The 64,903-nt window shown below is 51.3% G+C and overlaps 2 protein-coding genes and 1 pseudogene across 2 annotated transcripts; all 3 read left to right on the top strand.

The window, feature by feature from the left end:
- LOC101433365 (speedy protein C-like) overlaps positions 1-7,424 on the top strand; it is a 10,264-nt pseudogene extending 2,840 nt beyond the window's left edge.
- Positions 7,425-28,503: 21,079 nt separating this feature from the next.
- Positions 28,504-44,584, top strand: TMEM61 (transmembrane protein 61). Its single transcript, XM_012528796.4, has 3 exons — positions 28,504-28,689; positions 37,972-38,318; positions 44,079-44,584. The coding sequence occupies exons 1-3, from the start codon at positions 28,675-28,677 to the stop codon at positions 44,380-44,382; spliced, it is 666 nt and encodes a 221-aa protein (XP_012384250.2). The 5' UTR covers positions 28,504-28,674; the 3' UTR covers positions 44,383-44,584.
- Positions 44,585-51,955: 7,371 nt separating this feature from the next.
- Positions 51,956-64,624, top strand: BSND (barttin CLCNK type accessory subunit beta). The gene is made up of 4 exons (XM_058303517.2): positions 51,956-52,518; positions 57,453-57,547; positions 60,064-60,333; positions 61,084-64,624. The coding sequence occupies exons 1-4, from the start codon at positions 52,342-52,344 to the stop codon at positions 61,487-61,489; spliced, it is 948 nt and encodes a 315-aa protein (XP_058159500.1). The 5' UTR covers positions 51,956-52,341; the 3' UTR covers positions 61,490-64,624.
- The last annotated feature ends 279 nt before the right edge of the window (positions 64,625-64,903 follow it).

The raw sequence follows: 64,903 nt of genomic DNA, 5'->3' as shown, positions 1-64,903 counted from the left end.
AGTAAAATACTGGAACCTGCCTTCTTGACCTCTATCTAGGATCAGCAATGCTGCGACTTGCTCACTGTGTGAAGAGCATGTTAAGTGGAGCCATGATTACCAGGATACTGTAAGTAAAACTTAAACACAATTGGCATTATGGCTTGCTCCCATGGAGAGATAACATGTGAAATATTACAAACCTGCAACTTAAAACTATTAATTGCAACTCAAAATCCTTATGCATTAAGTAATACATTAATTAATATTAAGGACCATACTTTTCTCCTGTTCTAAATATAAGCCTAATAATCATAATATTATCTTTTCTATTCTAGATCAGGTTCAAAAGTACATCAAACATGTTCAATTCCTGGTAACTTCATTTTCTAAATAGTTAATAAACATGTCTATAAAATAAGGTAGCTGAAAACAATGGGGCCACCCGTGGCTTGCAGGTAGTTGGTTAATTGGTGCTAGGCTCAGCCACCTACTACGCTACTGTACTCTATTGTATAGCAAAACGAAGTTTGCTTGCTAGTGATGGATCACCTATTAAGCAGTCAAAATTACCATGAATTATTCAAATGAAACCAACATGTACTAACATTTAAAAAAAAATAAAGAGAAAAAATATTTAATTAAAAAAAAACCAAAACAAAACCAAAATGTAAAAAACTTTATTCTATAGTTCTGATCACTCCCACAGCTAAAACTAAAGGAATTTCCAACTTGGTGCACTAATCCTGAATGAAACCAACTGCCCAAAAGGTGCCAGTTCACCAGAAGCACCTGACGAAGCACATGAGTGCCAATCATTAAACAGCCTGAAATGTGTCTTCAAAACAAAGTTAAGTACTTAATACTATTATCTATTACAATTTCTCTTTGAACATAAATAACAAAAAAATATAAATATATATATTTATACTGTTCCCTACCAACTTTTAAAAAGGGTGCCATCTTTATAGGCACCTAACCTTGTCTACCTCTGAAATCCAATGTCCTCTTTTAAAAAACAGGTATTCCAAAATTGTAATTGTTTGTTTCTTTCAGAATGAACATCTTGTTAACCATATGAAAACTTCATCCAGCTTCATACAAAATGCCAGATCTGTCTTCCTCCAGTCAAAATAAAATAACAAAGTTTTTGCACCTTGTTAGGTAAGGACTACAAGCCATGGCCAGCAAGAAGTAGTTACAACAAAGAAATCATCTCCCTTCAGCAGCCCTTTAAGACTAAATGGGTAGGGAAGCGGACTTGGCCCAGTGGTTAGGGCATCCACCTACCACATGGGAGGTCCGCAGTTCAAACCCCAGGCCTCCTTGACCCGTGTGGAGCTGGTCCATGCGCGTGCTGATGCGTGCAAGGAGTACCGTGCCATGCAGGGGTGTCCCCTGCGTAGGGGAGCCCCACGCACAAGGAGTGCACCCTGTAAGGAGAGCCCCCCAGTGCAAAAGAAAGTGCAGCCTGCCCAGGAATGGCGCCGCACACACAGAGAGCTGACACAACAAGATGACGCAACAAAAAGAAACACAGATTCCCATGCCGCTGACAACAACAGAAGTGGACAAAGAACACGCAGCAAATAGACACAGAGAACAGACAACTGGGGCTTGGGGGGAGGGAAGGGGAGAGTAATAAATAAATAAATAAATCTTTAAAAAAAAGAGAGACTAAAGGGATACACTCTCTAAAGGTATAATAAAATTAATAGATGGATCTGGAGCTTACTTAGCAAGAAGTCCACGTAAGTATCAGTAATCCCCAGGGTGACTGCTGGCGGGCCCCACCCCCAGAATTCTACTGTCCAGGACAAAAACTTCTTCTAAAAACAGAATAAACCCCAGATGTTACCCAGGAACTTTGTCTTTGGGCCCTCACTGGGAAATTGATAAGTGGGATAATCAATCAAAACAACGAATAGCCACCCACCTCATAACTCCTCTGTATCTGTTGGAAACCTAACATGTACAGGGGGAGTTTGTGGAAAATTCGATCTCTCAAACGGCTGCCTTAAGCTAAACAGCACTGAAAAGGTTATTGATAAAATTACAAGCAAAATGGTAAAAATTGCTCATGTTCCAGGGCAAACATGGAATAGTTAAAATTTAAATAATCTCTTTGGAAGCTGGCAGTCAATAGCAAACAATTTCAAGCTTCTACTGGAAATAATTGCCTTCCTTGTAGGAGGATGTATCATACTTCCTTGCCTCCTTCCTTTCATCGTAAACAAAATGCACACCCTAATAACTGGTATAGTAAAAATGCAAACAACTATCCACTCATGACTCTATATGCATACCAGTCAGTCCAGAGAAACTCTGACAATAGTGATGCCGAAGCTTAATAACTTGAGCTTGACCTCAAAGGGGGGATATAATATAGCCTGTGCATAAATTCAAAATTATCTAATTCTGTATCCAAGTGTGCCTAGTCTCTAGAAATCCAATTAAGTGATATAGGCCCTAAAGGCTTTGAATGTTCAGAAAGGACATAAACTGAATGTGTATTCAAAATTGCATCCAGACGGAATGTGGGGGATATGTTAATTCAAAACCTATCTGGTACTCAAACAAATACTCAACTAACAAAGAAAATAGTTTTCTTTCATAAAAGCACCATTTGACTCCCCACCCTTATATCATCTGTATAAAAAGGACCCAAAACTCTATTTGGGGCTCGGGTTTTAAACAGAAAGCGCCCAAGTCTGGTCAGGGGTAAATAAATTACTTTTTCCTTCCCAAAATTATTATGAGTTCTGGCCTTTTCATATGCAAATAAATAAACTCCTCCTGTTGTAGACATTGAGAGAGGTTTAAGGAGGGCTGGGAGGAAATTTGCTATTTGCAATAGGGAGATCAGTGAGAAGGAGTGACCAGAAGTTCACCAGGTAGAGAGGGGAAGGGACGAGAGGTTTCTAGTTCCAGACAGAGCTGACAGCATTTGTAAATGCATGAGAGGACACTGCTCGCTGAGTACTGCAAGGCATTCAGGGGCTGGAGGGAATCAAGAAAGAAGGCTGAGAGTAAGCTGTTCTTGAAGGGCCTTGAATCCCAAGCCAAAGAGTTAGAGTTTTTTCCTATTTACTTTCTTTTTTCTTTCTTTCTTTTCCTCCCTCTTCTCTCCTTGTCTGCTCTCTCTTCTCCTCTCTCTTCTCATCTCCTGTTCCCCTCATCTCTCATTTAACGTAGGTTTAATGAATGCCTTCTTTGTGCCAGAATCTGTGCTGGGTGCAGGGGTGCAAAATCTATCAAAACCCTGTTCCCACCTATTGTGGGTTGAATTTGTTCCTTCAAAAGACAGGCCAGGGCACTGAGACACAGAGCAGGGAAGTGAGTTGCCTGTGGTGACACAGATAATAGCTGGCCGTGATGGTGAAATTCATGTGTTACCTAGGTTAGAACACCCCGTCCTTTTGTTTCCTCAAGCAAGCACTGGCCTGATTGTTATTGTGAGGGTGCTTCTCAGATCTAAATCAGTAGTAAACTGATTGCACATATGGTTGATTACATCTGCTGTTAACAACTGAGATTGTCTTCAGCAACGAGAGGCGTCTCATCCAATCAGTGAAGGCCTTGGAACCAAGTGATGATTTCAGCAGTCAGAACGGAATGTGGGTCTCTACTTCAGCCAGCCAGCTTCTCCTGGGGATTTCATCAGAAACCTTCGTCAGAGTTCCCAGCTTGCAGCCTGCCCCAAGGAATTCAGACTCGCCCACCCCCACAGTCACATGAGCCAATTCCTTCATGCTTATGTATTTACATTACTTTTATCTCCGGTTGGCTCTGGTCCCTGGCAGAGCTGAAGGTCAAGTCCAGGCAGCCTGGTCTCAGGGCCCTGCTCTTGGCCGCCGTCCTGTGCAATTTCTCAGGGATGCCTGGTAGGAGGACAGAGGCTGCCCGGGCAAGACGCAGGCAGCAGGCGCCCTTGGGGCCAGATGTGTCATTCCCACCTCCTCCCGTCTCCAGAACACTCCACCTGATTTTCTTTTCTTGGAAGTGCTGATCATGCTGTCCCTGCCCAGAATGCTCCCCTCCTCTCATCTTCCCAAGTTTGCTGCATTCCTCCAGGCCCAGCTCAGCTGCCCAAATCTTTTACCAAAAATTACTGATTCTGTATCCTAAATATACATCAGGTCGGTTCACTTCTCTCCACCCATCTCCCTAGCGAACGCACCATCATCTCTCAGTGGGTCTTATGCCAGCCTCCTGCTGACTCCAATGCATTCTCTAGGTGGCACTGGGCATTCTTTTAAATTAAAATACCCATTGTGAACCCTCTGCCTAAAATGCTGCACTGGCTTCCCGTAGCTCCTGCATAGACCTGACCTTCAGGCCCTACGTGGTCCTCCTTAGCCTTGCCACATCAAGATGCATCTCCCTCTCCTTTCTCTCTGCTCTAGCCACACTGCTTTTAATACCTCTAATGGTACAGACTCCTTCCCACCCCAGGACCTTTGTACATGCTGTTCCCTCGATTCTTACTCATTCTTCAGAATGCAGTTCAAGAATTACTTCCTTGGGAAAACTTTCCCTATGATCCCCCAAACTAGAACTAATCTCCCTGTTGTGTGCTTTTATGGCCTTCATTGCATTTATCTCAGCTTGAAATTGTATATTTCAATTACTATTATTTGATGAAGATCTCTGCCTCCAGCCTCGAAGCTCCGTGAGGGTAAAGGAGCAGCTCTGTTTTGCTTACCATGGGTCCCAGTTCAAGTACAAGTGCCTGGCATGAGTCCCAGAGCCTGGATGCCTCTTCCATTTACTCTACTCTATAGGGTGCTGCCTTCCCATGATAGGGGTGATGGACAAGGGGTTCTCAAGTCATTTCCCAAACTCCGAAAGACAATACAGACCATACACTTACACGTGATACAGTCATAGCTATTGAAAGCATCATGAATTGTGGCTTTGGTTGGAATTATACCCTGTGTGGGCATTCTGATGGTCTCACATTGTTTAGCACTCAAGTATATCTTTTGTTAGTGGAATAGGAGGATAAAGTTACTATGATTAAATCAAGCCAGACTGGTTTTACCCCAAATCTTTCAAGTCATGGGGCCCTTGGGGTGATGATAAAAGATATTCATGTGAGGCTGGGACCCCTATAGTTCATTGTCACCCCATAAGGTGACAGCACAAAGCAGCAAGTCAAAGCAAACACTAAAGTTCCACTCCCATTTGCCTGGAGAGGAGCCCATAAGGGCCCCGGCCTGGCTCAACAGGGGCTGTAGACTAGGCAGCTTGTGCTCTGCCACCACCGCCAACCAGACGCTTCACTGCCTTGTGCCCGTATTATCCAGTCCCACAATTGGAAAAACATCTGCTCTCCTTACTTCCACATTCATTCACCCATTTCCCAGGGAACATCCTTTGACTCGCAGGCTCTGGCTGAGCACCAGGGACCCAGGCATGCGAGAGGCGCTGCGACTGATGGGTGGGCAAGGAGCAAGAGGCACGCGGCAGTCAGAGGAGCACCTGAGCGTGGCCGTGGGTGGGCTGTGGCCAGAAGGTGTCACGGGGGGTGTCCGGCAGTGGGGGTGGCGAGGTAGAGATGGTCCAGGCAAAAGAAATGGCCTTTACAAGTGTGGAAGAGGGAGGGAACCACGGGTGGTTCAGGATGGCTGTGGTCCAAAGTGTGAGGAGGGGCAGCGGGAGAGGGGCTGACGGCGGGCAGGGCTGCTCCCAAGCCCTAGGTTAAGGCGCTTGACTGTTTCCGGTGAGAGGCTGGAGGGTGTGAGACCTCAGAGGATTCTGGGAGATAAGGGGGCTTTGTGGAGGGGACCGTGGTAGCCCTTGAGCATCAGGCACGGAGGCCAGCAAGGAGGCGAGGGTGACTATGGCATCAGGCCTGGGCTAAGTAGTTGGAGCCTGGAAGCAAAACTTCTAAAAAGCACCAGGACTGCCCTGGAAGTTTCCTGTAGTGCAGACAGAGGCTACTGGGGTGATATAAAAGGACGTCTGCTCTGTATGTGCTTGTGGGTACCTTTTAGAATTTCAGAGTTGCAGGGACTCCGTTCTTCCTTCTAGCTCTGCACGGGGAGTGGCAGAGCTGAGCCAAGCAATTCTCTTGCTCATCAGAGCTGCCTTGACAAATACTTGACAAACGGGGTGAGTGCGGCCCACACTCCCAGAATCGGGAAGGACAGACAAGTGTGCTTGCTGCCACGGCAACGAACCCGGGCCTTGGGGTCAGACCTGAGTCCGATCCCAACACCACCTGAAACTAGCGGGGAGACCTTGGGCCAGTGCCTTCACCTCGCTGAGCCCCACTTCCCTCTTCTGCATGGTGGTGACAATGGAGATTAAACTCACTGCTGCCGGTGTGCGTCTAGCTTCCAGCCCTGCCACGCCTCCATCCTCCCCCAGCGCTGGCAGCAGGCTAGGTGCTGCCTGGGAGACTGCCGGGAAGAGACAGGCGGCTCTGCGGTGATGTTGAAAAAGGCTCAGGATTCCTGTACCTATAAAGAAGCCCGCAGACCCCCCCAACCCGCCTCGCTAGGCTGCCACACAGAGGTTTAGAGATCCATGTGGTCCCGTGAAACTCTGGCCTTCTGTGCGTCTGGGGCTGGGTGCAGCTAGAGCCTTGTGGGGATCTATTTTCAAAGCTACCTTTGGGGTTTATTTTAAGGAATCTAAGGGGGGAAGGGAACAAACTCTGGGTATTACATTAAATGGACACATGGACTTTATTTCATGTGGACCTCCCAACAACCCTAAGAAGACTCTATGAAAATCCTGTTTAGAAGGAATCGAGGCACAGAGAGGCTGTTACTTCCCTGTAGTCACACAGCTGGAAAGTGGTAGAATCACACTTGAAAGCTGTATCTGTCTATCTGCCCTAGTCTCTCATCTCCTGCTCTTGAAGGCTGGAGAACTCTGTATACACTTAACTGTGAGAAGAAGCCTCCCCGCAGAGCCAGCCACGGTAAGGCCGTGAAAGCACTCGGGAGGGTGAAGAGCAGGACCTGCTAGGGCTGGGAGAGGGCTGCCGGCGGCGCCCGTTTCTGGAAAGGAGAAAGGGTGGTGCCTTCCTGCCTTCTTAGCAAGAACACTTAAAAAAAAATTTTCCCTCCCCCCGCCCCGTTGTCTGCTCACTGTGTCCATTCGCTGTGTGCTCTTCTGTGTCTGCTTGTCTTCTTGTCAGCGGCATGGGGAATCTGTGCCTCTTTGTTGCATCATCTTGAGACCCCATGCAGCAAGAACGCTTTTGAAACAAACACAGCGGTAGCATCTCCACTTGCCTGCAGCTGCCTCAGATTGTGAAGTCTGCCCACCCCCCACCTTCCTCTGTTGCCTCAGGCACTAACCTTGAGCCAGGCCAAGTCGAGGATAGCAGGACGGAGGTGACGGAGCTCACCCTCTGGCTGCGTCTCAGAAACGCCAACACCCGGGAAGCCAGGGCAAGGGTAAATGCAGACCTGGTGCAGGAGGTCTGAGCTGGACCCCAGCCTGCATTTCTAACCAACCCCCCGGGAGCTTGGAGGCCGAGGAGCTAGGCTGTAGAGGGTTTGTTTTAAAGACCGTCCAGGTGCCAAGCACTGGACACTTTAAAAAATTGTAGCATTGATGTGGAGAAAGTGGCCACGGTAACTGCTGAGGGGAGGGAGAGGGAAGAAGAGATGTGATGTGGGGGCATTTTCAAGACTTGGAGTTGTCCTGGGAGGTCCTGCAGGGACAGATGCTGGATGTTGTATGTCCTGCCGTGGCCCACTGGGTGGACTGGGGGAGAGTGTAAACTACAGTGTAAACCATTGTCCATGTGGTGCAGCAGTGCTCCAAAATGTATTCACCAAATGCAGTGAGTGTGCCACGATGATGAAAGAGGTTGTTGATGAGGGAGGAGTGGGGTGAGGGGGGTTGGGGGGTATATGGGGACCTCATATTTTTTGAATGTAACATTTAAAGAAATAGAGAAAACAATAGTCTGAGCATACTAATTTTTGCACCTCCTTTTATATCATTTTGTTTGTGTGTCCTACTTTAGTCCTTTTTATTCCTGTTGCAGAGCTGGACACTTGTCCGGGAGGGTTTCCACAGGGAAATTTCCATTGCTCAGATATGCTTTCTAGAAGGTTGACTGTGGTCAGGGCATGGAGGGTGCCCGGGGTGGAAGAGGGTGCCGCTGATGGGCATGGGGAGCTGGGAGGAGGGGTTGGGGGCAGGAGGGGAGCTGAGGCCTGGCAGGAGCACAGGACCCAGCAGCTCCAGGGGCTCGGGCTCTGGGGCCACAGGCAGCCAGCACCCAGCACCCAGCCCGGCTCAGCACTTTAGTGAGGGCGTGTGGAATGAGTGAACACCGAAGGTCGGGGCCCCGGGCCGTGGAGACCGTCTGTGAACCCCGTGGCCTGGCGGGCGGGGCCCTTGGCCCTGGGACAAGGCCTGTGTGAGGGTCACTGTGGCCCTTCCTTGTCCCTGTGGCTATGTGGCCTGGGAGCCACGGTGTCACGTGTCCTCGATTGCGGAAGCGCCGCAATTGGGCTTATGGTGGCGGAGCCCACCACCAGGGGGCGCTCGTGGACTTTTTAATTGTTAATTTCCTTCCCCTTGACAAATTTGGGCTTCTCGCTGCATTGCTGAACAAGTAGAACTCCGACTTAGTCTTTACAAGTTACGCGGCTGACTCCGAGGGCCCTGGTGTTTCCATCATATGACAACGTCCCTCTGCCCTGGGGAATACAGGCAGGGATTCCAAGACCAAATACAGGTTCTCATTCATCAGCCCAGCCTGGACCAAGGCCAGCAATGGCCCGAGAACGCAGCATTCTGATCAGGTGTGTGACCTTGGGTAAGTCATTTACCCTCACGGGGTCTCAGTTTTCCTCAAAGGAAAAATGGGGATATGATCACTCCACCCCTCTATAGCTGGGGAAGTAAGAACACATGGAAGCGGTACAGTACGTTTTTACCGGGCACCCCAGTCCCAGCCCTGCCACCTTCACAGTTGGATTCTTCCAGCGGACATTTATGGAGCCGCTGCTGGCCCGGCGCTGGCTGCTGGCAGGCAAAGGGAAACGTGCTCTCAGGTCCCACAGCTCGGGGAGAATCCCATCAGGATGGGCTCTCCCTGGGCCTGGGACTGTGGGTGAAGAGGGTTCAGTCGGAGCTGGACACCGAGGACTGCGACCTCCAGCCCCAGGAGACAGGAATTCAGAGCCGTGGCCTCAGCTCTCCAGCAGAGCAAGACTCCGGAGTGGAGCGGCTCAGTGCCTGGGGGCACCTGGACGTTACAGCGGCTGCTCCTGGTGATGGAGGCTCTAGCTTGCCCTCCAAGCTAGGAATTTACAAGGACGCAGAGGCAGTTGCTTCCAGAAGTGACACGGTTTCCGGCAGGTTTGGGTCTTTGCAAAACCATAAAGGGAGACCTTGTGCCTTGGGTGACTCGGGGCCTCCTGGACGGTGCACCACGTGGTGTATTTCTCCTTAAATAAAGTTCCCAGAAAGGGTTGCCTCTGTGCACATGGTTTGGTCTGCTTTCTCTTCTTAGGAAAGAGGCACCCAGTGAGGCTGGCTTTTCCTTGGTATCTGCGTGGCCAGGCAATGACTGGAAGTTAGGTTTTGCTGTAACTAGCGCGTCTCACACTCAGGTGGCTGGTAGCAGCGGCTTCTTCCATTTCCTTGCCACAGTCTCTGCTTGCTCGGAAGTGTAGCACTGCTGGTAACTAGCACAGACCTTGGAGCCAGGCGGCCTCGGTTCAAGTCCCTCTTAATACTTGCTGGCTGCGGGACTTGCTCGGGTGACTTACCTTTAGCGTTGGTCTCCTTGTTTGTGAGGACTGCTATGACAAATACCAGGCACTGGGAATTTGTCGACTCGTTGTTTTAGAGGTTAGAAGTCCAAAATCAAGGTTTGGAGAGGCCTGCAGCGTTCTGGTGCTGGCTTGCCCCAGCCTTGGGGATTCCTTGGCTCGCATCTCTGCTCTGTCACATGGTGCTCTGTCTCCTGGGGCTTTCTCTGTGCCTGAATTTCCTTTGCTCATGAAAGGATTCCAGGCAGATGGCTTGAGGTCCACCCTGATTTAGTCTGGCCTCATTTAAATAGAATCTTACAAGATCCTATTCACAAATAAGTTCATGCCTTAACTAATAACAGCGTCTTCAAAGGTCCGATTTATGAAAGGGTCCATACCCTCAGGGCTGTGGATTAAGACCTGAACACGTCTTTTGTTTTTCGTTTTTCTTTTGAACATGTCTTTTGTGGGAGACATCATTCAATCCCCAACCTCAGTTTCTCCATCTGTAAAAGGATTTGTTCTGTGAGCATTAAATGGGTTCATTTTATGAAGTGCTTGGAACAGTCCCTGCCATATGGCAAGTGCTATGTAAGTGTGAGCTACTATGTGGCGTTCCACCTGCCTTACTTCGTTCTGTGGTGATGGAAATGGCAATAGTGAGTGAGTGACACTGACATTACATCTGAGGCACTTCACATATGTAACTTGTGCCACTCTTAATAACCATGTAAAGGGAAACGGACTTGGCCCAATGGTTAGGGCATCCGTCTACCACATGGGAGGTCCGCGGTTCAAACCCCGGGCCTCCTTGACCCGTGTGGAGCTGGCCCATGCGCAGTGCTGATGCGCACAAGGAGTGCCCTGCCACGCAGGGGTGTCCCCCGCGTAGGGGAACCCCACGCGCAAGGAGTGCGCCACTAAGGAGAGCCCCCAGTGCAAAAAGGAAGTGCAGCCTGCCCAGGAATGGTGCCGCCCACACTTGACCTGCCGCTGACGACAACAGAAGTGGACAAAGAAACAAGACAAGACGCAGCAAAACAGACACAGAGAACAGACAACCGGGGGAGGGGAGGGAATTAAATAAATAAATCTTTAAAAAAAAAAAATAACCATGTAAGGTAGGAACTCTCATCACCTTTTTTTTTTAAAGGTTTATTTTATTTATTTATTTCTCCCCACCCCCTCTTTGTTTACATTTACTGTGTCTGTTTGTTGTGTACTGGTTTTCTTTTTTTTTAAGGAGGCACTAGGTACTGAACCCAGGATCTCTGCTGTGAGAGAGAGCCACCAAATTGCTTGAGCCACCTCCGCTTCCTGCTTGGTTGTGTCTCTCATTGTTTTTCTCCTTGTGTCTCCTGTTGTGTCACCTTGTTGCGTCAGCTCGCTGTCCTGCTTGTTTTCTTTAGGGGGCACTGGGAACGGAACGCTCGCCCTCCCATGTGGTAGGAGGGAGCTCAGTTGCTTGCGCCACATCCACTTCCTCTCATCCCCTTACAACTGAGGAGGAGAGAGAGGCTTACTGTGGAGTGACAGCACAAGGTCACCTCGGCTGAGGAGGCCTGGCCACGCCCTCCCTCGCCTCCAGCCCCAGCCTCCCCAGGCCCACAGCCGCCCCTCCTCCAGCCCTCACTCTCAATTGCCGAATCTGGGAGCCAGGACAGTCCCTGGGGGCATGGGGGCGTTAGATTAAAGAACGCTCCACCTCTCTCACGGAGCCCTCAAATCTCAACACGTCGTAACTTGAAGGCTTATTTCTCGTCCACATCACAGTTCCAGGTAGGTGAGCAGTGGGGAGGAGGAGCTGACCACAGCCATGCGAGGACCCAGCGGCCTTTCACCCGGGGCCTCGCCACCCTCCAGGCGCTCAGAGCTTCCCCTGGACCCTCTGCATCTGGCGAGCTGACGGAGGGCATGGAGGGCTGGGGTGGGGATTTTAAAAACAATTTCATATCTTTAATCCATCTTAGTTTTTAAAAAAAATATGTATTTTTATTTTTTTATTTTTCTCTTTTTTATTATCTTTTTTTGAAAGATACATAAGTCACACAAATGTTATGTTAAAAAATATGAGAGGTTCCCATATACCCCACTCCCCACACCCCTACTCCTCCCACATCAACAACTTCTTTCATCAGTGTGGCACATTCATTGTATTTGATGAGTACTTTTTGGAGCACTGCTGCACTGCGTGGATGAGAATTTACACTGTAGTTTACACTCTTTCCCAGGCCATTCAATGAGTTATGGCGGGATATATGATATCCTGCATCTGTCCCTGCAATACATTTAGGACAACTCCAAGCCCCCAAATTTTTATATTTTTAAAAAGAGACTTAGATTACATAAATGTTACACCAAAAATACAGGGATTCCCATATGCCCCACTCCCACACCCCCCACATAAACAGTCCCCGGGGGCGGGGATTTATGGTAGAAGCTGCATCTGTTTCATCCAAGTCCCCTGCCCTCCCTCTGGAGACGGGGATGGAAGAGCAGGGAGACCCCTGACTCTGCCTGGGAGAGGTGGGGAAGTAGTCCCCAAGGAGGGCACGCCTGGGTTAGGTCTTCAACGGGCAAACAGGAGTTGCCTGGATGAGGAGGAGGGGAGGAGCACAAAGACCAGTCAGGAAAGTGCCTGGATGGGGCAGGACAGGCAGGAGCCAAGGAGGCAGCGTCACCGGGTGAGGGGAGTGGAGGGAATTGCGGAGAAGGAGCCAGGCTCGAGTTTTTAAATTTTGTTTTGTTTCATTTTCCTGACCACAAGGCCTTATCTGACATTTGGCAAATCTTCAATACTTTTTTTTAAAAGCAGATTTATTGAGATACTAATATATTCAAACACCATCCATCTAGCCAAAGTGTACAATCAATGGGTTTTAGTATAATCACTGTGTTGTGCATTCATCACCACAAAAAATGTTAGAACAATGTTATTACTTCAAAAAGAAAAACTCCACACTCCCTAGCAGTCACCTCGCAATCCCACTATCCCTCCCCAGCCACACATAACCACTAATCTAATTCAATCTTTATAAATTGGTTTATATTTACATTGTATATAAATGGAATCATATAATATGTAGTGCTTTGTGTTTGGTTTCTTTCACTTAGCATAATTTTTTTGCCTGATAGTAACATCTTGCAACATTACCACACATTTGTTCAGTTTCAAAGAAAAACAGTCTTATACACGCAATATTACCCATATTTTTGTTTCACATGAGGTTTTACTATACTAAACTGTCCCATGTTACATTTTTTAGCTTTCCTTCTAGGGATATACATGACCTTAGACTTTCCCTTTCAACCACTATCATACCCATATAATAGCACTGCTAGTTACAAACACTATGTTGTGCTTTTCACTTTTTCATTCATTTCCAAAGATTAACAAATAACCTTTTGACCAGTTCTGCACAGGTTTCCATTCTCTGCCCTCACTCTATTCTCTTGTGACCTGTATTTTAATATTAACTTCATGATTTTACACAATATGTTTAGTTCATAATAGTGCATTCATACAGTATTTGTCCTTTTATATCTGGCTTGCTTCACTCAATATAACATCCTCTAGGCTCATCCATGTTGTCATATGCTTCATGACTTCATTTCTTCTTACAGATGCATAATATTCCACCGTGTTAATACACCACGGTTCTTAAAAAAATTTTTTAAATTTGTATATAATGGTCTTTCTTTAAGTGTTACATTAAATGTTAAATGTTACATTTAAAATATAGCTCTCTTTCTCTTCGTCTGCCATCGTGTGTGCGTTTGACTTCCAGCTTTGCCATGTCTTCTCATAAGACTTTTAGAATCAAGCAATTCCTGGCCAAGAGATAAAAACAGAATCGTCCCATTCCTCAGTGGATTCGAATGAAAACTGGCAATAAAATCAGGTACAACTCCAAGAGAAGACATTGGAGAAGAACCTAGCCCGGTCTGTAAGGACTCACGCGTGGTAACTCACATGTTTACGCTGTTATCAAGTTCACTTACATCTTGTTGAAGGAGACCCTTTCTGTCTTTTTTTTGAAAAAAAGTTTGGCATTTTTATTCAGACATGTATAAAAACAAAACAAAGCTATATGACATTTTCCTCCAGGTTCCCACCCCAGGGGACGGAGGTCCAGAACTGGGCCCCCTTTCCATCCTAACTGGAGGTTTTTCACTACCAGATGAGATTACCTCTTGGATTTTGGGGACCCTTATGAATCTGTCATTGGGTAGAGAGTAGAGATCATTTACAGCACATGTCCTTTCTTTCTTAACAGTTGGACTTTATTGGAAGAAATTACTGATTTTTTTTAATGCTTTGGCATAAATTAGTTGGTTCAGTAATAAATATGTGAGACCTTTTGTTTGAAAAAATATATATATGAAGTTCCCTTATACCCCACCCCCCACTCCACCCCCACTCCTCCTACATCAACAACCTCTTTCATCATTATGGCACATTCATTGCATTTGGCAAACACATTTTGGAGCACTGCTACACCATATGGTATACAATAGTTTACATTGTAGTTTACACTCCCCCACTCCATTCAGTGGGTTATGGCAGGTATATAATGTCCTGCATCTGTCCCTGCAATATCATTCAGGACAATTCCAAGTCCCGAAAACGCCCGCATATCACACCTCTTCTTCCTTCTCCCTGCCCTCAGCAACTCCTGCAGCCACTACCTCTACATCAATGACACAATTTCTTCCATTACTAGAGTCATAATAGTTTTATAGCAGAATACTAGTAAATCCACTCTAATCCATATTTTATTCCTCCATCCTGTGGACCCTGGAATGGTGATGTCCACTCCATCTCTAATTCGAGAGAGGGCTTAGATCCCACATGGCTGATGGATGTGATTCTCCAGCTTGCAGTTGTAGACACTCTTGGTTCCCTACATCATAGTTTCTTAACCCATTCATCGGTTGATGGACATCTGGGTTGTTTCCATCTTTTGGCAATCATGAATAACGCCACTATGAATATTGATGTGCAGATGGTTGCTTGTGTAACTGCCCTCAGTTCTTCTGGGTATATACCTAGTTGTGGTATTGCCAGGTCATGTTGCAAATCTATATTCAACTTCATTAGGAACTGCCAAACAGTCCTCCACAGTGGCTGTACCATTCTACATTTCCACTAACAGTGAGTAAGTGTTCCTATCTCTCCACATCCTCTCCAATACCTGTAGTTTTCTGTCTTTTTAATATGGCCATTCTAATAGGTGTGACATGATATTTCATTGTAGCTTTGATTTTCATTTCCTACTCACTAGTGATGAACATTTTTTCATGTGTTCTTTTGCCATTTGTATTTCTTTGGACAAATGTCTATTTAAGTCTTTTGCCCATTTTTTAATTGGGTTGTTTGTCTTTTTACTGTTGAGTTGTAGCATCTCTTTATGTATCATTGATATTAAACCCTTGTCAGATATATGATTTCCAAATATTTTCTCCCATTGAGTTGACTGTCTTTTCATCCTTTTGACAAAGTCCTTTGAAGTGGAAAAGGGTTTAATTTTTAGGAGGCCCATTTATCTATTTTTTTTGTTGTTGCTCATGCTTTGCATGTAAGGTCCAAGAAACCACCATCTACCACAAGATCTTGAAGATGTTTCTGTACATATTCTTCTAGTAGTTTTATGGCCCTGGCTTTTATATTTAGGTCTTTGAACCATTTTGAGTTGATTCTTGTATAGGGAGTGAGACGGGGTCTTTTTCATTCTTTTGGTTATGGATATCTAGTTTTCCCAGCACCATTTGTTGAAGAGACCATTTTGTCCTGGTAATGTGGACTTGGTAGGTTTGTCAAAAACCAGTCGGCCATAAAGGTGAGGGTTTATTTCTGGACTCTTAATTCTATTCCACTGATCAATGTATCTATCTTTATGCCAGTACCATGCAGTTTTGAGGACTGTAGCTTTGTAATATGTTTCAAAGTAAGACAGTGAAATTCCTCCCACATCACTCTTTCTTTTATTTTCAGAATTCTTTTGGCTCTTTGGGTGCACTTTCCCTTCCAAATAAATTTAGGGCTGGATTTGGAAGGTTCTTTTTCCCAATAGTTCCCATTCTTTGAGTCCCATCCTCAGGCCTCTTTCCCAGGACTCTAGGATGTGGAAATCCCTCCATTCTTTCCTCAGAATCACTGATATTTAGGTCATTTTAGCTGGAACTATCCAATCCTACCCCATAGCAGCCCAGTGAGGTGGGAAGGCCATATATGATTATGGTCCCCATTACTTTCATTGTCTAATTATTGCTAGTTTGTAGAAAACAACTGACTTTCTTTACTGAACTTGTATACAGTGAACTTGCTAAATTCACCTGTAGATCCTTTTGGATTTGCTATGTAGACAATCATATGTGCAAATAATGATATTTTTATTTCTTAATGGCATTTTTGCTTCTTTCTGTGTAATTCTTATGCTTTCTATTTCTTTTTCTTGTCCGTTGCACTAACTAGGTTACCCCATAAAATGTAACAGAAGTAATGATAGCAAGCATTTTGCTCTCTTTCCTGACTCAAAAAACTTTCAATATTTTTTCACTAAGAACATGTTTATTATAGCTTTTGTAGTAGATTCATTTGATCAGATTAAGTAAATTTCCTTCCATTCTACTTTGCCAGGAGAATTTTAAAAAATTATAAATTGGTGCTGAATTTTATTAAGTGCTTTCTCTATCTCTATCAAGATAATCAGTTTTCCTGCTCTATTCTGTTAATGAGATAATTTCATCAGTGGCTTTCAGCTGAGGCCAATTTTGCTCTCCAAGGGATATTTGACAATATTTTAGCGACTGTTTTGGTTGACTCACCTAGGGAAGAGAGCTGCCGGAACCTGGTTCACTCCAGGTGTGCCTCCTAGCATGCATGGGAACTGTCCACTACAGAGCAGGTGGAGTTGAAATCACAGGTGGGCCAAGGAACCGTGGGTGAAGCCCTGAAAGTGTCTGTTACTATATCCTTTCTGATTTTCTGCCCTGAAATCCTCAAAACAGGCTCTGCTTTGGGGGAAACCCAAACCGAGATAACCTCTACATACTACTTTTTTTCTCATTTCAAAATAGAAACTCTTGAAAGCCAATTTTTAAAAGCATATTAATATGGAATCAATGTTGATTTATATCAACTATGATATTTACCAAGATGATGTAAACTTGTATTTCTGCTAAGGTGACAAACCACAGTTTGAATCCAGCACAACCTCGTACTGGCTGTCAACCCCTGGGTAAAGTGCCCTTGTCCCTCTGAGCCTCAGATCTGCCATCTGTAAAGGGGAAGTAATAATTTCTATTTTTCAAGGTTGTTGTGAAGAGTAAATGAGATGTGAAGATCTTATAAGTGAGATATGTACATCCCTTTGTATATGCACACAAAGGACCCTTCCTCTGTCTACACCAATCCCTCAGTGAGGGGAGAATTAGGAACAGACATCAGCGGGTGGTGAGCTAGTTGAGTCTGAGGATAGGGTCAAAAGTAGGTCAAGGCTTGAGCCAAATATCTCCTGTTTCGTCTGTGGCAGAGAAGGCAATGCTCCCCAAATATCCCAGGTGCTCCCCTGCGTTTCCCAGAGCCTTGCAGTCACACGTAGCCATGGGAGAGACTCTGTCCACTGTGAGTAGAAATGATGTGTGTCTTTGCTGGGCCAAGCACCCAAGAGCAAGTGTGAGTTCGCCCTGTTCCCCGCGCCCTGCCTGGGCAACAAGGGGACCTTGTATTGCGTGATGACAGCAGCCTGGAGTGCTGAGTCACTGCAGTGCATGGAGGACAGAAGCCTTGGCAAATTAGGAGGGCTTAGTATGACTGAGAAATAAACTTCCGTTGTGTTCAGCACCTGCGTTGTGGGGGGGAGGGGGTGTTACTGCCTAAAATAGCCTATCCCAGTGCACCTTCCAAGCCTTTTATTTTGCCAGTAGTTTGGTGTCTTAGTTTGCCAGGGTGGCTATAACAAATACCACAGTCTGGTTGGCTTAACCAATGGAAATTTATTGTCTCACTAGTTCTGGAGCTAGAAGGATGGGCAGATGGTACTTTCTCGGAAGTGGCCGTGTCCTGGTGGTGGCTTGCTAACAATCAGCCTCTGCCTCCATCACATGCCGCGCTGTCTCTTCGGTCTCTCCTATGGCTTCTACTTCTCTTGTTCAGTCATCCGTGCCGCTGTTTAGATTTCCTCTGCTTATAAGGTCCTCAGTCATGACAGATTAAGGCCCACCCTGAGTTGGAAGAGTGGAGGTACCTTTCACTGAGCCTGGGCCCACGGGAGCCTGGTGGCTTTGGGGGAGAGGGTGAGTTCAGTTTGAATGTTTTGAGAGGGAGGTTCTTATGGGATATCAGCTTTGGGTAAGTGGGGCTGGACTTGGGAGATGGGTTGGCACAGAGTTGTGAATTGAGGCACAAAATGTGGCTTTTAAGAAATCCTGGATTAGAAGTTAGTGGATTGCAGAGGACCTCTATGTACCTGTAAAGAAAGCACTGAGACTTGGTCAGCAAGCCCAGGATTTCTATCAGACATGGCTGGGGACTTGAGGATTACAATTCAGAGGAAGAAATGGAGGAAAGAAAGAGGGCAAATTAAGCCCTGGACTGACGTAGACTCTCAGACCTGAAAGGACCCCTGGCGGAAGTGGATGTGGCTCAACTGATAGAGAGGGTCTGCCTACCATATGGGAGGTCCAGGGTTCAAACCCAGGGCCTCCTGACCCATGTGGTGAGCTGGCCCATGCAGTGCTGATGTGCTTAAAGGAGTGCCGTGCCATGCAGGGGTGTCCCCTGCATAGGGGAGCCCCATGTGCAACGAGTGTGTCCCACAAGGAGAGCCACCTTGTGCAAAAAAAAGTGCAGCCTGCCCGGGAGTGGCACTGCACACCCGGAGAGCTGATGCAGCAAGATGACACAACAAAAAGAGACAGATTCCCAGTATTGCTAACAAGAATGCAAGCGGACACAGAAGAACATGTAGTGAATGGACACAGAGAGCAGACAACGGGGGTGGGGATAAATAAAAAATAAATCTTAAAAAAAAGAAAAAAGAGAGGACCCCTGGCCTTTGCCAGACAGGGAAACCGAGGCCGAGAGGGGGCAGAAATGGCAAAAGCCACAAAGCACAATTAGGACCCTCACCAGCCCCTCCCGCCGGTGGGCCAGCTCCCTGCCCACCCTCCCAATTTCTGCACATTGAGCCCAGTTCTCCACACTGCCAGCCCGGGTTGCGTATCTTTCTCAGAATCTCTGGAGGCAGAGGGAGTCTCTGGCTCTTTCCCAGGATCCGAGCTCTTTCATGTGTCTGCCCGAGCTCCAGGGTCCCCTCTGGGGTCAGGGCTGCTGCCAGTGCTCCGTCAAGGGCCCCCCAGCTCTCGGTCCTTTGCCTCAGCTGCCAGACAAGATTTCCTCCTCTGACTGGAGTGCGTCTCCCCCAAGGTCCCGCGCAGCTGCCCGCCTCTGTCCCATAACTGAGGCCCCAGAATAGCCCTGACAGTCTGACTTGGGGAGAAAACACCTTCCAAGGAAGCCGAGGCCTTGAGGTTTCCAATCTTTTTCTTACGCACAGAGTGCAATTTCCATTTTTAGAGCATGAGTGCGGAGGGCGTGGCTCCTTGCCTCTCCCTGAATAGACTGTCTCCCAGAACAGAATTCCAGGAACCCAGTGAGGCCGGCAGAGACGACGGGCTGCGGGCCTTTCAAGGCTGACTGCAGGGAAGAGCACATCCCTTGCAGGGCGACTGGAGCCAGCAACAAGAGCCTGAAAAGCGCCTCCCGGCACCTGGCTGACAGAACACAGGAACCCACAGGAATCTCAGGGGATCTCCCACAACAATCAAACCACCCACAGTGACCTCATTCTCCCACGCAGTCCACAGCATTTACTGGACACCCGCTATGTGCTGAGCCTCTTCTAGGCACTTGAACTCTGTGGATACAGCAGATAAAACAAAGATACCTGTTCTCATGAAAATAATAGTTTAAAAGGGAATGGTTAAGAGACCTTGTTATATATATTCAGAGGCAGGGAGGCAGTTCTGGTGTTGGACGGACCAGGGTTTATTTTTTTAATTTTTTTAAAAGACCATTCATTCATTCATTCATTCATTCATTTATTTCTCTCCCCTTCCCCCCCCCAACCCCATTTGTCTGTTCTCTGTGTCTATTTGCTGCGTCTTGTTTCTTTGTCCGCTTCTGTTGTTGTCAGCGGCACCTGGAATCTGTGTCTTTTTGTTGCGTCATCTTGCTATGTCAGCTCTCCATGTGTGCAGCACCATTCCTGGGCAGGCTGAACTTTCTTTCGCACTGGGCTGTTCTCCTTACGGGGCGCACTCCTTGCGCGTGGGGCTCCCCTACGTGGGGGGACACCCCTGCATGGCAGGGCACTCCTTGCGCACATCAGCACTGCGCATGGGCCAGCTTCACACGGATCAAGGAGGCCCGGGGTTTGAACCGCGGACCTCCCATGTGGTAGACGGATGCCCTAACTGCTGGGCCAAGTCTGCCGCCTGGACCAGGGTTTAGATCTGCTCTGTCCTGTGACTTTGGGAAGCTGTTTTAAATTCCCTGAGCCTCAGTATCCTCAATACTAAAGGCAGATAAAAATTCCTACCTTGTCCTCAAGCAGTTACACGTAAGTTACCATATGAGCTAGTAATCCCACTCCTATATATATGTCCAAGAGACTGTAAAACATATGACCACACAAAAACCTGTACACATGTTTGTAGCAGCATTATTTATAATAGTAAAAAAGTAGAAAGAACCCAAGTGTCCATGAACAGATGAATGGATAAATAAGCATGTTATAGTCCTACAGTGGAATTTTATTTGGCCATAAAAAGAAATGAAGTACTGCTTCATACCATGACATGGAGGAACAATGAAAACATTATGCGAAATGAAAGAAACCATGCACAAAGGACCACATATTGTATGATTCCAGTTATACAAAATGACCAGAATAAGCCAATCCATAGAGACAGAAAGTAAATTAGAGATTGCCTAGGGCTGGGGGATGGCGGGCATTGGAAGGTTGCATTGACAGCTAAGGGGTATGGGGTTTCTTTGGGGGTAATTAAAATGTTCTAAGATTGCCAGTGGTGATGGATGCACAATTCTGTAAACTTTTTTTTAAAGGCTTATTTTATTTATCTCCCCCCCACCTCATATTTTGTGGTCACTGTCTACTTGTCTTTTCTTTAGGAGGTACCAGGAACTGAACCCGGGACCTCCCACATGGAAGAGAGGTGCTCAATCACCTGAGCCACCTCAGCAACCTGGTTTGTTGTACCTCTCATTGTCATTCCTCGTTGTGTCTCTTTTGTTGTTTCATCTTGTTGCATCAGCTCACCACGTCTGCCTGCTGCACCAGCTTGCCTTCTCCAGGAGGCACTGGTAACCGAATCCAGAACCTCCCATGTGGTAGGTAGAAGCCCAATTGCTTGAGCCACATCTGCTTCCCAAATTGTACACTTTAAATGGGTGGACTTTATGGCGTGTGAATTACATCTCAATAAAGCTGAAAAAATAAATTCCTACCTTGCGGGGCTCTTTGAAAATAAAATGAGAGCTATGTATACAGGGTACCTAGCATAGTGACTGATATTTGGTAGTCAAGCAATGCTACCTTTTATTCTGCTGATAATCCTTAATAGGTTGGTTTATACAAAAATTTAAAATATGTCTGTTATGAACTAAGGATGCTGCAACCTTTCGTCATCAGTCTTGTGCCTCTGAGCAGCTGTTCCTTCTACTAGGGATGCCTTTACCCCAATCCCAGCATTCTCTCTGCCCGCTGAAATCCTTTCTGTAGCATGCCCCAGCTCAGACGCCACCTTCTCCATGAAGGTTCCCCACCACTCCAACCAGAAATCCTGGGGCATTCTCTGCACTGTCCTTGACAATCTGATCTATATGACCCTCCAAGAAGCCTTCACAACACGTCTGCTCTGTCTCCCCTGGCACAGCACCATGGTAGCAGGATTCTAAGTTGACTGGTGACCTCTTCCCTCTGATGTCACCCCTGTGATTATGTGATGTTACATGCCAATAGGAATTTCGTCGATGTAATTAAGGTTAACAATCAGCTGACCTTAAGATAGGGAGCTGGATCGGCCTAACCTAATCACACAAGCCCTTCAAAAGCAGAGTTTTCCTTGGCTGGGAGCAGGAGAGAGGTTCAACTTGAGGGAGCTTTCTTCATTGCTGAGATGGAAGGGCCCACAGGCAGGACCCTTGGAGCTGAGAGTGGCCCTTGGCTGACAGCCAGCAACACAAGGAGGCCCTCAGTCTACAGTCTCAAGAAACTGATTGCTGCCAATAGCTTGAGTGACCTTAGAAGCAGGTTCTTCCCCCAGAGCCTGCAGATAAAGAGCCCAGTCTGACCAACACACTGACTAAAGCCTGTGAGACCCTCAGCAAGAACTCCAGTTGAGCCCACCTGAACCTCTGACCTTCAGAACTCCAGGATAAATGGGTATTGTTTTAAGTAGCCATGTTTGTGGTCATTTGTTCTGCAACAATACAAAACTAATATAGTGCTCATATCCGAAGACATTTTTTATGTCCGTTTTACAAGTGAGGAAGCCCGGAGATTGCCAGCAATTAGTGGCAGGGCTGAGTCAGAGTTCAGGTGAAGGGTCAGGAAACATTTTCTGGGAAGGTTCAGATAGTAAGTATCTTAGGCTTTGTGGGACGTGGGGGTCTGTTGTGACTACTCAACTCTGACGTTGCAGCTCAAAAACGGTATGTAAAGAAGGAGCATGACTGTATTCCAATAAAACTTTATTTATGGATACTGAAATTTGGATTCCTAACATTTTCATGGATCATGAACTATTATTATCTTCTTTAGATATTTTTCAACCTTTAAAAAAATGTGAAAACCCTTCTTCATCCAAGGGCCATATAAAAGCTGGCAAGGACAGGATTTGGCCCTCTGACCATAGTTTGCCTGACTCCCGGGGCAAGGTAGCCTTGGTTCTGGGCGTTGGCTAAGCGGCTGTTAAGGAGGGTGCCAGCCCATGCGCAGTGCTGATGTGCGCAAGGAGTGCTGTGCCACACAGGGGTGCCCCCCGCATAGGGGTGTCCCCTGCGTAGGGGAGTCCCACGCGAAGGAGTGTGCCCCGTAAGGAGAGCCGCCCAGCGCGAAAGGAAGTGCAGCCTGCCCAGGAATGGCGCCGCCCACACGGAGAGCTGACACAACAAGATGATGCAACGAAAAGAAACACAGATTCCTGTGCCACTGATGACAACAGAAGTGGACAAAGAACACACAGCCAAAAGACACAGAGAACAGACAACCGGGGTGGAGGGGTGGGAAGGGGAGAGAAATAAATAAATCTTAAAAAAAAAAAGGAGGGTGCCAGGAGTCTGGGTCCCTCTTGTATTTCCATTTCACTGGGTGGCTTTAGGCAAACTTGCTCTCCCTTTCTGGGCCCATCAAACTCAGGTCCAAGCCGGGAAGTGGTTTTCAAACCTTTTGTTCCCTAATCTCCAGCCTCAGGGTTTTCTCCCAAAGAAGGGCTAACCCAGAACCCGAGTATCAAAAACTGACAAAGAGGCACCTGCTCTGACGGGCTGGAAATGGGGCAGGGGACCCTGCCCACTCCTGCCTAGTGTGCCCTCAGAAGCAGCCGAGAATTGCTGTCTAAACAAGGTCTGAAGATCTTTGAGCCGCTGGTCTCTAAAATCTATCAACAGTGGTCTAAGGCAAGGTGCCTCAGCCTCCGCACTGCGAACATTTTGGACTGCATGACTACTTGCCATGCGGGCTGTCCTGTGCACGGTAGGATGTTTAGCAGCATGCCTGGCCTCTACTCACTGGGTGCTAGTAGCAGGCCCCCCAACTCCCAAGGCTATGACCACCAAAAATGTCTCCATAGGTGGCCAAATGTCCCCTGGGCAGCAAAATCACCTCTGGTTGAGGACATTGGCTCCAAGCACCTCTTTCTGAAGCCTAACCTCCCCTCAGAATCCTGTTGCTATCTGGTGTTAAGGAATGTGCTCAGAGATCTTTCTCTAAAGATTCTCCCTCCCAGACCTTGCCCGGCCTTGGCTGCATTGGTGGCAGACCTTGAAATCTCCCTGTTCCCCATGAGCCTTCTTCCCTCCCCATGGAAATGCACCTGTTCCTAGTCAGAGGACAGAACAACTCACTGCAACACATCCCACCCATGCTACTCCCAACATATCTTCATGGTGGGCATACTGTGTGCCAGCTTTGAGATGGCACAGGAAGGGGGGGTCAGGGCACAGGATGCTCCAAACTGCCCTTAAGATGCTGTCTAGTTGGGAAGCGGATTTGGCTCAACTGATAGAGCATCCGCCTACCACATGGGAGGTCCAGAGTTCAAACCCCGGGCCTCCTGACCCGTGTGGTGAGCTGGCCCACGCACAGTGCTGATGCGCGCAAGGAGTGCCATGCCATGCAGGGGTGTCCCACGCACAGGGGAGCCCCACGCTCAAGGAGTGCGCCCCAGAAGGAGAGCCACCACGCACGAAAAAAGTGCAGCCCACCCAGGAGTGGCACCTCACACATGGAGAGCTGATCGACAAGATGATGCAACAACAACCAGAAAAGCGACACAGTTTCCCAGTGCCACATGACAAGGATACAAGCGGACACAGAAGAACATACAGTGAATGGACACTGAGAGCAGATAATGACTGGGGGGGGGGGGTTGGGAAGGGGAGAGAAATAAACAAAATTTTAAAATCTTTAAAAAAAGATGCTGTCTAGTAGAGGAGCCAGATATGTAAGCAAATAATCTTAATACAGTGAGAGATGGCAAGATGTTCATGATAGATTGTGTTCAATGAAAATCAAAGCCTATTAAAAATGGTATGCAATGCATAGTCAAATTTTTATAAACTCTACACATTTGGAAAGAGTTACAGCAAAGTGTTACGGTGGTTGTCTCTGGGTGAGTCTTAAGTCCCCAGAAAAAGGGGCTGGGCCCTTATCCTGGAGTGGGTGGGAGGGGAGGCTGGGGGGGGGGTGCTATGATCTTCCAAGAAGATCACGGATTCTCCCTTTATTTCTCTTCTGCATACAGATAATAATAATAACAATATTCGTTATTTCTAAGCAACTTACTACGAGCTAAGCACTGTGGTTAAGCACATTATATAATAACACATTTAATTCTCATCACAATCCTAGGACGCCTGGTGTTATTATTAGCCTCATTTACAGAGGAGCGAACTGAGGTCCAGGGTGCAGGAACTCGCTGGAGGGCCCACGGCCAGGATGAGGTGGAGCTAGGTGACAAACTAATTCCAGTGCTTATTTCTCATTATTTTTCCAAGTGTGGCCTTGGGCTACCAATCCCCCCTCAGAATCACATGTCCAAGGGGGGTGGGAAGGTAGGGTGGGAAGGTGGGTGAAACCTGTTTTTATTCTTTTTAGGGTTGGAGACTGTTCTTTACCCATGAAGAGGGATACTCTGATTTTCTTTTAACTTACTGATGTTTTCTAACTTTTCTGCAGTGTCAGCCTATTTCTTTTTATTGGAAAAAAGAGAAAGGGAGGCATTTATTTTTATTTTTGTCAGTGCGCTCAGGGCTATGATGGATGGACCTTTAAAATCCTGTGGAAGCCTGGAAAAGGGAGCAGGTAATTCCGCTTTGGGACACGGAGAAGTCATCCAAGGAAGGTGACCTGTGCCCTTAGTCTCAAAGGAAGCGGATAAGCTCACCAGGTGAAGACAGTGAGAAACGGCGGGACTTTCAGGTAGAGGGACCAGCTTTTGCAAAGGTGTGACATTGTGCTTGGGGCACTGTGAGCAGAGGGTGCAGACTGGCCTAGTGGGGAATACAGGAAATGAGGCTGGGAGGTGGCCAGGGACCTGGTCACAAAGGGTATAGGACTTAGCAGCTGTGGTCATTATTCTAAGGGCAATGGGAAGCCACTGAAGGGTTTAGGCAGGTGAGGGACTGACTGGGGTGCTGGTTTGGAAGCTCAGGCTGGTGTAGCACAAAGGACAGGAGGCCAGTGAAAGCAGCAGCAGCAGCCCAGGGGAGTAAATGAGGAAGGGACAGTGTGGCAAAAAATGGAAAAGTGCATATGGGTGTGGAGACTGAGACTGCTGTGGATTTCAGGACTCCACCTCCTACCCCCCTACACTTAGCTGTGTGACTCTGGCCAAGGCCTCTCTCTCTGAGCCTCGCTGACTTAGCTGCAGCGACAAATGGGAAAAATGCCTGACCGATGACATGTGATAAATGGGTGTAAGTGGTAGCCCCTTCCACACCCCCTTGAGTCACAGCTGGTGACTGATTTTCTTGGAGTCACCCAGCTGGTGCCCGGGGAAGTCTGGGGCTGCTTGTTGAGAGAGTGTGCCTAGGGGCCCAGGCCTGCCGCTTCACCACGGTACCCGGATCACAGCAGACCCGAGGGGCTGGGACAGCGCTCGGGAAGGGTGGAGATAAGGAAGACGAGGCCAGCATAACCAGGCCACATCCCTGGGCTCAGGTCAGCACCTAGTGTTGGCCCCTTGCTGTGGCTGTGCTGGGCCTGGTCACACCTGGTCCCTGCCTTTGAGGAGGCCACTGTCACCGGGGGGAGGCACAAACACAGCCCCTGTGGGAGGAGGGCAGGAAGCTCCTGGCTGCATGATTACACCCTCCTGGCTGCCCTGGGAAGGGTGGGCCACTGTCTCCATTTTGCAGATAATGAAACCACAGTGTGGAGAGATGGTCCAGGCCACATCTTCCCACCTGTAAGGGGCTGCATCAGGACAGAAAAATCACAACCTGTCTTCTCCAGGGTCTGCGTTTGCAGGCTGGCCTAGGGGACCGTGGTTTAAGCAGGGTCTGAGGGGTATGCTATCAACGTCACCCTACCAGGCTGGGGCCTCCACCTTGCCAGGTCCTCCAGGCAGGGAGGGCCGGGGTCTGGACCCGCCAGGGGACTACGCCCCGTATGGACGCCTGCAACTGCAGGATGAGCGGGGGCCCCCAGCCTCATGGCCTCCAGCCTCCCACTTGCGCCTCCCCTGACCCGACAAGGACACCAGGAGGGCTGCTGGGGGCTTTTGGTGCCCAGGAGGTTGGCCCCAGATGGATGAGAGCAAAGCTGAAAGAGCTCCTGGTTGGAGGCCCGCCCATCTCAGCTCAGCCACTTCTGAGCCCGACAGCCATGGGCAGACCTTTGCCCTCTGAGCCTCAGAATCCTGTCTGTAACATGGGGATATGTATACAGACCACGCACAGTGAAGATGGAGAGAGAGAGAGTGTGTAGAAGACTTCTCCAGCCAGGGGAGTCTCTGTGCAGAGAACGCAAGCTCTCTGAGAATATTTCCTTGGAGACAAGGAGTTGGGGAATAAGAGTCCTGGGCTCTGCCACCGACTGGCCCTGTGATTCTGGGACAGTGGCATCCCCCCTCTCTGAGCCCCAGATCTTTACTGGACTGGCTTCTCCGACCTTCTCTGTCCATGGGTTGGGAGTAGAGTAGGCTCTGGATCCTTGGCCCTGGCTTGTTGGGGCAGCCAGGAAAAGGTGAAAAGAAAACCCAAAGAAGGGCTGGGGGCTTCCCTGGGTCCTCTCCGGTGGCCCTCGAGCCAGCTCCCATCAGCGCACATGACTCTCTCAAGGTCTAACCAGCCTGTGGCCTTTGCACACACTGCCCCTGCCTGGATGCCAGTGCCCCTTCCCTCTCCACCCTTATAAAACAACACAGGCGTCCTCTCGCAGAAGCATCCTCTGCCACACACGTCGCTAATGCCTCGTACAGACCCCCAATCGATCACCTGCCCACAAAACTGCCTTTTGCTGGGCACCTGTTCAGTGGCCAGGCACTTAACCTGCAGTGCTTCACTCACAAAACCCTTACGGAACTGCGAGTTAGGGATTATCAGCCGCCCTCTGACACAGGGGGAAAGGAAGGTTCAGAGAAGCTGTATCACACAGCCGGTGGGAGGCCACCGTCACACGCTCCACACGCGGTGGCCGGTGCAGCCTTTCCCAGGCGGCAGTGACGGGTGGGGGGTGGGGAGAGCACTTAAATGCCGGCCAGCACGACTGTGAACGGTTTCCTTGGCAGGATGTGCGGTCCTGGAGGTCCCCGGAAGGCTGCCTGTCTGAGTAACGGCTGTGAAAAGAAAAAGCCCGGTCGTCAACGCGGTATGTGGTAAGCACTTGGGAAAGTGGCTTTCCTCTTTGGGCCTCAGCTTCCCTTTCTGCAAAATGGGAGGAATGAACCCTGTCTGGCTGAGCTTTGGTGGCTCTCAGGAGACTCTGTCTCCTTCCCAGGCCCGCCCCTGGGGGTTGTGCGGCGGGTCCCACCGAGGGCAGAGGGTTCACGAACAGTTCCAGGACGGTTCTGGTGAACAATAGCCGCGCCGCTCCCCGCCGCGCTGGGGAGGCCCGGCCAGCCCCCCCCCACCCCCCCGCACCACCCCCACACTCCCCACCCCCCCCACCCCGCCGGCGCTTTAAGGGCAGGCGGGAGCCGCGGCGCGGCGGCGCGGTACCTGGAACAGCCGCGGCCGGGGCGCCAGGGCGCCGGCGCGGAACCGGGCTGCCGTCGAGGGCGCGGGCGCCTGCAGAGGTGGGCGCCGCGTCCGCAGCCCAGCGCTTGCGCGAGGTCTCCCGCCGCAGTCGGCCGAGCCCGGGACGGGGGTGGAGTGGTGGTCACCCCGGAAGTCGAGGGCGAAGCCCCGGGCTCCGCGCGCCCCTTCGCGCCTCTGCCTTTGCGCCCACGGCGGGTTGCAGAGCCCCTGGTGAGCGCGCACTTCCCGGGGCGGTGGGGTGGAGCCAGGCTCGGGAGGCTTCGCGCGCCAGGTCGTAGGCGGCAGGAGCGGCAGAGCGGACGGCACGGACGCGGCTGGCGGGCGGGGGCAGGCGGGACCTCTGGCCCTTACAGCGCTTTGGGGGGCGGGCGCCCCCTGTGGAGCCGACGGACCGCAGCCCCCGCGGCTCTCCCTTCGCGGAGCTCCGCGCGTCTGACCGCCGGCCGCGTGATGGCGGCGCCCAAGGTGGGTATCAGCTTCCTCCTCTCCCTCCTTTGGGAACATCTTGGATCCTTCTAACGCCGGCCGGGTCTGGCCTCTTCCCTTAACCGTTACCACGGTGGCTTGGCAGACAGTCTGGTCACACGGGGTCTTCTAGCTGTGCTCTAAGACCATGGGCGGCCTTGGGCTGTGGCGCTCAGGGTCTCGGTTTCCTTGGGGAATAGATAAGACCACTTCTTGGTTAGACGGTTTAGATCATTACAGGAAACTGACACCTAAAGTTCCTTTGTTTTGTTGGCATGGGGTGGGGTTGGGGCCACAGCACCACGTTCTCCATTTAGTGGAGTCTCTTCCAGCCTGGGCATGAGGGGGGTCAGCTTTCCCTTTGCCAGCCTCCTCACAGGCGCACGGCTTTTCTTCCAGCTGACTTTTACAGAAGGCTCTTCCCCCTTGCCAGGGGCAGAACCCAGATTCAGAGTGGCCCTACTGTGGATGGGTGGGTAGGGGGAGATGGGAGGTGAGATGAGTTCTCAGTGCTGCTGTAGGAAATAAAAATCACAGCAGTAAAATCAGAAATTGTTTTCATATACTAACTTCTTTAATTCTAATGGATGATATGGTGCTAAGACGCCTACTGTAGAGGGAAGGGGGCAGGCTGAAGAGGCCAGGGGACTCGCCGGGTGGAGGAGTCACGGCCCCTCTGTGCAGCTCTGTGTTACTATGCTTTACTTACAGCTTGGCTTTTCACAACTTGCTCCTCTCTAGGAGGAAGGATTTGAGCTGGAAAAGTTGAGCAACCTACCCAAGTCGCAGAGCTAACGGGAAGAATGGATTAGCCAGGGGCAGTGATAAGTGTGATGAAGGAAAAGGCCTCTTCTGGCTGGGGGCTGGGGCTGGGGTGGAGTGGCAGCAGCTGAGATTTCTGGGAAGAGGTGGCTGGGCCTTGAAGGGGGTGGGAGTGGGGGCGCACTGAGGACGGTGCATGGGAGCAGGGGTCTCCCCAGGCAGAGAGATGGTCAGGCATAGAGGCCCCCAGGGGCAGGAGTTTGGGTGTGGGGTGGGGGGAGCTGGGGAAGGAGGTGCCGCTGGTGGGGCCAGCCTGGCAGGCGGAGTGCCAGCGTCCGGAGCAGGACTTCTCTGGGACTGGAGGAGTTTCCGCCCTGCGCCGACTGGGGTTCTGCTCTCCAGGGCAGGGAGCCCTTCCTCTCCCGCCCGGTCAGGAGGGGTCGGGAGGCACACAGTGCGAGGGATGAGGAAACTGCTAGAAGACCATGTATCTCAAGTGGGTTAAAGGATCTTGGGCTGGGGCACCCTGCTGATAATCAGTGAGAGCCCTAATCTGTACTAAGCACCACCCAATAACGGAACATCCTCTGGGATGGCCGCTTGGGGTGTGCCCTGCCTGCCTGTGTGTGGGGGGATCCACATGGAGACGCGGAGACCCACGCGGGAGAGGACCATGGGCCTGAGAGGGAGCGTGCTAAGCGGGATTGCAGGGGCTTGTCTGAGGGCGGGAGCTGAGCCAGGAAGGAGGGGCAGTGCATTCTAGAGAGCAAGCACTGCCTGTGCCAAAGGCTTAAAAATACACATACCGTCTCAACTTTACATAGAAAAACATATATAGATAGATGTAGCTGCGTGCGCGCGCACACACACACACACAGGGAGCTGAGTCAGACTAGACCTGCTTTCAGATCCAGTACTGACCTCGGACAAGTTGTCACCCTCAGTACCCCAGGATCCTTGGGGTGTGGATTGTGAGGGTTGAATGAGGGGATGCCTGTGAAGTGCTTGGAGTGGCTCCCAGCCCATGTAAATGCCCAGCACATATCTGAATATGTAGGTCAAGGAGAAAAATGGAAAAGAATACCCGTGGGAAATGTGCTGTCTTTCAGGGGCAGGATTAGGCATGATTTGTGTTTTGCATTTTGATTCTCTTTGTGGTTTTCTAAATTTTGCATAATGAACAAATACTGCTTTTATAGAATGTAAAAAGTATCAAAGGTGGGTGACTACCAGGCACGCCCAGATGTGTTCCTCTAGTTTCGAGAAACCAAGCAGTATCAGCAGAACTGGTATGTTGCTTTGGCAAGGCCTTTCACCTTTGGGGCTCAGTCTCCTCATTTGTAAAATGGAAATTTCTTTCCCTGCCCTGACCACTGCCTTAATTGTGGGGAGTTCGATGAAATGCTAGGGGTGAAGGGGACTTTGAGAACTATCAAATGCCGTAACATACAGGCAAGGAGTTATTGTTATTGATTTGCCAGCTTTTTTTTCTCTCAAGCTGGTTTCTCCAGCTCTGCCCTGTGACAGCCTCTCCTAGATGTCTGACTTTGGGGCAGAAGTACTCAGGTCCTTCCTCTCTTCTCGTGAGAATGTCCTATGCTAGAACAGGAGGCACTTGTGCCAAAGACATTCCCAGGAAGGGAACTGCAGGTCATTTACCAAAGTCATTTTTCTGTATGCTTCCAGGGGTTTGGTGGTTCAGAAATATTGGGGCCCAATCCCAGAGCACCCCCCCCACCCATACACACACACATTTGTGTTTTTAGGCACATTTAGGAACATGCCCTTTTGAAATCTAAAGTTGCACTTACCGTATTTGAACATTTTGCATGCCCTCCTGTTACCCAGGAACATGCCTTTGGATAGCTGTGCTGCAGAGCACCATCAATCAGGCTGCCACACGGTGGGAGGTGTTTCTCATTACTGAAGTCTCCCTGAAAGTCTGTGGGCTCCCCATACTCCCTGTTTCACTGGCTCAGCTTTTGGAATTGGAGACACTGCCTCCCAAAATTCTCCCAGCAGCCTGCTGGAGAGAGTTCATTACCATGTCCTTTTTTTTTTAATTTTAATTTTTAATTTTTTTCCCTCTCCTGAGATGGCTCCCTCATCTGCTTGCTCATTGTTTTTGCTGATTGTTTCCACTCATTGTCTGCTTGTTTTTTGCTCGTTGTCTGCTCATTGTTTGTTTTTTCTTTAGGAGTATATCAGTCAGCCAAAGGGGTGCTGATGCAAAATACCAGAAATCTGTCGGCTTTTATGAAGGGTATTTATTTGGGGTAGAAGCTTACAGTTATCAGGCCATAAAACATAAGTTACTTCCCTCACCAAGGTCTGTTGCCAAGTGTTGGGGCAAGATGGGTGCCAACATCTGCCAAGAGTTCAGGCATCCTGGGTTCCTCTCTTCCTGGGACTCGATTCTCTCCAGGCTCAGACACTCTGCTCCTGTGTGCTTACCTCCCGGGCTCCAGCTCAAAACTCCAAACTCCCTTCTCTGTGGTGTGGTTTCTCTGTGAGTCCCTGTCCACCAAGGGGGTGGGGACTCAATGTACTATTGAAATGGCCCAATCAAAGACTTGATCATTATTTAATCAGGTAAAAGTAAAACCTCTGAATCCCATGCACTCTAATACACCCAGAGGAAAAGACCAGTTTACAAACATAATCCAATATCTATTTTTGGAATTCATAACCAATTTGAAACTGCTATAAGGAAGCACTGGAAGTTCCCACTGAACCTGGGAACTTCCATGTGGGAGGCAGGTGCTCAACTACTCGAGCCACATCTACTCCTTGCTTGTTTTTGCTCATTGTCTGCTCATTGTTTGCTTGTTGTCTTGTTGGGCTTTTGTTGTTGTTGTTGTTTTGTTTTCCCATCATTGTCTGCTCAGTGTTTGTCTTCTTTAGGAGGCATGGGGAACCAAACCTGGGACCTCCCATGTGGGAGGCAGGCGCTTAACTGCTTGAACCACATCCACTCACTAACATGTCCTTTTTAAAAAAAATTAATTTATTGAAGTATATCACTAGTACATAAACATACATAAACAATAAGTGTATAGTAATAGTTGTGAACTTACAAAACAAACATATGTAACATTATACAAGACTCTTTTAACTCACCCTACCACCAATACCTTGCATTTGTTGTTAAACCTTTTTAACTAATGATTAAAGAGCATTGTCGAAATATTACTACTAACCAAAGTATTTTCCCCCAACCCACCCTATTACTATTTTTATATCATTTTTATATGAACATAAACAAGTGTATAGTAAAAGTTGTGAACTTACAAAGCAAACATGCATAGCATCAAACAGGGGTCCCATACATCAACCCTCCACCAATACTTTGCATTGTCGTGAGATATTTGTTACAAATTATGAAAGAATATTGTCAAAATCATACTACTAATTATAGTTCTTATCTTACATTTGCTGTGTTTTCCCCCCAACACACACACCATATTATTTTTAAAATATATTTTTAAGACAGAAGTTGTAAACTTATAAAACAATCATCACATGTGCAGAATTCCCAAACAACATCCCTCTATCAACACACCACACTCTGGTGGAACATTTGTTACAGATAAGATAATATCATCTGATGGTTACCATGTCCATAATGTACATTTGGCTCACATTTTCCATACTGTCCCATAATCAACACAGTACATCTTTAGCATAGATGCAAGAATATTATATTATTACTGCTAACCATAGTCCATAGGTCACCCCAGTTGTATTTTTCCCATGCTTCTCCACATTCCCAACACCCTGCAGTAGTGATGTACATTTGCTCTAGCTCACAAAGGACACTCTTGCATCTGTACCATCAACAATTCTCATCCACCTCTTGGTTTACTGTGCTTTTCAGTTCCTAGATAATTCTCTAGCGTTCTGTCAATTTGCATTTACATACTTAGACTACCCTTTTCAGCCACATCCCCATTTATAAAATAGCAGTTTAATCACTATGTTACTATCCACTCTATGTATTTCCACACTTTTACATTAAAGCTAATTAAACCTTCTACATACATTAAACATCAGTAGTCCCTCTTAGTCCTCCTCTTATCTCCTTTAAGAATCTACCATATACCACCAGGTCTTGAAGATATTTTCCTACAATTTCTTCTAGAAATTTTATGGTTCTTGCTTTTATTTTTAGGTTTTTGATACATTTTAAGTTAATTTTTGGATAAGGTGTGAGATAGGAGTCCTCTTCTTTCAGCTATGGATATCCTGTTTTTCAGCACTGAATGGACTGTTCTGCCCAAGCTGTTTTGGGTTTGACGGGCTAATCAAAAATCACTTGACCATACACGTGAGGGTCTGTTTTCTGAACAATCAATTTGGTTCCATTGGTCTATGTGTCTGTCTTTATGCCAGTACCATGCTGTTTTTACCACTATAGCTACATAATATGATTTAAAGTCTGGAGATGAGGGTTCACTTTTCCGTGTTACGATGTTTCTGGCTATTCGGGACCCTTTAAGCTTCTAAATAAATTTGATAATCGTGTTTTCAAAAAATTTTTTTTAATGCTGGTGGAATTTTTGTTGGGATTGCATTGAATCTGCATATCAATATGAGTAGAATTGACTTATTAATGATATTTAGTCTTCTAATCCATGAGCATGGAGTGTTGTTCTAGTAATTTAGGGTTTTTTTGAATTACTGGGTTGCAGTTTTCTGAGTACAAGTGCTTCACATCATCGGTTAAGTTTATTCCTGACTATTTGAGTTTTATCTGTCATATTTTATTTTCACCACTCTTTTGACACTTGTAGTTACTTTTATTGATATAATCTTCATTTCTAGACTCTCTTCCAGGCCTCTCTCTCCTGTCCTTTCTTTTCAGGTTCTAGCACACCCTTTAGTATTTCCTGAAAATCTGGTCTCTTGCTTAGAAATTCAGTTTCTGTTTATCTGTGACTATTCTAATCTCACCCTCATTTTTGAAAGTCAGTCTTGCTGGACATAAGATTCTTGGCTGGAAGTTTTTCTCTTGTAGTATCTTAAATATATCAGATCACTGTCTTCTTGCTTCCCTGGTTTCTGGTGAGAAATCAGCACTTAATCTTATTGTATATCCCTTATATGTTGTGCATTGCTTTTCTCTTGCTGTTCTCAGAATTCTCTCTTTGTCTTTGGAATTTGACATCCTGATTAGTATGTGTCTTGGAATTGGTCTATTTGGATTTTTCCGCATGGCAGTACATTGTGCTTCTTGGAATGGATACCTATGTCCTTCAATAGGGTTGGGAAATTTTCTACCATTATTTCTTCACATATTCCTTCTGCCTCTTTTCCCTTCTCTTCTCCTTCTGGGACACCCATGACATATGTTTGCATGCCTTTTGCTGTCATTTAGTTCCTTGAGACCTTGTTCAATTTTTTCCATTCTTTTCTTCATCTGTTCTTTTTTATGTTCATTTTCAGAGGCCATTTCTTCAAGCTCACCAATCCTTTCTTCTGCTTCCTCAAATCTGTTATTAAATGATTCCAATGTTTTTTTAATTTCACTGATTGCACCTTTCATTCCCATAAGATCTGCTGTTTTTCTATGTATGCTTTCAACTTCTTTTTTGTGCTCATCCAATGTCGTCTTCTTAACATCCTTAATCTCTTTAGCCATCTCATTGAATTTATTAAGGAGTAAGTTTGAACATCTATGATTAGTTGTCTCATTCCTTTATGTCATCTGGAGGCTTATCTTGTTCCTTTAACTGGGTCATATCTTCCTGTTTCTTGGTTTGGATTGTAATTTTTTGTTGGTGTCTTGGCATCTGGCTTACTAGAGTATTTATTCTGCATGCAGTTTCTCTCTTTAGTTTAGGGCTTCCTGCCCTTTCTCCCTTGCTGGTTGTGCAATAGGAGCCAAGGATATAGTTGGTAAGCCACAGCATGTAAGCTGTGGAGGCTCAAGCTGCCCTCATTGCCCCAGGGACTGATGACGCTTCTCCCAACTTTCTCCTTTGCCAGGGGTAGGGACAGAGTCACAGCTGTGTGGAATAATCCAGGTTGTGCAGTTGTAGACTGTCATTGCCCAGAGAGAATGATGAAGCTTCACATCGTTTTCTCCCCTGCCTGGGGCGGGGATGGAGCTGTAGGTGTGGGCAGTAGTCTATGCAGTGTGGGTCCAAGATGACTGCAATTGCCCTGGCAGACTTCTGGTCATTCAGTCTGTGCTAGCTAAAGGTACCTGCAGTTACCTGGCTAGGCTGACACAGGGCCCACCAGAGGTGGGGCTGGAGCCTAGTCTAGGACTTCCTACCGTCACTGTGATTTTCGGCCAGCCGGGCTTCCCCTCAGGCTCGGGGGTAGAGTCAAAATGGTGGCCACCAGCCTCTTTCCACTTGGACAAGTTCAAACTTTAGCTGTTCCCTGGGTTATACCCTAGCCAGCCAAGTCCACAAATCAGTAGCCGAAATCAGCAGCCAACTGTCTCTTCCTCCCGTTTTTGGGAAATGGAGCTTCCAATTCCAGCCACAGAATAGCTCCTGGGGTGGCTTGTGCCACCAAAGTAGGATAATCACGGCCTCCGCAGCTTGGCTGGTAATTTCCTGGAGAGGCTGGCGCGGGTCCCTGCAGCTTCCTCCCTGCTGGTGGTAGGGCTGGGACCCAGGCCAAAGCTGCAATCTGATCTGGATGGGAAGAGGCTGGTCCCCATCAGCACTGTGGTTTTCAGGCCACCCCACTTCCCCTCGTGCCACACGCAGAGTTAAGATGGTGGTTACCAGCCTCTTTCTGACTTAGACAGGCTTAAACCTTAGCTGTTCTCAGGATTATACTGTAGCCTGCTTAATTTACTCCTCAGCAGCTCAAGCTCGTGCCCAACCGTCTCTTCCTCCCCCGTTTTTTAAGTGGCGCTTTCAATTCCAGCTGCAGAACAGCTCCCGAGGCGGCTTGTGCCTCCAGTGGAGGATGGGCACCGGCCTCCACGGCACAGAGAGCTCTACTTATGAGTCTTCTCTGCAGACGGGCAGTCTCCTCCTTCCATTCCTCCTAGGATGTTGCAGGATGCTCTTCTGGCTTCCTGGAGCCCCCAAACAGGTGCTTCAGCTAGTTCCAGAGGGCTCTGGGTGTTTGCTAACTGCCCTGTAGCAGGAGCTGCCTCTAGGAGCTCCTTACTCTGCCTCCATCTTGCTGGTTGTCCTTCTATCATGTCCTTTTAATGGATAAGGAAACTGAGGTCCTCAGCAGTTAAGAAGCTTACTGTGGGCACACAGCTGGAGAGCTGAAGAGTGGGGACCAAAGTCAGGCCCTCTGCTGTAGCAGCTGGAATCCTGTGTTTCTCCCCCCGCCTCAGCTCTTCACAGTCATGAGGGAGGCTTTTCACCCCCCCAGCCTTTACACAGCCGCACTTTGCCTCCCTAAGAGGCTGTATTCCATGGCTGTTACTGAGCAGCTGCTACGTGCTCGGCACCGGGGCTGCAGCGTAGGAGGCCAGGACGGACCCTGCCCCCAGGGAGCTCCCAGTTGGGTGTGGGGGAAATGGAGAGAGAGGTGAAGGCTGTGGTGGAAGAAGGCCCAGGGGACTGGACCTTCAGAGTGTCACCAGGCAAGGCCCCTTGGGTGTGGGCTGAGCTGAGCCTTGAGGAGAGACAGTGGTGAGTCACCAGGTAGAGGGAACAGCATGTACAGTGGCCTAGAGTTTGGCTTTGGGGACAGCATGGATCTGGGTTTTAGCCCCTCGCTGGCAAGGCACCAAGCTCTCTGAGGTTTCTTCCCAGGTTTTTTGTTTGGTTTTGTTTGTTTAGTCTGTGCATTCAGCCCCCCCCCCCCCCCCCATCAAACAATTGGGGTAAGCTTGATTTTTTTTAAGGGGTCTTTAATATTCCATCTAGAGGTGATCCCATGGTTACGCACTACTGCCCTGTAATTGACATTTAGGCTTTTTACAAATTATGGCCATTATAAGTAAGTCCACGAGGCACATCTTTTAGCAAAAAGTTTTGTCTCCACGTTGTGAATTTCAACTTCAGGCTTTTCAGTGCCTTCTCTGGCACTTGCTCTGTACCCTCTCTGGGTCTTGGTTTCCTCATTTGTCACATGGAGATAGCAGCCTTGACCCGATGGGCTTGTGACCAGATGAAATAAGACAATGACGCATAACCAGCAAGCCCTGACCCCGGCGGCGTGGTGGATTCACTCTTCTCCCTCCCAGCACCGTGAGGAAGACGCAGTGGGGAGTCTTATAGCCATCATGCAGATGAAGCCTCTGAGGCCTCGAGAAAGGCCTGAGGTGACCACGGCCACCCTGATTCTGCTCCTGTGTTCCAGGAGTAGTCTAGGAACTCCCCACACATTACTTGTGACCTTCGAAACAGCCCCGCCAAGTCAGGGGTGTCATCTCCATTTTATGGATGAGGAAACTGAGGCACAGAGGGGTCAAGTGACCTCCCCAAGGTTGCACAGCGACCCCAGGCTGAGGAAGACTAAAACCGAGCCCTCGAGCAGCAGCGGGCCCTTCATGTGGCCCACGTCCTCTTTTCTTTCTCTTTCCGTGTCCAGACGTGTGACGGGAGCCGCGTGGCCGCCACCCTCCGCTACTGTATGACGGTCGGTGGCACCGTGGTTCTGGTGGCCGGGACGCTCTGCTTTGCTTGGTGGAGTGAAGCGGATGCAGATGCCCGCCCTGGCCAGCTGGCCCTGCCCCCCGGGCGCCCCACACCCAAGGCCCCCAGCCGCCTGCTCAGGACGGTCAGCTTCTTCTGCTGTGGTGCGGGTGGCCTGCTGCTGCTCGTCGGCCTGCTGTGGTCCATCAAGGCTGGCACCCGGGAGCGGCCGGGACGGGACCCATACCACCTCTCCAGGGACCTGCACTACCTCACCGTGGAGCCCTGGGAGGAGAGCCGCAGGTCAGTGGGGGCAGGGCGGGCGTGGCGGGCAGGGGCGCAGGGGCGACCCGGTCACACCATCAGTCAAATGCTCCTCCTCTGGATCAGAACTTGTCTGGACGCGGGGACTGATCAGCACAGTCCTGGAGGAGTTCAGCGCCCCCTGACAGAAGCAGACAGTGACAAACCAGAGTAGTTTGAGCTGAGAGAGAGAGGAGTGGACATGGGACTGTAGAGACACAGAAATCTGGGAAGGCTTCCTGGAGGAGGTGGCAGCTGTGCTCAGAATGGTATGGATCAGAGTAGCATAGCAGTTAAGCCAAGGTGTAGGAGTCAGACCCCCCCAAGATCCTCTCCTGGTTATATCACTAACTTGCCATGGGACTTCAAGTAGATTGTGCAACCCCAGGAAGCCTTAGCTTCCTCATCTGAAATAGAGTGGAAATAACAACAATAAACACTTATATAGTACTTACCGTGTGCCAGGGATTGCTCTAAGTGCTTTTGATATTAACTCATTCAATCCTTTCAGCAGCCTCTAAAGTAGGTCCTGCTATTAGCTCTATTTACAAATGACAGCACTGAGGCACTGAGAGTACTTGCCCAAGGACACCGAGTTCGTGGATCAGAGCCAGGACTTGAGCCCAGGCTATCTGGCCCCGGCGTCTGCTTCAGCCGTGCCCTACCACAGCAGACATACGGGGGAACTGGATGAGCCGATGCCTACGTGGAGCTCAGCCCAGTGCCTGGCACACAGTGCATAGTAAATGTCAATTTTCTCTCCAGCAGTCAAGGAGAGGCATTTTAGGCAGGAGGTCCTGGGGCAGCAAAGAGAGGGACAAAATCTTGCATTTAAGATGGTGTTTCTCAGCTATTTTTTTTACTATTGTCCCCCCCAACTAGTCTTTCTTAGACATTTTTTGATCCCCCTCCCCCATGAAATTTTAATACCACAGATGTGCTGCACAACTCTGTATATTCTTTTTTTTTTTAAAAGATTTATTTATTTATTTCTCTCCCCTTCTTCCCCCCAGGCGTCTGCTCTCTGTGTCCATTCACTGTGTGTTCTTCTGTGTCCACCTGTATTCTTGTCAGCGGCACCGGGAATCTGTGTCCCTTTTTGTTGCGTCATATTGCTGCATCAGCTGCACGTGGGGCTCCCCTACGTGGGGGACACCCCTGTGTGGCACAGCACTCCTTGTGTGCATCAGCACTGCGCATGGGCCAGCTCACCATGTGGGTCAGGAGGCCCTGGGTTTGAACCCTGGACCTCCTATGTGGTAGGCAGATGCTCTATCCATTGAGCCAAATGCCCTTCCCTCTTTATATTCCATTTCTATATCTGTGCACCTCCCCAAGAACCAATTTCTATCCTGATGAGAATCACACACATGGCTGCACTTACTAGGCACTTCTTCATTCCTCCAGGTATTGAGTGCACCCACCTAGCAGGGGCCTGTGCAGTCGTCTCTAGTCCTTCTAGGGCCTGCGTGGGAAAATTCCCGGCACCATTTACAGGAGGGGAAGGTGAGGCTTACACAGCTAGAAAGGGGCACAGCCGGCAGCTGCCCAGCTCCTGTTCTTCCTGCCACACGACGCTGTGAGTGCTATATTTGCTACATTTGGGTAGATTCCGGGCTAAGCCAGGCTTCCTGAGCAGGACCCAGATACCCTTCTTCTCTTTGTTAGAGGGAAAAATGCTTTCTGAGTTAAAGAATAGAACAAATTCTTCCTGCTACTGGCCTTAATCCAACTGTCAGACCTTGGTTTGAGTTGATTTAAGAGTGAAGGACAGGGTCTTGGAGAGTGTTCAGACAAACTCTTCACTTCTCAGATAAGAATCTGGGGCTTTGGGAGAGCTGGAACCAGGCCAGGCCTGGGGACGCTCTGGACCACAGCCCGTCCCCCCCCGCTCAGCCTGACATGGTGCAGGGCGCAGGGAGCGGGACAGGTGTCTGTGCACACAGCCATGTTGACCCAACAGTCTGGCCGCAGCACATCTGTTGGGCGGGGACACGCGCCTTGCTTCCAGCTGGGTCAGGGAGGAAGCACACCCAGCAGGCTGCAGGTGCTCGGGCCCTGGGGCTCGGGGACCCAAGCCGTAGGTGTGGAAAGTGGGGTGGGTGGGTGCTGAGGCGGCTTCTTTGCTGTCTCCGAGGCTGAGCCAGCCCCGCTTCTTGCCTGACTGGCCCGCAGCGGGAGGCTGCTCTTCTTGGCTTCGGGCACCTGGTCTCTGGGGGTGCCTGGCTCTGGGTAAATTCTGGTCAGAGGCTGATGGCTTGGGCAGGTCCCTTTTCCTCCTGAGGCCTCAATTTCTCCATTTATTCATCTATTCATTCCTTCACGTGACAATATTAGGCATCTACTATGTGCTATTCAAGGTACTGACAAGACAACAGGAGACAAAACAGACAAAATCCCTGCCCTCAGGAAGCTCACATCTTAAATGTAGCCCCCTAAACAAGGTGGTGTCCTCACAGAGCCCACCCTCATGAAAACAGCAGAGAAACACTGGGGCCGATTCAGAAGGCGAGGGTTTCCATCTCTGCTCTCTTGAGCACGGTACTTGCACTCTCTGAGCCATGTCTGATTCATCTGTCAGCTGGGGTGGCCCAGCCTCGTCTGTTAAGGTTAGGTGAGGGAGCCATTGTAGCTTGGAGGTTGAGCACTGGCATACCACATACGAGGTCCCGGGTTCAATCCCCAGTCCCGGTAACTTAAAAAAGAAAAAAGATTAGATGAGATGATAGTCGGGGACGTGTATACACGGTAGAGTTTGTACACACACCAGTGCTCGCTGCTCTGGGATCTGCAGCTTACAGTGTACTCTTGTGTCCACCTGCTGATTTGAGCCTCAGCTGTCTATGAGGTACAAGCAAGGACTAGGCCCATTTTACAGATGAAAAAACTGAGGTCTGGAGAGGTTACTTGGCTCGCAGAGAGGTGTGCTAGATGGGGTTCGCTTGAGCTTTACAATTAGGCAAATCTGGAGCTTTGCCACGTGTTGGGAAAGTGGGGTGACAGCCTCTACTCCTCAGAGTGGTCATGAATATGAGATGAGATGGAAGAGCTATGGGCAAATGGTATTCCATCCCTTGGCCCTCTCCCCTCCTCCTCCTGTGCCTGCTGTGGCTGAAGGGCCGTGGAGCTGTGCCAGCCCAGGCCTCCTGCCCCCACAGGCTCCAGTGAGTAGGGCGAGCCCCTGCTCCTTTGCACGCAAACCATGGGGGCAGGACTGCCCTGCACACAACTGCAGGGTGCCCCACCCAGAATACATCCTCGACGGCGCCCCCCAGAAGCTCGCAAGGTGGCAGCCCTGCAGGGGGCAGTCTGGCTCACGACTGTGGGTGGGCCCTGGAGCTGGGTGGCCCGGCAGGAGACGGGGTGGCAGCAGGTGGTGTGAGGGCAGCTCATATCTGTCCTCTAAGCAAACTTCCTGCTGCGGGCTGAGCCCAGCTGGCCCCTGTGCCCTGCCCTGCCAGCTGCCGCCCGCTGGGGTGGCCCCAGGCATGGCCAAGCCCTGTCCCCTGTTTCCAGGGCTCAGAGCAGCTGGGGAGGGGCGTGAGCAGGGCAGGAGAAGTGGGTGTGGCTCTGTAAACCTTATTACTCATATTTCCTGAGTGTTTTCCAAGGCTTTTTGTCCAACCCCCTGCTCCGCATCTGTGGAATGGGAATTACTCTCCCCATTTTGCAGACAAGGAGAAAGGGGCTCAGAGAGCGTATGAACGCAGTCCAGGTCTCACAGCAGCAGGACCCCGCTTGTTTGCCCCCTGAAGCAATCCTCTCTGTCCTCTGAGGAGAATGAGGCCCTTTATTGGCTTTCTCAGCTGTGGGGCTTCTGGGCTCTGTTCCAGCGAAGGGGTGGGGGCCCATGAGAGAGGTTCACAAGAGCACTGGGCGGGGAGCCCCAGACTTGGCTCTTGGCTGGTGCCTGCATCACCCTGACACCCAGGCTGGGGTCAAATCCGGGACCCCACTGGCCTGTGGCTGGGAGCAGCCGCCCCGCCTCCCCTCTGAGGGTCACAGTGGACCTCAGCTAGAAAGCACGCTGTCCAGAGCGGGCAGAGGGTTCGCGCGAGCGGGCAGCGCAGGTTCCTGGCACGGCCTCCCTCTGTCAGCCCTGGGAGCTGAGTCTGTCCACGGCCTCTCCCCGGCCACTGACTTCAGGCCTCTCTGAGCCTGTCCCTCCCCATCCTAACCAGGCAGGGTGACTTGGTGTCACTCGAGCTGCGTCCCCTGCCAGCTCCAGGCTGGCGACCTTGGGCAGGGGACTCAGCCTCTCTGAGCCTCTGCTCCTTGTCTGGAAAGTGACAGGGGCTGCATAGGGATAACTGCCAGCTCGTGGTGTGTGCGGGGCCTGCCGTGTAGGAGCCTGTGACTACTATTGTTCTCCTGCACCCCTTCCTTGTGGAGACCCGTAAGATTCCCCCAGTGGCTTCCATTTAGGGAGCATGTGCTAAACGCCTCCCTGCTTTACATCATTTAATCTTCAGACAGTCCTGCGAGGTGGATGCCATTATGGCCATTTTACAGAAGGGGACGCTGAGGCCCAGATTGATGGAGTTAGTGACTCACGATCGCCCACCAAGCCCTCGGCAGACCTTGTCCTCGAGCTACCTGGTATGGGAAGGGGCCCTCAAGATCACTTAGTCAGCCCTCCCTGCTCCAGAGCGTCACCCCCCACTTGGCAATGCCACCCCCCACTGAGGGTATCCCGTCCAGCACAGCAGCGTCCCGACCTAGAATCAATCACACTCCTACCCCCCAGGGTCCCAGGAGGGGAAGGGGTCTGACCCCGCACAGGTGCCTGCCAGGGCCGCAAGAGGGCTGAGGGCTGATCTCGTTCCCGTCAGCCCAGGCAGTGGCTGGGGCCTGGGACCTGTTCCTGGAATCTGGCCTGCAGAGCCTCGCCAGAGGAGCCTCCGAGGGCCCTGGGTCTGCCTCGAATCTTTGCAGGGTGGCCCAGTGGGAGAGTCACAGGGAGGCCAAGCTGTCCAGAGACAGAAGTGGCTGACTTAGGAGGCAGTGAGCTCCCTTCCCCGGAGGTCTGCAAACAGGGGTAATCACTAGCAGACTTACCATACCAGAGCCACAAGCATCCAGATGGCCAGAACAGGAGGCTTCCCATCCTGCCCTGAGTAGCCACAACTCTGGGTCTCATAGGGGAGGTGACAGTAAGCTGAGTCTTTCTGTCTACAGGCTATCACTCAACTCAGTCTTCAGGCGAGCACTGAACTCTTGCCCTCAGCCCTGCACACTCAGAGCCAGTGCCTGCCCTAGGGGACAACCAGGAGATGGGCACTGTGGGGCGCAGCGGAGGGAGTGGGAGCTTTTCTGGGAGTAGGACGGGTCAGGGAAACTTCCCAGAGGAGTCTCAAGGACCAGTCTCCCCGTGGAGACTGCCAGTAGGGAAGGGGTCAGGGAGGTGGGAAGGCTTGCCCTGCAGGGAACTGAGGAGGCATGAGGAGGTGTGGTAGGCATATGTGGGGACTACCTAGCAGGTGCAGGAAGGTTGGGGCGGGGAGAGCTGAGCTCATGCTTACCTTCCCCCTTGTATATGGGGCACTGGGGAACCCACAGAGGGTTTGGAGCAGGGCGTGAAGACTTCCCTGTCCCCAGCCTTGCCCACTCGCCTTGGCATGCAGCAGGGTTTGGGTTTTTTTTTTTAAGGAGGTACTGGGGATTGAACCCTGGACCTTGTACATGGGAAGCAGGCGCTCAACCACAGCAGGGTTTTGCCTTAGCCCCCTGCTAACAGCGTCTCTTCTCTCATCCCTATAGGACCTCCGAGGTGATTGCCAACCCCACTGATGAGGAGGCTGTGTGCCACCCGCTGACTGTGGCTGATGGGGCCCCGGCACCACCTGCAGACCCCATGGAGGGAGGCCTGAAGCGTGGAGCCTCAGGGCCCGCCCTGCTCGGGACCCAGCGCCCCTTGCCTCCCCCCAGCTACGAGAGCATCTTCCTTGCTCCTGATGTCATCTCTGGAGAGACAGCACCTAGGGCTGTGTCCTCCTGCCCAGGACTGGTGATTCAGACGGCAGGGGAGGAGGTTAGAGGCTCCTGGCAGGGGGAACGGGTGTAGCTCAGTGCTTAAGCACCTACTTCCCATGGACAAGGTCCCAGGTTCAATCCCCGGAACCTCCTAAAAACATAAAAAATGATTTTTTTTAAAAAAAGGGCCCCTGGCAGGACTTGAAACCATAGAACGGAAAGACAAGAGCCTCTTCTGTGTCTAGGACCATGCCTGGCATGCAGTAGGCGCTCCATAAATGTTTGTTGCTGAACACTGTTTTATTAATCCATTGCTGTGGAACACACCACCCAGAACTTCACGGTGTAAAAAACCCCATTTCCCTGTCTCTCAGGCTTCTGTGGGTTGCCTGGGCCCCGCTGGGTGGCTCCTCTGCCACCTCTGATGTGATGGGACACCGGTTGCCTGGGCCGGAATATCCAACATGGTACACTCATCCGACTCTCAGATGGGAGACTTTGTTGTGCAAATGAGGAAACTGAGGGCCAGAGACAGGACTAGCCCAAGGTCACACAAGAAGTTCATCACTAAAAGAACGTGGCCTCTGAATTAGAGCACCTGTGCCTGGGCTCCACCCCATACTGGCTTAGTGACCTTGGACAAATGCCTCTACCCTTCTCTGCCTCAGTTTCCTCCTCTGTAAAATGGGAATTGGGAACTACAGTAGCACAACCTCTGAGAGCTGTTGTGAGGATTAAATGAGTTCTTACTCTGCAGGCTCAGTAAGATAATAAATGCAGAACTCAGCCTAGTTCCAGTACATATTAAATGCAGTAATTGTCAGGTTTTATTAGTAGAAGTAACCCCCTTCCACCAAGTACACATTTGGCCTCTGCTCCCATACCTCCTGTAACGGGGAGCTTGCTACCTCCCATTACTTTCCAGGTGTGGCAGAAATGTCTGGGTTCAGTACAGCCACATTCTTTATTTCTACTTTTCTACCCATTTCAGAGATGGGAGAGGATAAGTCACCCAAGACCATACAGCAGGAAGTGGACTTGGCCCAGTGGTTAGGGCATCCGTCTACCACATGGGAGGTCCGCGGTTCAAACCCCGGGCCTCCTTGACCCGTGTGGAGCTGGCCCATGCGCAGTACTGATGCGCGCAAGGAGTGCCCTGTCACGCAGGGGTGTCCCCCGCGTAGGGGAGCCCCATGTGCAAGGAGTGCGCCCCGTAAGGAGAGCCGCCCAGCGTGAAAGAAAGTGCAGCCAGCCCAGGAATGGTGCCGCACACACAGAGAGCTGACACAACAAGATGATGCAACCAAAAGAAACACAGGATTCCCATGTTGCTGACAACAATAGAAGGGGACAAAGAAGACAACGCAGCAAATAGACATAGAGAACAGACAACCGGGGCGCAGGGTCGGGGGGAAGGGGAGAGAAATAAAAAATAAATCTTAAAAAAAAAAAATACCATACAGCAAGCAGGGGTTCAAAGCCAGGTCTGCCCAGTGGCTCATTCCCTGAGGGCCTGCTGAGGGCTGGACCAGGCTCCTCTGCTGTTGTCTCACATCCTCAGAGCAGCTCTGCTCCGCGCGGTGGTGTTCCCATTTAACAGGTGAGAAAACTGAGACTCAGAGAGGTAAAGTCACGCAGAGAATAAAGGCAAAGCTAGGGTTTTCCTTCAGGCCTGGCTAGGCCCCAGGCCTGGGATTCCCATTCCCTGCCCCCTCTGGGCTAGTGGCTGCCACTGTGGGGGGCTTGACAGGTGGTGGGGTCTTCAGGCCACGATTTTGGATTCAAGTGGTTGTGGGTGGCTTAGGCAATGAGCAAACAAGGTGTGTGGACTGGTAGCACGGACAGGAAAGACGGGAAGGAGGCTGGGAGAACAGATCCAGTACAGCACCCTCCAGAGGTCAGTGTTGTGAAGAGCCGCCAGAGGGCCGGGGCTTGGCTGGAGCTCAGGGGCAAAGGGGCCTGGAATTGGGGCTGAGCTGGTTCCCTTCCCGACACCTGCTGATTGGGGGCTTTGGGCAAGTTACTTAACCTCTCTTAGCCTGTTTGCTCAGCTGAAAATGGGGATGATGATAGTCACCACCTTGCGGGATGTGGAGAGGCCTAAAGGAGGTGATGCAGGCCTGACTCGAGCGCGCCCCCTCCCCTGGACAGCAGAGTCTGTGCAGCTTTGCACCTGACAATCCTACTTGCATGCTTAGTGAGCACCTCAGAGGCGATGCCTCCAAAACCAAACTTGCTTCTCCACTTCTCGGGTAATAGTGACTATTCTTGCAGCTGCTCAAGGCAAAAATAATCAAAGATTTCTCTACTTCTCTGGCACCCACATCCAATAAGCTCTTCCTTCCAAATACATTCAAACTCCTCTACCTCTCGCAGCCCCAGCCCAGCCCCACCGCCTCTGGCCTGGAGCCTCGCAGGGCCGCCTGAGCTCGAGAGTCTGCTCAGCTCAGCAGCTTGAGGGAGCCTATTAAGCCCCGGGTCAGATCACCTCCTCCCTCCTGGGCCTAGAACCCTGCCTGGCTCCCAGCTCACTTTGCATAATGAAAGTCCTTACACGGGTCTAGTCTCCTGCTGTCTACCCCCACCTCTCCTCCCCCGCTTCTCTGCTTCAGCCATCCTTACTTTTACTTTGCACTGGGTAGTTCTCTCTCCGGAAGCCCTTCCTTAGACTTCTTTCCTCACCTCCCTCACCTCTGCGCAAATGTCATCCTCCTTGTAAGGCCTTCCTGGACCACCCAATTTAAAACCGAATCCCACCTAGCCCCCTGCATTCCCCATCCTCGTACCTGCAAAGCAGGTGCTCAACCACTGAGCTACACCCACTTCCCTGACATTATGATGGTTTTGTTTTGTTTTGTTTATTGTATGTTTTTCCCCACCAGAACGTTAGTTTTCCTAGGGTAGGGATTTTTTTTTCTTCCTTTCTTTTTCATAGTTTTATCCCCTAAGCCTAGAAATGGTGTGTGGCATGTAGAAGACGCCCAGGGATTATTTGTTGACTGAACAAATGAATTGATAAATGTCAGCAATTACTATCATTATTGGACTCTCAGTAAATGGCACCAACATCCACTCAGACCCTGTGTATCTCCCATGGCCCTCTCTCCCCCACCTCCAAATCCTGGAGCCCCTTCTTTTCCTTCTCTCCTGTCATTGCCTCACCCGGCTCACTATTGCCCGAGGGCAGTCCAGGAGCGAAGAGATGTAGGTTCCTATCCTGCCACAGCCTCGACTTTGCTGTGTGACCTTGGGTGTTTGTCCCCTGCCCCTACTCCTCCCCTGAAGGATTTTAGCAGGCCCTCTGCAGATTCCTGAAGGGTTAATGGTGTCCCAGCCTGCCTTCCCGCACACCTGCAAAGTGAGGAATTTCCTTCCCTGGGGCAAGTGAGTTAATGAGTTGCAGGTGTGACCCAGAGGTGCTACTTTCACTGGGCTGGAGCTGGAAGGCTCCAGTCCAGAGGGGCAGGGGGTAAGGAGGACTGAGAGTTGGAAAGACCTTTCCTGCTTTTCTTTCTACATCAGCTCCTCTGCGTCCCTAACCGAAAGCACGCAGGAATCACCCACCTGGTGCCTTCATTTCCCAGATGAGGAAATGGAGGCAGTGACTTGCTCAAGGTCACCAGCACCCGGGAGGCAATGTCAGAGCTACAGAGCCCGTCTGACCCAGGCATCACTGTTCCCTTCTCGGCGAGTCTTGCTGTGAACTGCAGCTCCTGTTCGCTTCTTGGTCTCATTGTCCCTGGGCCTGACTGTCCATTTCCTTCACTTACCCAGAACCTCAGAGCTCAGACGTCTCCCCCAGACAATCCCTGGGCTTCTCCCAGGCTTCTGTTACCCTTTCTCTGGCTGGGGTGACCCCACTCCCTGGAACTTTCCATCGGCCCTTAAGCTTCAAACCAATGCATCCCAGTTGGAAATCTCCCCTGCTACTTCCCCAGCAACTAATCACTCCTAAAAATTGCTGCTTGCTTTCAGTTTTAATCTTTCACTCCCTAGGTTTCTGCTAAAACCTGGCAATTGCCCCTCCCAGCATCAACTCGTTTCCTCCAACTTGATCTCAGAACCAGGGGATATTTCTAAAATTAAAACTTGATCTGTATTATCCCCCTTATAACTCCATCAGGGGTTCCCTTTGTCCTCTGAAAAATGTCAGGTACCTTAGCATGACCCTAGGAGCTTTCCTGCCTTGCTTCCCCCTCTAGCCTCACGGACTCCTGTACTTAGAATCCATCTCTCCATTCACAGATATGCTTTGGCCTGTCCTGTCCTGGCTCCTTTTGGATACCAGCAGGGAAAAAAACCAAGTCCTCACTCTGTGGGGGCTTGAGTTCAAGTTGGGGTAGAGAGACAAGAGACAGGATAAATGAATAATTATAATGCTGGATGGTAATGAGTGCTATGGAGAAAAATAAAGCAGGAAATAAGGACAGGGAATGCTTGGGGGAGGGAGTTCTGCAATTTCAGATAGCATGATGAGGAAGCCTTCACTGAGAAGATGATATATGGGCAAAGGCTTGAAGGAGGTAAGGGAGGAAGACAGGCAGATGTCTGGAGGAAGGGCAATCCAGGCAGAAGGAATGGCATGTGCAAAGGCCCTGGGGTACCTGTGTATTCCAAGAAGAGCAAGAAGCCAAGGTGGCTGCAGTGGAGTGAGTGGGGGGTGGGTGGCAAGGAGATGAGCTTAGAGGGGTAATGGGAAGTGGGCATGGGCAAATCATCTAGGCCTTGTAGGGCATTTTAAGGCCTTTGGCTTTTACTCTGATAAGACAGGGAACCATTCCAGAGTCTGAGCACAGGAGTGACATGATCTGACTTGGCATTTGTATTGGGAATAGACTGTAGGGGACAAGGGTGGAAGCAGAGACCAGTTGGGGGAGACAGATGATGGGGGCTCAGACCAGAGTGATAAGCAGTAGCATGTGTGTGTGGGGGGGCGCGGTGAGGAGAGGGGTTGGATTCTTATACCTTGGAGGCGGAGAACGGAGGATGTGGGTGTGAGAGTGGAAGAGAGGATGGCAGCCTGGCTATCCCAGTGGGCTCTCCGGATAACTAACTGGCAGGATGGAGTTGACATGAAGGAGCAGGTCTGGGGAGAAAGGGAGGATCAAGCAGCGCCTAGCATTTAGTTTTATCTCCAGCTACATGCCAGTGCTTTCTCACTCTGTCCTTGGTCCCTGCTTGTCCTGCTGTTGGGGAACTCCAGCTCCCTTTTCAAGGATCCCTTCTGAGAAGCTGTCATGTCACCCCTCCCCCACAGCCCAGCCTACCCCCTCTCTGCGCTGTGCACCCACCGGCCCTCAGAGCGTTTACCCTGGCGTTCCCAGGAGGTGGGATTCAGTGGCGTCACCCTCTGAAGTGCCCATGGTTAGCGAGTGCCTCACACCTCAGAGTCTCTCACAGAGCAGGTGCTCGGGAGGGACTGCCTGGGGGCCTGGTTGGAATCCTGGTTCCGCTATTTACAGGTTCGGGGGGGGGCGACCGGGTGGCTCATCTTCCCCGGTGACTCTCAGGTCTCCCTCCCTGCCTCAGGGCCTTCTGAGGGTGGACCCACCAGGACAATCTTAAACTCCTTCAGACAGGAGGGAAAAAAATGCTTCGCGCGCCCCCTGCAGGAAGAGGAGGGACTGCTAGCCACGGCCCCTTCTCCCACCCCTCCCGCCGTGCAGGGCGACCAGGGGCCAGCGCAGAGGGCGCGAGGGCGCGAGCCCTGACTGCCTAACGCGGCCCATCCTCACCGCATTCTACGGAGGAAGGTAGATTAGACCCATTTTACGGAGCACCTGCTTGTCCTTATTCGTTGTCACTCCCTTTTTTCAAGAGAAACGACTCAGAGAAAAAAGAAAAAGGAAGCTGGGTAGTGGGGAGGAAAGAAAAAGTGGACAAGTGACGCGCGGCCTCTCAGGAAGGGCTAAGGACCAGATCGCCTCAGCAGCCGATTCAGTTTGGGGAAACCCTGGCCAGTCCCTGCCCCTCCCCAGCCTCAGTTTCCTCGACTGTGAAATGGGGATGAAAACTCCCTCCGCGCCCCTCCCCGGGCTGCCGGGCAAGGGCACGACTTGAAGAGCCGGCGTGAAAGCGCCTGGTGCAGCGGGCGCGCCCGCTTCTCCTGGGACGGCCGCCAGGGGGCGCGGCTCCGTTCCCACCGCTCGCCCCGGAGTCTCCCACGCCGGCCGGGTGGGGAAGCCACGGCCACCCCCGCCTCGATCTCCTTTTCTCGGAGGCGCACCAGCTCGGTGACCCAGGACTTTCTCTAATAATAGTGTTTCCCTGCAGCGGCTGCTGTAAAGGTCCTGTCCTGTTAATAATCACAGATTATAAAGCACCTTCTCCACTTATGTCACTTCTCTGAACAGTACCTGGGAGGTGGCCTACTACCATCCCCATTCCACGGATGACAAAACTCAGGCCCGGAAGGAGCCCACGCGCCCAAGTTCACCAGGCAATTGGACCTGGACGTGACCCCACTGACTCTCAGCCCTACTCTGTCCCCTCAGCTGCCTTTCACTGTGAGGGTCCCCTGAGCAATGTGACCAGGGACCTCCTCTATAAACTGTAAAGTGCAGCCCAGATGGATCTGGAGGTTGGTGGTGATGAGTGTGAATGGAGGAGAAGCCACTGCTGGAAAAAGTGTGAATAGAGGAGCCACTGCTGACAAAAGGGGTACCAGGCAGAGGGTACGGCGTGAGCCCAGGTGTGTTAGCAACAAGCAGAGCTGGTGTAAGGGAGGGAGGAGGAGGGGACAGCAAACTGGAAAATCCCCAAACCTAGCAATGGTCAGGAAACCAAAGGAACGCCTTACCCTTCATAGCAATTCAGCCCTGTAAGTACGACAGGTCCTCATTTTCCTGTAATCCTGGAAGGGAATCTGATTTTTCCCATTAGCTTCTTCCTAGGACTGAAATCCCATTAGAATGCCATTTTTAGGATTAGGCACCTTCCTAGGTTCAGAGGCCAGGAGATCGCTATCAGTCTTTCACATCCTGCAGGAGCATTAACTCACCAGAGACTTTCCAGGGGATAGCACATTGCCAGCAGGGTACGAGGAGGGGCAGAGGAACCTAGGGAGGCCAGGGCTGGGGACACCTGCTGTCCTGGGAGGTGCTGTAATCTCTATTTTACGGGGGAGGAAACCAAGGCGCAGGGAGGTAATTTAATAAAGACCACACTGCTCCACAGTGGAGAAGCCAGGACCAAACACGGGTGGTCTGCTGTCGGAGCCCCCACTTTTAACCCTGGCATTACGGTTAGGTGGTATTGCACACTGGCCAGCTCAGGGCCTCTGGGACCAGCTGGTCTGGGTTCAAATCTCAGATTTGACATTTGACCTTGTAAAAGTTACTTGTCTATGTCTCTGTGTCTTCATCTGTAAAGTGGAGAGAATTGTCCTTTCTCAGGTATATGACCTAATGCCTGTAACCTGTTTAGAGCAGCACCATGCATGTAGCAGTCATCCAGTAATATGGGTTATTATTCCTGAACCCCAAATGGAAAATTTGACTCTTGAAGAGTCTAGAATTCTGCAAAATTATAGACAGCCTGCCTATGGGATGATTCTGGAGTGCTCTGGTGGCATTCTAATGTCTTTTGGCTGCAGAATTGCACCCTGCTTCCCATAACTGGGAGGCCCGCGGCTTCCTGTCCACCCAGCTCAGCCCCACACTAGGTAATAAGGTGATGTCAAAGCCTTGGCTGGGGCCCAACCCCGTCACCTCCCCTTTTCTCTCCCTGTGCCCTCCCTCTGATACACGCACTCACTCTCTCTTTCTCTCACACACACATACACACACATGCTCCCGGCCCAGAGGGAAGGTGAGAGAGTGAGGAGTTAAGGTGGGTAGGTGGGTGCACGGGCCCATTGGAGGGTGACGCCTCCAGCCTCGTTGAACGAGTGGGCCTGGGACCGGAGCTGGACTTGGGGACACCTGCCTTTAAGCCTCAGTGTGCAGCATTCCCAGAGCTCCATCCCTCCCTGTTGAGTGGGTGTGTTAGGCTGGGTGCTGGCTGCCCACTCTGTGAGGGGTGTGTGGGTGCGGGCTGGCCAGCCGCTGCCATGGCTGAAGAGAAGACCTTCCGCATCGGCTTCATCGTGCTGGGGTTCTTCCTGCTGGCCCTCGGCACGTTCCTCATGAGCCACGACCGGCCCCAGGTCTATGGCACCTTCTATGCCATGGGCGCTGTCATGGTGATTGGGGGCATCATCTGGAGCATGTGCCAGTGCTATCCCAAGGTAGGTGGGGGGGCTTGGGGGGGCCAGGCCAGCTGGGCCTGGGGCCAGGAGGGCCAAAATGCATGGACCCCCCCCATTCTTTAGTCCTCTTTTTATTGTGGGGATATTCAGACCCCTTCCTTTCTTCTTTCTCTGTTCCTGAGCATCCATCCATCCATCCATCCATCACTTGTAAATTGATCAGAAGTCCCCCGGATCTGGAGCCTTGCTAGGCACTATGGGGAGACACAAAGAAATACAACACATGATCTATGTGCTTGAAACAAAAATTTGAGTACTCACCATCGCCAGGCACTCCTGCATTGGTGATGGAATCTCATCCTCCTACAGAGCTTCTCTGTGCCTTCTGGAGCTCCATTTTATAGCCAAGCAGCAGGAGACTCAGAGGTGAGGTCTCACACTCCTTAGTGGGATTGGAGCTCAGACGCCTGTGACTTCCAGCGAACCCTCCCCCTCGGCAGGACTGTGTGTGCCAGAGCTGTGAGTCCTGGGGTGGGCCAGATCTAACCCACGGCATGCATGCGCCTAAGGCTAGCTTTCCTAGTCTTTATGGGTTCCTAGCCTCCTGAGTGGTTAGTGATAGGAAGAGTACTGGTTTGGGAGTCCTGGGTTCTAGTTCCGGTTCTGTTGCCACTCGCTGTGTGACCTTTGTCTTTCTGAGCCTCAGTTTTTTTCATCTGCAAAATGGGCCCCAATCATCTATTTCTCCCAGCCTTACACGATTACTATGAAGATCAGAGAAGACAGGGGATATAGGATTACATAAACTGCTAAGTGTGGTATTTAGGTAAAGGGCTGTCGCTGTTTCTGTTAGGAATCCTCCCACAACTCTAGACAAGTCATGAGTTGTAATTCCTGAGGTAGAGGAGGAACCAATGCTCAGAGAGGCTGAGTGACTTTTCCAAGGTCACAGGTAGACAAGGAGGGGAGCATGGATTCTATAGGGGCCTGCGTCTAACTGCCTGGGAGACTTGGGTTAAGCCCCTTCCCTCCCTGAGCTTGGGTCGCCTCTGCACAATGCAGCAGTCGGGAAGGGGGGAGGGGAAAGGGGTGCATCTAAGGGCGCCTGCTGGTCCTGACATCGAGGGCCCCAGGCCCAGCAGCCCCCGCCACCCACCGCCCTCTCCTCACCTCCGCCCGAGTGGCTGTGCTTAGGGGTTCAGCAGAGGAGGAAGGAGGCTCCGGGGGCCCTCCCCGGCCCTGCCCCCTCCGTGGGCCAGCCCCGGGCTCTCGGCGCTCTCTCCCCGGGCTGGGCGGTCTGGGCTGGTTTCTAGTCATTTACCCAGCAGTTTACAGTCAACTCTCCTCAGTCTGTGTAACACCCTGAGCAGAGGTCACCGGGGGGAAGAGGTGCTGGGCTCGCACCACCCACGCCCCCTCCTCCCAGTGGGAAGGCTGGACGGGGGACCGCCAGGGAAGGGCGGGGGTGGAGGGAAGGGTCCTTCCTGCCCTTTTGCTCTGGGGCGGTGGGCAGTCACAGGCCCGGCAGTGGGAGGTGAGGGAGAGGAAGCGCAGGGAGAGAGAGGGCACTTAATGAGTAACTGTTGATAGGTCGTGTTCACGTGCTGTGTGTGGAAAGGGCCCACGGTGTCGTGTCCGACAGGCCCAGATTCCAACCCCTGCTGCCTCCTGCCCCACTTCTGTGACCTTGGAGGAGTGCTCCCCCGTCCTCTAGCCTCCGTTTCTTTGTCTGGAGAACTGGGAGATGCCCACCCTCCGTGGCCAGGGGGAGGCACCCGCGAGGTGTGTGTGCGTGTGCATGTGCGTGTGTGTGTGTGTGTGTGTTGGGGGGGGTGGGGAGTTCCCTGCGTCGCGCCTGCGCACAGAGGCGGAGGCGAGGATCCCGGCGCCGCGCGTGCGCACAGCAGATGCCAAGCTGTCCGCGGCCTCAGCACTGGTGGCTTCGGCTGGGTCTCCTATGAGTGAGCACAGGCGTGTGAGGCCTGTGTGCGTGTGGGGGGTGTGTTTCGGGGACACCGACTGTTAGAGTCGGCACATGCTGAGGCCAATGAGGAAAGGGAGGAAAGTGCCTTGGCAGCCAGGGAGGCGCTCTGGGGTGTGAGGCCCTTGTCCTCCCCTTGTCTCTTCAGTGCTGAGGCCACTGTAGCCCCCAGCAAATGCTCGCGCCCATCTTCCCCTCAGACCCCCCACCCCTGGCTCTCAGTGGGGATTTTCTGGATTGAAAGGAAGGTAAATGTCAGGGGATGGAATTAGCTATTAGGAGGGGGATGAGGGGTGGCAGATACTAACCTGGATTAAGTGGTCCCTGTCTTTGCAGGGCTTGGTTTCTATGGTGGAGACAATTTTCTGCCTCACAGGGAGTAAGTAAGCTTCACGGAGGTGAACTGGACTTTGTAAATTAAGTAGACATTCACCTGGCAGAGATGATGGGGTGAAATATTCCAGGCACAAGAACAGCTTAGTAAAGACACGTGGTTGAAAGAGCAAGGCAGGCGGACCTGTGTGGCTGCTGGAGGGCAAGGAGAGGAAGGTAAAGGTGGAGAGGGTGTGGGGCTGGCTCAGTGGGGCCTGGAATGCTGAGCTAAGGAATTTGGACCTTACCCTTTAGTAGGTAGGACAAGCGACAGACATGATCAGCTTTGCAGTTAACAAGCTGGCAGCTGGGAGGAGGAAGATTTAGGGGGCAGCTGGACCAGTGGGGAGGTACCTTTTCTGGTCCAGGTGAGGGATGATAGTGGCCTGAACCCAAGACTGTAGGAACTAAGTCATTTCCGGTTCATCAAATTTAGAGCACCTGCCGTGGCCAGTCATGACACCAGGCACTTTCACTAGGTCACTTCATTTAATTTCTGAAGTAGACCTGCTCAGAATTGGTGGTCAGCTGGCTTGAGAAAGGAGAAAGAATTGGGACAGATCTAGTAGAAGGCTCAGTTGGGGATGCTGAGCTCATTAGCTGGGGTGGGAGGGGAGGTGGGAGAGGGTGAAGGATTGGCAGAGAGCAGCCCTCTCCCCAGTTACTCTCTCCTTGTCCAGCTTCAGCTCCCCCCCAAACCCCACTCCTGCCTGCTGTGCTGGAACTGAGGAGTAGGCTCCTGCTTGGTGGTTGATGGATCCATCCTCCCTGTGGTCCTTGCCCTGCACTAGGGACCCCTCAGTGTTCTTCTAAACACATATCTGACCTAGTACTCTACTGCTGAAAACGCCTCCAGTGCTCCCCAGTGCTTCTGGATAGAGAATGAGCCCCTCAGTCTGATGTTCTGGGGGTCTCCATGGTCTGATTTCCCTTCCCCAGCTCTGCCTGTCTGTCCTTCCCACGCCCTGCATCAAAGCCTTTTCTACCCCTCCAGCCTTTTGATAATGGCAATGATGATAATGGTGATGATGGTGGTGGTGGTGGTGATTGGACTGTGCGGTAATGAGGCAGAGGAAGGGGCAGCTTCTAGAAAGTGCAGAGCTGGCAGAGCATCCTTTGTGAGGGTGGAAGCAACTCTCCAAACATGTAACAAGTAACAGACCCCAGTGTGAGGGTGCAGTGCCAAAGGAAGCCAAGAGATTTCAGTGCACAATGTCCTTGCTTTCCTGGCTGCCGCCATCTTGGGGGCAGTTGCTACATCTTGCTCAGTGTTACATCCACTATTGCTAGTGTTGGCTTGTCATACAGCAAGTGCTCTATAAATGCTTGCATGAATGATTTTACACTTGAGGGCTTTAAAGCTTCTTCAGATCTCTCAATCTCACTTTCTCTGAGAGGAGGAAAGGGTGGGGAGGATGGTCTCCTTTTGACAGGTAGGGAAACTGAGACTAAGGCAGTCGATCGGTTTGCTTGGATCCAGCCCAGACTAGCAGCCAGGCTTTCGTGGCTCTCTGGAACATCTAACCGTCACCACCCAGGCCCCTGCCTTATTTACAGACACTGGGGGGAAGCTCGCCCCTTCCAGGAGTTCTAAGAACCCCTCCATCCATCATTCCCTTCTCCCCAGCCGGTCGGGAGCTTTTCTGGGGCAGACAGTGCCCTCTATGGGATGGGCTCAGAAGGGGCTGCTGTTTATCAGTCTGGCACACAGTGGGGTCTCATCAAATATTTGTTGAATAAATTTTCAGCTGGGGAAAACAAGACTTACGGAAGTCAGGTAAGCTCATCTTCAGTAGTAACAAGTTCTGATTTACTGAGCAGCTGTTCTGTGCCAGGCATCGGGGCGGAGGGGCTCCTTATATAGTATCACATTAAATCCTCACAGCAGCTGTAGGAGGTAGGGATCACTAGCCCTAAATTATAGGGAAGCACAAAGAGGCACCAGAAGGACAGATAACCTGGCCAAGGACCCAGAGTGAGGCCCTGGCCTGGCCTGGGAAAGATTTTCACCAGCCTCCCAGAGCCCAAAGGCAGGGCTCCTTCTGCCTTATCCCACCATCTCCTCTTGACCCACCTCCCCTCCACAGCCTGGTGCACATGTCCTGGAGCTGCTTGATCCCCGGAAGTGCAGGAGACAGGGACAGATGGGTGCAATCCTGGCCCTACACTTCTCTGTCCCCCACCTTGACCTCTGTGCCAAGAAACACATGGCAATACCTGTTTCCACTCAGTTCGCTAGGTGTGGGTGCAGTGCCTACTCTGAGTGGGATGGGTGCTGGGTGCTGGACTAGAACTGGGGGAAATGACAACATGAGGTCCTTATGGGCAGGGCTGTCTGTCTCTCATTCACTGCCGTCCCCTAGCACCTAGACAAGCATTGGCATACAGCAGGCGCTCAGACATGTTTGGGTTGAATGAAGGCAAGTCAGGCTAGGAGGCAGGAGCCCAGAGATCCCGTCCCCACCTGGACCTGGGCCCTGGGCAGGCCCCTCCCTGTCAAGCACCCTGTACCAGAGTGTGTGGGGAAAGGCTCAGGCCAAGGCTCTGCGGGGAGTGGTGGCCAAGGGCGTGTGTGGGCAGCTGGCCCCATCCCGGTCAGCCTCCTCCCCTTGGCTTCCAGATCGCCTTCGTACCTGCTGACTCAGACTTCCAAGGCATCCTGTCCCCGAAGGCCCTGGACCTGTTGGAGAATGGGCTTGCAGCCGAGATGAAGAGGTGGGTGCTGGGCCCTCTGTGGGGAGGTGGGGTGGGGAAGTGAGCCCCTCAGGCCACTCTAGGTTTTTTAAAATATGTTTTTAATTTATTTTTAAAAGATACATAGATCACACAAAATGTTACATTTAAAGAAAAAATAGGGGATTCCCATATGCCCCACTCCCCACACTGCCCACTTTTCCCACATCAACAACCTCTTTCATCATTGCATTTGATGAATACGTTTTGGAGCACTGCTACACAGCATGGATTATAGTTTGCATTGTAGTTTACACTCTCCCCCAATCCATTCTGTAGGTTATGGCAAGATATATAATGTCCTGCATCTGTCCCTGCAATATCATTCAGGACAACTCCAAGTCCTGAAAATGCCCCCATATTACACCTCTTTTTCCCTCTCCTTTCCTTCAGCAACTCCCGTGGCCACTCTCTCCACATCAGTGACATACTTTCTTCCATTGCTACAATCACAATAAGTCTATAGTAGAATACCAGCAAGTCCACTCTAGTCCATATTTTATCCCCCAATCCTGAGGACTCTGGGATAGTGATGTCCACTCCACCTCTAATTGAGAGGGGGCTTCGATCCCACATGGCTGACGGATGGGATTCCCCTGCTTGCAGCTGTAGACTCTCTTGGTTCCTTGGTGTGGTGGTTGTCCGTTCTCACCTCTTCGTTGGTTGTCCTGGGTGAGTCCAATGAATTAGAGAGTAGGTGTTGCAACTCCACTGAGTCTCAGGGTCCAGCTGGCACATGGACAGTCCAGAGATTCAAGACTCTTGGACTTACACCTACCAACTATAGGTTCAATAAAAGGGACAGAAGAGGCATGTATAGAAAAGCCACATCTGAGTTCAACTTTGTCACACTCGGGAGCACAAACTCTAAAGTAGGGCCCACTGGCAAGGCAGCAGACTCCAGGGCCATCTGCCATGATGAACCACCAGTTATGGGAGGTGGGCATTGTTATTCTCAGCTTACAAATGAGCTAAGTCAGGGATGAGACAGAGTCTTAAAGTGAATTAATGCCAGGCCAGAAATCAGAACCAGGTTTGGCCTGAAATCCCAGAGGCATGACTGCTAGGCTGCTACCAAGCCACCAGAGGCAGGGTGGCTTGCCTGCTGGCCCCAGCATGGCCCTGGGGCTCTGCCACTAACTAGTGTGTGACTTGGACCAAACAAGTTACTTCCCTGTCCATGCCCCAGCTATAAAACGGGGGTCCTAAGAGTTCCTACCTCCTAGGGTTTCGGGGAGGGTTAAGTGAGATCATGAATGCACAGTGCTAAGAACAGATGCTGGGGCGCAGCAGGTCCCCCAGATGTGCCCGCTATCGTAAAAAGTGCCTCCTGTGCACCAGAGGCCCGGTCAGGCACTTTGCCCCCGTCGCCTCCTTCAGTCCTCCTAGAAACCTGTGTGTGTGCGTGTTGGGGGTGGTGTTAGGCTCCTTATACAGAGGCTCAGAGGTTCAGGGACAAGCCGAAGCCTCCAGGGGAGTCCGTGATGGAGGAGGGCTTGAGCTCAGGCCTGGCCTGCTCCCAGAGCTGTCCCCTCGCTGGAGGAGGCAAACCCAGGCTCACCAGGGCGCGTCTGAGGGTCCTGTGGCTCTGGATTGGCAGGAGCACCGGCTGACCCTGGACCGTGACTCGGTGCTCAAGGGCCTGGCTGCTGGCTCAGGGTCTGAGGGCCGGGGCTCCGGGCTCCCTCCGCTTCACGCAGGGAGGGAGTGGTGGTGGCATTTTCTGCTCTTGGTACACAGTGCCCAAATGTCCAGCAGGAATGGAGTGGCTAGACCCTGGGAGGGGATGGAGGTGGGGACAGCTCAGCTCTGCCTCAGGGCCCCGGTTATGCCAGGTCATCCCAGGAGGGCCGCCGGGAGAGAGCTGGGCCCCGGCCGCAGGCCACCTGGATTCTGGGCTCCTCCCAGGTGCCTCCCAGCCACATGGGCTTGGGGAAGAAGGGGCCTCGTCTCTGAACCTCACTTTCTGGGGGATGACATCTGGAGACCCAGAACCATCAGCTCATGGGAAAGTCAAAGTCTCTGTGCCTCAGTTTCCTCACAGTATCTCCGTGAGTCATGGTGAGGCTTAGATGAGTCAGTAACGGATCCTGGCCTGCAAGGAGCACTCTATAACTGTGGTCTGTTACTGCTCTGTGTCCTCATCTATAAAATGGGAATGGTAATTTCTGCTTCAAGGTGTTTAGAATCGGGTGCTAAGTGTAAAGCCCACCACTGGGGACATCAAAAGCTCTTGGTAAAGGTTAATTCGTCTCAATTTCAGTATTGCACCCTTGCGTGAACTTTGGAATCATTAAGTGAAACGAATAAAAGACTGAGGGAGAGACTTGGGGTGGAGCCCAAGCTCTGCCGCTTAATTTCCTTGTCTATGAAATAGAAGGGTAACAACCCCAGAGGCCTGGAGCTGGCAGGGCGGACACTGGGTGTCTGTTGAGTGAAGCTTTGTCCACCCGCCTGTGCGCGCTCCTGCTTTGTCTCACGTGACCCCCCCCCCCCAGCCCCCGGCCTCCCTACGTCCGGCTGTGGGAGGAAGCTGCCTACGACCAGAGCCTGCCCGACTTCAGCCACATCCAGATGAAGGTCATGGGCTACGCTGAGGACCCTCATCCCCTGCTGGCCCCTGAGTTGGGGCAGCCACAACCAGGAGCCAGTGCTGGAGGAGAAGGGCGTCCTCTCGAGCCTCCGGCCCGCCTGCAGGCCGTGGTGGTGGTCCACCGGGGCTCGGACGGCGACGAGCGAGAAAGAAACCCAACTCAGAGCGGGCCCAGGTGAGCACGGAGGCTGGGGGGTGGGGACTGCCCAGTTCCAGGGTGAAGGGGGAGAGGGGTGTGGGGCCACTCGAGTGGTTGGGTTCATTTGGGAGTAAGGAGAGGGCAGTGGGGTCGGGGCCCTGTGAGAGGCAGAGGGGGTAATGGAGCAGGTGAGCTGGGGCTTGGCAGTCGGACAGGCCCAGGGTCAGATCCTAGCTCCTGATCAAGTGTCCTACCTGCCCTGAGCCTCAATTTCCCCTCCTGGATATAATCATTCCTACTTTACAGGGGTGTTGGGAGGAGTTAGGATAAATAATTGAAGTGCCTGGCATCATCCATTTATTCATTCCATTAACATTAGTGGGCACCAACCTCATGCCAGGCTCATCCCTACCCTTCAGGAGCTCCCAGTCCAAAGGGGAGGCAGACTGGGGACCAGGTGGGGATGTCCCAGGGTGACTGGGGCTGTGAGAGCCCAGAGGAGACCCCTGAATGCCTAGAGAAGTGGATGAACTACGTGGGTTGGATAATAACATAATAATAGCTCCTACTATGTGCCAGGCATTTTATGAAGTGCTTTGCACCCATTGTAACCTTAGAAACAACCATTGCATTGTATACTGTTATTTCCCCTGCTTTACTTGGGAGGAAACTGAGGCTCAGAGAGGCTAACCGAGCTACCCCAGGCCTTACAGGTAGAGGCTGGGATTTGGTCCCAGGCAGTCAAACTCATAGCTACCCTCACCCTTGTGGCCTTTACTGCTGCAGCCCCCTGGCCTGTCCTCAGGACACTGCACCCTTGGCCTCCTTCCAAGATGACCTGGACGTGGGCTCCAGCGAGGACAGCAGCCCCCACCCATCTCCACCCAGTGGGGAGGAGCTTTGCCTGCCGCCACAGGAGCTCTGGACCTGCAGGTGCCAGCAGGACCGCTACCGTGGCTTCGCCCTGATCGATGCCCCTACGCCAGGGGACATGCCCCCAGAGGGGCAGCAGGAGGCAGCCCTGCCCAGCTGCTGGCAGCAGGACCCTAGGAGGAAGGAGGAAGATGCCTTGGACACGGGCACAGAGGAGCCCGAGGAGGAGGAGGAGGACTTGTACTATGGGCTGCCCGATGGGCCTGGGGATCCCCTGCCCGACAAGGAACTGGGCTTCGAGCCCGACGCCCAGGGCTGAGATGGACCTGCTCCCTGGGTTCTATCCTGGCATGGTGCTAGCTCCCACGTGCCCTTGCAGGGCCTCAGTTTCCCTATCTGCCAAATGGGGTTATGTGGAGGTCCAAACAAGACGGGGAGCCTGAGAGCATTTTGAAAACTGTAGAGAAAGGCCATGAGGAAAGGCTGGTAATTTTCCACCATTGCCTTGTCAATTGTTAATTTTCTTTGGTAAAGCTTTGGAGGCAAAGATATGATTCCTAGAGAAGATCTGTAGCAGCTGGGGTCCTTGAGGGTCTTTTCCACCTCCCCCCAAAGCTGGACTCTGATGGGGGTGCTCCATTCTGCCCCCTGGGCCCCTGATCCTTTGTGAAGGCCTCTCAGGGTCCCCGTGCCTTGTTGAATCACTCCGTGATCTGGTACCCCTCAAACTCCTGCTTTTGCTAATATCACTGCTTCCTAGAGCAAGTTCGTCCTGGCTCCTCTGGGCCAGCTTGGGCCTTGTGCATTTATGGCTGTGCCTAGCTGGCCGCCTCTGTGCCAGGTAGCATCTTGGCTTTACTCTGGTGTCTCCCATGCCCAGCCTGGGGCCTGGTCAGGGCAGGCGGTCACTGAGTGTGTAGGAATGGACCAGGACCCAGTGACCTTTCCCAGGCAGCATCCCCTCCCCGCCTCCCTAACTCTTAGACTCACAGCCCCTTTACACTCTGGAATGCAAACCTCCAAATGGCCTGTGGAAATAGTGGTCACGAAGCCAGCACCCCCCACCCCCTGTCCCAATCCCAGAACGACCGCCTTCCAGAATGCATCTGCACTGCTTTAGGATTGTGGGTGAAATTAAGCCTTCTGGCTGAATTCAGTTTGATTTGTGTAGCCTTTACTGAGTATTTACTATGTTCCAGACACTAGGCTTGGGTCTCTAGGAGGAAAGAGAGATGAACTGATAGAGTTCTCACCCTCAAAGGGCTCACCATCTAGTGAGCTTGGTCTGGTACACATTGGGGATGGAGTGAACGCAGGGCAGAGCCGTGTGGGCGCCGGGGCAGAGAAGTTAAAAATTGTCACACCTTAGGCAGCAGAGTGGCAACCATGCAACCTCCCGGGGCCATCCTGTGCAGGGTCAGAGAGCTCGGGCTCTCCCAGCACCCCCCAAAGACGTCCCTGTATCAAAGCGTCGAAGAAGACAGCTTTTAGTATGCCTTGACTGCCAAACCCCCCTGTGCCCCAGCACGTGAACGGTGGCAGCTGCAGAGAAAGGAAAGGACAGCGACACGACCTCAGACCGAGTCCACATGCACAGAGCTTGCACTTGGGTCCCTGGGAGTGGGAGAACGCCACCTGCCTTGGGCTTCTGGGCCAGGGGGGTGCCGGGGGTGCTGCGCTGGTTCAGGTGCTCAGAAGGTGCAGCCCCTGCACACATGCCCTCTTCTTTCTGGATCGTCTCCACCTCCAGACTCAAAGGCTCCATAGAGGGCTGCTGGGGCCCATCCCTTCTGCCGTTCTGATGTGTAATGGATGTCCCTGCTCATGGCCTTATCGACAAGATGAGGGGCAGCGTGTCTCTGCTGTGTTGACGAAGGCAGGGAAGCGTGTGAGCCACATCTGAAAGCACACCAGCACAAAGGGCTAAAATAAAGAGTTTTCCATGGGTGAAAGGGTCACCTTCATTCACCTGCCCTTCTTTTATGTAAAAACACCGTTGCCCCTCCAGGCAGGATAAAGGCTTCACGCCGGGCCGGCGCCGTGGGCGCTCTCTGGAACCTCAGCACCAGCCCCGGTGCCGCGGTCATGGGGGGTGGCCGTGCTGAACCCAGGAGCAGCCCCCGCGCCCTGAACCACAGCCGCAGGGCGTTCCCCGGGCCTTAGCCAGCCATGAACGGCCCCGGCCGCCAAGGCCGGCCAGGGGGTGCCCGACTCTGCAGGCTCGGGGCAGTGCAGAGGGGGACGGGGACACTTGGGCTTCGGCTCTGGGCCTGGCCCCCGCGCTCTTGGCTGTGTGATGGGGAGACCGTGCGCGGTGCGCCCAGGCCAGCCCCGGCTCACGCCCCCGGGCCTAGTTACTAGTAGTGTGCTCCTTCACACTCCCGGCCCATTCCGGCGATAAATGATAGGTTGCCCGCCTGCGTGCCCTAGGGAAGTCCGGGTCCTCGGCAGCTCTTTCCTCACGTGCAAAAGGGAGATGTGCCTGTCTTTGGATCTTGCAGGGGTGATATGGTGAGGACACTTGGTGATGTCAGTCTGTCAGGGTTCTACAAAGACCCCCAGGGGCACAGCTGTGGTCGAACAAGCTGGGCTTACTGGGTATTGTAGCACGGGAGAGCAGATACCGTGGGGAGCCACTGGGTGTCCCTGTAAGAGGGTGTGAGAGGGGCTTATGGGATCTAGGTGGTGCTAGGTGATTTGGGAGCAACTGAGGGAGTGAGGCCCTGCTCTGGATTGAATACATCAGGAAACAGAGGTAATTCTATGACGGTGTGTCTTCATCATTTGTACCCAGGAGGGAGCGTGAGGCCAAGGCTAATGCTGTAACTGACCAAGAAGTGGCAGGCACTTGTTAGCCCAGAGAGTGGGGCGGTCGACCATGTCTGTGGCTTGGGCAGACCTGATTCTGGAGTGTCTTGTTTGTGTCTTGACCCATCCTGGTCACAGAGAGGTCTTGTCTGAAGCTGATGTTTCGTGAAATTGTTTCTGTCCCACAGGAGAGCACAAGGCCTAAAGCTGTGAGTGCCAGTGGGCTCCTGGCGTCCGCAGCTGCTTTTCTCTTCCTCAGCTCTTGCTGGTTAGTCAGCGGGTCCTCTCTGCAGCCTGCTGGTGATTGTGGGGAGCTGTGGGTGTGGGGAGTGGGACGTGCTGTGGGTGTCATTGGAAAGGAAAAGTCTGCAGCTGTAAAAGAAAGTGTGACACATGGGAGGTCGGCAATTGAGTCTTTTCGGCTCTGGCCATCCCAAGCTCTGATTTGCTTCACCAACTTAATACAATGCCTGCAGGACAGTTACCAGACATTGTATGTCCTCCCATGGCCCACTGGGTGGACTGGGGGAGAGTGTGGGCTATGGTGTGGACCATTGACCATGAGGTGCAGCAGTGCTCAGAAATGTATTCACCAAGTGCAATGAATGTCTCATGATGATGGAGGTGATTGTTGTTATGGGGGGAGGAGTGAGGTGAGGGGGGTGGAGGGTATATGGGGACCTCATATTTTTTTAATGTAACATTAAAATAAAAATAAATAAAAATAAAAAATTTTTCAAAAAATAAAAAAATTAAATGGGCAAAGGACTTGAAAAAAAAATACAATGCCTGAAATCCACCATTAGTGCTTCATTCCTTTGGTCTTAGCCAACTTTCAGTATCCTACAAGAACACCAGGCCTCTGGGGCGTCCCCTCACTAGTTGATTGATAACTAGGGGGAGGGGGACAGGTCCTTCTGAAGGT

This window comes from Dasypus novemcinctus, chromosome 9 (genome assembly GCF_030445035.2).
Source record: "Dasypus novemcinctus isolate mDasNov1 chromosome 9, mDasNov1.1.hap2, whole genome shotgun sequence".
Classification (NCBI taxonomy): Eukaryota; Metazoa; Chordata; class Mammalia; order Cingulata; family Dasypodidae; genus Dasypus; species Dasypus novemcinctus.
This window is presented reverse-complemented; position numbering and strand designations above follow the sequence as displayed.

What these genes read in the sequence shown, in the direction of transcription:
- TMEM61 (XM_012528796.4), top strand. An exon ending in CCCTGGGAGGAGAGCCGCAG is followed by an intron (nt 38,319 to 44,078) that starts GTCAGTGGGGGC and finishes TCATCCCTATAG; the next exon opens with GACCTCCGAGGTGATTGCCA.
- BSND (XM_058303517.2), top strand. Translation starts at nt 52,342, where the DNA reads ATGGCTGAAGAGAAGACCTTCCGCATCGGCTTCATCGTGCTGGGGTTC. An exon ending in CTTGCAGCCGAGATGAAGAG is followed by an intron (nt 57,548 to 60,063) that starts GTGGGTGCTGGG and finishes CCCCCCCCCCAG; the next exon opens with CCCCCGGCCTCCCTACGTCC. An exon ending in CCAACTCAGAGCGGGCCCAG is followed by an intron (nt 60,334 to 61,083) that starts GTGAGCACGGAG and finishes TTACTGCTGCAG; the next exon opens with CCCCCTGGCCTGTCCTCAGG.